Source organism: Nicotiana sylvestris, chromosome 10, assembly GCF_000393655.2.
Source record: "Nicotiana sylvestris chromosome 10, ASM39365v2, whole genome shotgun sequence".
Classification (NCBI taxonomy): Eukaryota; Viridiplantae; Streptophyta; class Magnoliopsida; order Solanales; family Solanaceae; genus Nicotiana; species Nicotiana sylvestris.
In genome coordinates, this window is record NC_091066.1 from 103,327,822 (window position 1) to 103,399,910 (window position 72,089).

The following is a 72,089-nucleotide window of genomic DNA, read 5'->3' on the forward strand; positions in this document are numbered from 1 at the left end:
AAGCGTGAACGTCCAAAGCAAGCAGTCTCTCACCGACCGGAATATAAGCAAGACTGCCCATACTGGCTGACTTCCTACTCAAGGCATCGGCCACCACATTGGCCTTTCCCGGGTGATATAAGATAGTGATGTCATAATCTTTCAACAATTCCAACCACCTCCTCTGCCTCAAATTCAACTCCTTTTGCTTGAACAAATACTGAAGACTCTTATGATCCGTGAACACCTCACACGCCACACCATACAGATAGTGCCTCCAAATCTTCAATGCGTGAACAATGGCTGCCAACTCCAAATCATGCACTGGATAGTTCTTCTCATGAACCTTCAACTGCCTCAAAGCATAGGCAATGACCTTGCCATCCTGCATCAACACTGCACCAAGTCCAATACGAGATGCATCAGAATAGACTGTATAAGGCTCTGAACCTGTGGGCAAAACCAACACCGGTGCCGTGGTCAGAGCTGCCTTGAGCCTCTGAAAGCTCGCCTCACACTCGTCTGACCATCTGAACTAGGCACCTTTCTGGGTCAATCTTGTCATAGGGGATGCAATGGATGAAAACCCCTCCACGAACCGACGGTAGTAACTTGCTAACCCTAGGAAACTCCGAATCTCCGTAGCTGAAGCTGGTCGAGGCCAGTTCTTGACTGCCTCTATCTTCTTCGGGTCTACCTGAATACCTGTTGCTGATACGACATGACCCAGGAATGCGACCGAACTCAGCCAAAACTCGTACTTCGAGAACTTAACATACAACTGACTACCCTTCAGGGTCTGAAGAACCGCTCTGAGGTGCTGCTCATGCTCCTCCTGACTGCGGGAGTATATAAGAATATCGTCAATGAAGACTATCACGAACAAGTCCAAATAAGGTTTGAACACTCAGCTCATCAACTCCATGAACGCTGCTGGGGCATTAGTCAATCCAAATGACATGACCAAAAACTCATATTGCCCATACCGAGTGAGAAATGCTGTCTTAGGGACATCAGACGCCCTAATCCTCAGCTGGTGGTAGCCAGATCTCAAATCTATCTTTGAAAACACCCTCGCACCCTGAAGCTGGTCGAATAAATCGTCGATCATCGTCAGTGGGTACTTGTTCTTAATCGTCACCTTGTTCAATTGCCGGTAATCAATGCATATCCTCATCGAACCATCCTTTTTCTTCACAAATAGCACCGGTGCGCCCCAAGGCGAAACACTGGGTCTAATGAAACCCTTCTCAAGCAAATCCTGAAGCTGACCCTTTAACTCTTTCAATTCTGGCGGCGCCATATGATACGGCGGAATGGAAATGGGCTGAGTTCCCGGAGCCAGATCAATACAAAAATCAATATCCCTATCGGGCGGCATGCCCGACAGGTCTGAAGGGAAGACCTTGGGAAACTCCCGAACAATAGGAACAAAATCAATAGACGGGACCTCAGCACTGGAGTCGCGAACATAAGCCAGATAAACTAGACACCCCTTCCCGACCATGCGTCGAGCCTTCACATAAGAAATAACGCTGTGAGAAGAATGACCAGGAGTCCCTCTCCATTCTAAACGGGGCAAATCCGGTAAGTCTAAGGTCACGGTCTTGGCATGACAATCCAAGATCGCATGATACGGGGATAACCAATCCATCCCTACTATGACGTCGAAATCCACCATATCCAAGAGCAACAAGTCAACACGGGTCTCAAGACTCCTGAATACCACAACATATGAATGATGAACCCGGTCTACCACTATATAATCCCCCACTGGCATAGACACATATACAGGAATACTCAAGGCCTCACTAGGCATAACCAAATAGGGTGCAAAATAGGACGACACATATGAATACGTAGATCCGGGATCAAATAACACAGAAGCATCCCTATCACAGACCAGAATAGTACCTGTAATCACAACATCTGATGACTCAGCCTCTGGCCTGGCTGGCAAGGCATAATAACGGGGCTGGGCCCTACCTCCCTAAATCATATCCCTGGGACGATCTGCTGTTAGCTGACCCCTACCTCTAGCGGTCTGAGCTCCACCTCTAAGACCTCCACCTCCACCTTTATGTCCTCTACCCCCGCCTCTAGCTAGCTGGGCAGGCTGTGGGGCAATTGGTGCCTGGATCATCGGGCGAGGACCCTGCTGCTGCGAGTTGATGGAAGCTCGAGGGTAATATCTGGCAATGTGACTCACATCGCCGCAAGTATAACAAGCCCTCGGCTACTGAGAATAACGAAATGGTGGTGCACTGATAGGTGCTGATGGTGAACTGAAGAGCTGCTGGTCAAAATACTTCAGCTGAGAACCACAACCACCTAGTGTGCCATGAGAAGCCTGGAGAGCTGACTGAAAGGGCCTCGGAGGATGGCCTCTACCATAAGAATCCCTACATCCAGACGAGGTACCACTGAATCTACCAGAATAACGGGGCCTCTTATCAGACCCATAACCACCTCCCTAAGCAAGTGCCATCTCTATCCGGCGGGCACCATCTGCCGCCTCCTGAAATGAAATCTCACTACCGGCACTCATGGCCATCTGAACACGGATCGGCTGGGCCAACCCATCAATAAACCTCCGCACCCTCTCTCTATCGGTGGGGAGTATCACAATGGCATGACGAGCAAGATCAATGAACCGGGTCTCATACTGGGTGACCGTCATAGGACCCTGCTGGAGACACTCAAACTGCCTGCGAAGAGCATCTCGCTGAGTAACTGGAAGAAACTTCCCCAGAAATAACTCTGAAAACTGATCCCAGGTCAATGATGGCGACCCTGCTGGCCTGGCTAAACAGAAATCCCTCCACCAAGTCTTGGCGGATCCTGCCAGGCGAAAAGTGGCGAAGTCGACCCCATTGGTCTCTACAATGCCCATAGTCCGTAGAACCTCATGACAGCTGAATATGAAATCCTGAGCATCCTCTGAGGGAGTGCCACTATATGTAGTAGTGAAGAGCTTGGCGAAACGATCAAGCCTCCACAAAGCATCCGCGGACATAGCCGCACCATCACTGGACTGAGCCGCAATACCTGGCTGGGCTGCCACAACTGGCTGAACTGCAATGGCTGGCTGAACTACTGGAACCTGAGCCTGAGGAGCTACCGGCTCTGGAGTACGAGTATCGAGAGTCTGAACTCCTCCCCCAGCCTGAGATGTGGCTGGAGCTACGGGAAGCAAACCCGCTCTAGAAATGCCCTCCATAAAGCCTACCAGTCGAACCAAAGCGTCCTGAAGCACTGGAGTGGCTATGAAACCCTCTGGAAACCTGAAAACCAAAAGTGCGGAAGTTTAATACACATCACTACCCAAGGTCTGGTGTCACTAGCCCACGGACTACTACAGAATACTACAAACAATGTCTGAAAGGAAATACATCATGTTTGTCGGATACAAGATGAACAAACGAAAAACATGGAAAGGGGCTTCGGCCTGCGAACGCCAGCTAGGCTACCTCGAGAGTCCCTGGTCTGAAAATAGCTCCCAAAAGTCCTACTGCTGTGGTCCGTAAGCTGCTCCCTGATCTGTGCACAAAAATGCACAGAGTGTAGCATCAGCACAACCGACCCCATGTGCTGGTAAGTGTCTGGCCTAACCCCGACGAAGTAGTGATGAGGCTAAACAGGACCTACCACAATTGACCTATACAGATATATATACAAGTGCAAGAAAATAATAACAAGATAATACAAAGTAAAGCTAGGAGGGGACATGCTATCGGGGAGTAACAGATAAAAATAAAATATCGGAAATAAACAGAAGAAACTCCGGTTCCCATGATATATATATATAGTGGACGGCGTGCCACACGATCCCATAATATCATATAAAAGTGGACGGCGTGCCACACGATTCCATAATATCATATATAAGTGGACGGCGTGCCACACGATCCCATAATATATATATATAAGTGGACGGCGTGCCACACGATCCCATAATACCATATATAAGTGGACGGCGTGCCGCACGATCCCATAATATCATATATAAGTGGACAGTGTGCCACACGATCCCATAATATCATATATAAGTGGACGACGTGCCACACGATCCCATAATATCCTATATAAGTGGACGGTGTGCCACACGATCCCATAATATAATTCGAAACATCTAATTTTTTAAGGAGAGTCCCATTAGGGGAAATCAACAACATATCACTCTAACCCGACAAGGGTACGACTAACAACCCAAAATATCCCGACAAGGGAGAGTATATATATCGGTCTACACATCCCGACAAGGGAGTAATCACAACACATTCTCTTTTTAAATCCCTTCTTCCTCAACTAACACATTCATGTTCGAGCTAACGCTTCAAAAGTACACCAATCACAATTTTACCCCAACCGTTCACATTATATGAAACTCATCAAATAAACAAGGAGATTGTGTCACGTTGTTCGAATTAAAAGCAATTAAGACTCGCGGTCATGCTAGACTCCGGTGCATAGATAACCATCACCATGCCTATACACTGTACTCCACATTAGCAAGTAGCAGATACCATCCTAATCCTATTCCCTCAAGCCAAAGTTAGAACAAGCACTTACCTCGAATGCTCCAAACTCAACTCACGCTTCTAGTATAGCTTTACCTCTTGATTCCACCACCAATCCACTCGAATCTAGTCATAAGTTACTTAATCACATCAATAATTACTAAATGAATCACTCCCATGCATGAAAAATAAATTTTACAAGGTTTTTCCCAAAATGGTCAAAAACACCCCCGGACCCACGTGGTCGAAACTCGAGGTTCAGACCAAAACCCGGTTACCCATTCTCCCACGAATCCAAATATATGATTTGTTTTGAAATCGGACCTCAAATTGAGGTCCAACTTCTCAATTTGTAGAAAACCTAGGTTCTACCCAAAACACCCAATTTCCCCCATGAAAATCTTTGATTTGAATTTGAAATCATGTTAAAAGATGTCAAGGAATAAAGAAATTAAGTTAGAAATCACTTACCAATCGTTTTGGAGAAGAAAAGTTGTTTGGAAAATCGCCTCTTAGGTTTTGGGTTTTTGAAAAGTGGATAAAATGACTAAAAATCCCGAATATATGTATATGCTGGGGGCTGGCACAGACCGCGGCCGCGTGGCTGCCAGCGCGGACCGCACGGAAATGCACCGCGGCCGCGCCGAGGGAGGGAAGAAGTGGGCTCTCTGAACCCACCCAGCGCGGACCGCACTGATTTGGTGCGCGGCCGCGCTGGTCGACCTGGCTACCGACCCTCTGAACCCCCACCACGCGGACCGCACAGAAAAGCACTGCGGCTGCGTGGCTGCCAGCGCGGAAATGGCCGCGGCCGCGCTGGGCCTGCAACACCTGAACCTGCATTTTTTTAAGTCTAAGACCTCCCGGGCCCCACTCAAAACTCATCCAAGCCCTCGGGGCTCCAAACCAAACATACATATGATCTTAAAAACATCTTACGGTCTCATTTGTGCGATCAAATTGCCAAAATAACATCATATACATAGAATCAAGCCTCAAAACACATGATTTTCTTTCAACTTTCATAAAACTCCAATTCCCCATTTTAAGTCCGAAACACGTCATATGACGTCCGTTTTTAGCCAAACTTTACAGATAGTGCTTAAAACATATTTAAGACTCGTACTGGGCGTCGGAACCAAAATATGAGCCCGATACCACAGTTTTCTGATCAATTTCCTTCTTCATTTTCCTTAATTAATTTCAGAAAATAATTTCACACAAAATTTCATTTCTCGGGCTTGGGACCTCGGAATTTAATTCCGGGCACACGCCCAAGTCCCATATTTTTCTACGGACCCTCCGGGACCGTCGAATCACAGGTCCGGGTCCGTTTACCCAAAATGTTGACCGAAGTCAATATTATGCATATTAATATCAAAATCCATCAAATATTTTTTTCACATAATTCACATATTCTAACATAAAAACTTTCCGGCTATGCGCCCGAACTGCGCACGCAAATCGAGGCAACTAAAAGCGAGGTTTTCAAGGCCTCGGAAGCGCGGAGCAAGGAAGAACTACGGTGATGCCCCTTTGGATTGTCACAAAAGCCAATGCACCTCCTAAAGTAGCATCACGCAAAGATGTTTGGCACATGACTGCTTATGGAAAGGGGATTCAGTCTCTGCAGTCAATCATCTCTGTGAAGAAGCTAATGAATCAGTTAATCATCTCTGTCTACTTTGCATATGGACATGGCAATATGGATAACATTCCTGAATATCTTTGGTGTCCAGTGGGTCATGCCATGCATCATGAAGCAAGCTCTTCACCACTAAGTATAACAAAAATCTAAGCATTGGAAGGGATGCTGCAGAACAATTCCAGTATGCATTATGGACAATTTGGATAGAACGAAATCCAAGATATTTGAAGGGAAAAAAGAAAATTTATCTTAATTCTTAAGTATAGATCTTATAGTAATCTATATTTGTGGGACAAAAAAAACTGTTAATGGCATATATCTTATATTGGACTTGCTAGAATCCTAAAAAAACTTAGAAGGAGACAAGTCCATTATTATTTACCTCTTTGTAGCTCCTTGCTGAATTTTAATAAAATCCTTTACCTTTCGCGTCAAAAGTTATTACCAACTATTGATATTATTAATGGCTTGTGGGTAAGTTCACATGCTTAGCCGGTAGTGCTTAACAAATTTTTGTTTCGACAAGGAGTTCTTAGTGGTTAATTTTTGAGAATTTTTTTAACGGAGAAGGGCCTAAAATTCCTCATTGGATTTGGTACAATATTACCCTCTGTTCACCTATTGGGCTAAAATATCCTGACGTTAACCTTTTGGCTCAAGTTTGTTCTTGTTTCTAACTGTTCCCTTATGGTCGGGGGCATTTTTTGCGCGATTTGTAGACAAAGGGAAATATAATACCAAATCCCATAGTTTAGGTAGGCCCTTCTCTCTATTTCATAAAATAAATAAATTTCAACTAAATATGCATTCCCTTTGATATTTGCAATGCTCCATTAGCCTTCTTCTGGAGAAAAGATGATGTTTAAGAGTATTTTCTCTTATTTTTGTAATAATTCTCTCCAATTAAGGTCCATTAACCTATTGGTCAACAACATGAAATAAATCAATATTTATTTAACTATAGTTGCAAAAATTAGAATTATCATCGTAATTAAATGATAAAAGAATACACTCAGAGAACTAATTAGGAGAACTGAGACAATACCTTTCATATACTTATCCTCCATAAAAATCCTTACTGTTTAATTCCAGCAAGTTGTTAATTCTCATGTACTGCATCTCACGGATAGTTTACTTGCATTTGTCTATGTTATTTAAGTTACTCCATGTCTATCACCACCTGCAAATTAAAGATAATGAGAGATCTGTGTGAGGAAATAATTATGAACAATGAAAGTTAATATTTCTAAAAATATTTTAAATGATTAATGTAAGAAAAAAAAGCTAAACACTGCATATTCATTTTAAGCATTTAACTGGGAGGAGTAATCTAACGTGGGGGAGGTAAAGAGTTTCTACCTTCCTTTGATTAATATGGAATATGTAAAGGACGGAAAGAGAAAGTATAAAAAAAGAAAAAAGAATATTTATAGAGTTTGTAGAATGAAAAATTAAAAAAAAAAATCCAAAAAAGACTTTAGAAAAAGAGAAAAAATTTCTTATCCAAAGATAGGTGCACAGTCACTTTTTTTATATCAAAATCCATGCCTCACAAAAGTACAAAAGGAAAGCGATAATTGAGATGATTTTTCTGCCAAATGAATTTCAAGTCATGCAGCATTGGTACGTATTACTGTCAAGAAAAAATACTCTCTCAATGCAATTCCATATTTACCAACTAAAAGCTCATAATGCTTTACGATCTATAAGGTTTTCCTCTAATTCTTCTAAAACTATTCCACATGAATATTAGATATCGTTGCATTACAAGAGAGGCCCACAAAATATTAAGAGATAAATTTCAAGCAAATGTCAAATAATATAGTCAAATATAATACGGAGAAGAGCCAAAAATGCCCCTGGACTATGTGATTAGGTACAATATTGTCTTACGTCTGCTCATCAAGCTAAAAATGCCCCTGACTATAACGGAACGTTCGAAATAAGGGCAAACTTGAGCCGAAAGTTCAATGTCGGGGGTATTTTTAGCCCGATAGGTGGAAGGAGGACAATGTTATACCAAATCCCAATAGTTCAGGGGCATTTTACACCCGTCTTCGCTTTTATAATAATAATAATAAAAGGCCAAATACCTAGATAGCCCCTTAAAATTGGCACGTTTTGCAAGATAGCCTTATAAACTTATGGGGTGACCAGTTAGACAGTTATCCTTGACAGATGTGTTTTTGAAGCACAAGCAGTATTGTGAAGAGTGTGAAGCGAGGAAAAGCGACAACCCCATTTCACGAGAAGCGAGAAGCGAAGCGCTCGCTTTTTTTAAGTGAAGCGGAATTTTAAAAAAAAAATTAAAATAAATACTGCATAGACAAAACAAGTAACTGTAAGCAAATGTTCAATACTTCAATTAAAAAACTAAAGAGTAGCATCAATTAAAGCACAAAATGAGCATTCTATTCTTCTACAAGATTGTCAAATTCTTGTATTCCACTATCAATATTATATTGCTCGTCATCTTCTTCAACTTCTTCTTCTTCATCAACTAGGGACAAAGTAACTGCCTCTTTTCCCTTCCTCTGTGAACTTGAAGTTGAGGTACTCCCCCTCAAACCATAAATCCTCTCCCCAATTCCACGCGCCTCCGCAACATCACCCCAAGTCAAATAAGAAGTATCCTCAAATACTTCTTCATCTGCATGATCTTCCAGGACTCCAGTTAGCCATTCATTTGCATCATCGATGTTGTCCAAACTAATTGGACCAATTACATTGCGAGCGTTGTAACGACGCTTCAATGTTCTATTGTACTTAATGAAGACTAGATCATTGAGACGCTTCAAGGTTAGTTTGTTCCTCTTTTTGATATGAATCTGCAAATAATAAGTAATTAGTAAGATTAGGACAATTGATATATAATTTAATTATCTCAATATACTAAATCTTTCTTCTTAGTTCTTACATACTCAAACACGCTCCAATTCCTTTCACACCCGGATGAGCTACATGTTAGACTTAGAACCTTGATGAAAAACTTTTGTAAATCTGGAGTGGAATGACCATATTGCTTCCACCATTCAACTGTAGAAGTAGAACAAATTTTCAAAACATAATATTGGTAAAGAAATAACTTATTAACTATAAAACAACATATAAGCACTCGCTCACCTGGTGACTTCGTCTTTCTTTGTCTAATCGCCATGTTTTTTTTTCCAAAAAGTTGCCCAACATTCCTATAAATAATAAATCGCTTTGTTATTTTATGTTGCATGAATTCTTCAGGTATCAACTTCTCAATACATTCATAGAATCCATTCCACAAAGGTTCATCTCCTAGAATCCTCTCTTCATTGTCATAAAATAGTTCCTGGTTCAAAACAAGTCCAGCTGCATGCAAAGGGCTATGAAGCTTACTATCCCACCTTTTATCTATGATCTCAAAGTCTCTTTTGTATTTTCTTTGATCACTAAAAGAGGCTTGAATAACCTCCTTTGCCCTATCAATTGCTTCGTACAGGTAGCCCATTGATGGCCTTTGCTCCCCATCCACCAAACGAAGCACTTTAACTAGAGGATCACCAATCTTCAATGCATGAACCTCATTGTTCCAGAATGAAGGAGAAAGTATAATATCTGCAGATTCTCTCCCTCGAGCTTCCCTTCCATAGACACTGTTAGTGTACTCATCTGAAACAAACAACTTCTTCAAATTGCTTTTTTGCTCATACATCCTATGCGAAGCCAAGAAAGCAGTAGCAAATCTTGTCTTTGCAGGTTTCACCAAGTTTCTTCGTTTAGTGAATTTCTTCATCATGTTCAATAACAAAGGCCTTTGAACAATATAAGAATGCACTTAATTGCCTGATTAAAGACTGTACTGAAGGGTCTTTCCTTGAAGATGTCACCGAAGATCGAATTAATGGAATGTGCTGCACACGAAGTCCAATAGATATACGGGTACCCAACAGACATCAAATCGCTAGCTTTAACATTTTCACTGGCGTTGTCCGTGACAACTTGAACAACATTTTCTGCTCCAATAGAGTCTATTGTACTCTTGAACAAGGAGTACATTTTGGTTGAATCAGTCGAAGAGTCGCTTGCATCAACGGACTCAAGAAACAGGCTTACCTTAGGAGAATTCACCAAGATATTGATGATCATTTTTTTCATTTCTCGCTGTCCACTTATCCATCATAATGGAACAACCAAACTTGTTTCATTCTACTTTGTGCTCCTCCACGATTTTGTTCACCTCTGCCACCTCTTTCTTTAGATATGACCCTTTAACTTCATAATAAGTTGGAGGCTTCATTCCTGGACCATATTGGTCTACGGCCTCAATAAAAGCAGCAAAAATGTAAGTATAATTAACACAATTAAAAGGAAGGCCTGCATCATACATCACCGCACAAACATTGTAACTGCACGATCCCTCAAAATCGCTTTGGCATCAATTTGAGTATTACCACTTTTTCCTCCCTTATCTCCAGATTTTTGCGCGAAGTAACAATCCATTGCCAGTAGATCCACAACTAGAAGACATTGGTGGAAGCATCCTTCCCCGCTTTTGTGATTTTGGTGAAGGCGACGAAGCATCGTCGCCTTGTTCTGTTTCATCATCATCATCATCATCAAGATTATAAAGTTCTTATTCATGAATCATTTGAGTCTTTAACTCTTTCTTTTTTTGAAGGTATGCTATCAATTCTTCCTTCACATGCTCCGAAACTTTAGTGCAAGATGCGACATTTGAATCACCACCGATTAGATGCGCATTTTGGCGATAGACTCCCCCATTTGAAATCTTATCACAAAAAAGGCATCTAATGGCCATTTTGTTGGTCTCGCTAACTCTTGAAGAGTAAGCCCAAGTCGGGTCTTTCCTATCTTCTTTTGGCGCCATTAAAAGAACAACTACATAACACATAAGAAAGACAATAAGAACTAAGAATAAAGGATATAAAAAATTGGGTAGAAATTGGGGGCAGAAAGAACTGAAGGTAAAAAAAAATTCGCCAAAGCATTTCGTTGCTTTTTGGACATTTAGAAATAAAAAGAAAAAGAAGAAGAAGAAGAAGATGAAAATTAAAAGTGCAGAAGCAGAACATACCTGTACTCTTGAAGAAGAAGAAGAACAACCCTTGATGCTTTGAGATAATTTCAGAAATCTGAAGTTGATGAAGAAGAAAAGAAGAAATCGTGGCTCTTGTTGAAGAAAAACCCTAGTCTCGCTGCTGTTGAAGAAGTCCAGACAGTGTTTACTGTTTACAAACTCGTTTTTTAATAAAATAGGGCTTGGGTTAATTTTAAACACAGAAGCGGACGCTTCTCTCGCTTCTTCTCGCTTCACCGCTTCTCGTTTTTTACAGAGAAGCGATCACTTTTTCGTATCAGAGTCGCTTCAAAGACCTGACGCGCTGCCCTTCACGCCTCGCTTCGCTTCTCGCTTAAAGCGATGAAGCGAGCGCTTTTTTAATCACTGAACACAAGTGTCTGATATGGCAAACTACGTGTATCAAAGACGCTTTTGAGCTCATGAGAGTGTTTTTTCTTTAATCTGTTTCTCATTTTATATCTGAAAAACTCCCTAAAATTTTCAGCTAGTCTCCTTCCCATCTCCGACGAGTACCTAACCGGAAAAAATGGCCACTCCTGCCCAAACTAGTAGAGAAAAAAAAAAGTCGTAGGCAGTGAACTCACTCCCCAGTTTGTGGACGTCACAGGCAATACAATAACATCCTTCGCTGCTTCAATCTGAGAGAGGATATCCCGAATGACCTCAACATGAAGGTAATCCACACCAATGAAACAAGTAAATAAAAATTGAACCCAAAATTGATTTTCTCAGCGAAAACTTAAAAATCAAACCAAATAGAAGCACAAGGAATTGCAACCCCTCAAGCCTTTTGCAATTTGTAACAAAAATCAACACCAACCCAAGAACTATAGTAATTACTGATCGTAAAGCTTAAAAATACTTGTCTGTTTGTATACCCAATCGAGAAAAGTTCTTATTTTTGGTGATGAGCTTGCTTCGGAAAAGTTGCTCCGTCTACAAACGATTTGTTTAATGCAAAGGTCCAAATTCAGACAAAGAATTGATCAAGAACAGAACTAAAAGAAACAGAGACATGAAGAAGAAGTGGGGACGGACGAAGGGTCTAGTATATGGTCCAGGGGTGGGGAAAAGGCATTGGTCTGGGCGGCTTTGGTTTTTTTTTTTTAATTGCATTTATTCTATTTTTAGTTATACTTGACAAATTTTTCTCTTTCAAGTTCCACATGTTTTTTAGTAGTTGGTTTACTTTGCACACCATTCGCATGTGGGTTTCACACACTTGCTTTTATGGACACAAGTGTTCACAAAATACACCTCTGTCAAGTATAAGTGTCTAACTGGTCACCCCATAGTTTATAAGGCTATCTTACAAAACTTCCAAGTTTAGGTGGCTATCTAGGTATTTGGCCAAAAAAAATTGAACTTATCTTATGGAGTGTCAAAGACCGGTATTTTCATGGGCAACAACTGCTTCTTTTCAATTGATAATCATGGACATATTCCTTTGAATAAATCAGGTGAAGGTGACGTTCATTTTAAGAATTCTCAACAAGGTGGTTCGCTTTTTAGCATTACAAATCAGAACCTTGTTAGGTTAGTTGGATACTTGATATAGCAAAGTTGGCGGAGTGGAGCTCATTGGCGGTGAACTCTTGGCCCTTGAGTACCTCCATGGATTTAGTATACCTGCCTCCTCTTCTACTTTAGGGCAGCCTGGTGCACAAAGCATCCTGCATTCACGCAGGATCCGGGAAAGGCCGCACCCCTTGGGGTGCGATGTAGACAACCTACCATAATGCAAGCATTAGTGGCTGCTTCCACGACTCGAATCTGTGAATTGGTCACAGAGAGATAACTTTACCATTACTCCAAGACAACCTACCCTCCTCTTCTACTTTCCTTGTAATAAACCAAAATATCTCTTCATCTATCTCTCCTTCTTTCCCTCTCTCTCCCTCTCGTGTGTGTGTGTGTCAAAATTTTATTCAGTATTCAGTTTAATTTGTGTGCCCCAATTGTATAGGAGCAAACTTTCGTGAAAGTGCAAAACATGACACTGTTTCGGGACATTCTTACTTTCCTGACAGCTAATCTTTTGTGGAGAATTATGCTCCAGGCCTGGCATAAATGAGCCGATTACCTTTTCTATCACATGTGGGTCACATATCTGACATGGTTGAGCAGAAGCGTTTTCTGTTTGGATCTTTACCACTCAGCAAATGGAGTTACGCCAAATAAAGATTTAAACCTTCTAAATTAGGAACAACTCAGCTCTCCTCCCCCCCCCCCAACCCAACCCCAATATTTATCCAATAAATTTCTTTGGGTTGATCAGAAGCGGGAGAGATAAAGAGGATGGAGGCAAATTCAAGAATTATATCGGTGGAGTTTGAACTACAGTCTTGTCTTTTCTTTCTTGGCCTTGTCATTTCTTCAGAAAGCATTCAATATTTGGTTTAGGCATGAAGGATATAGTTCATGCTTCCTTGAGATATGTTCCGCTATAGAAACTGTGGTACACCTGATAATTACCATTTCTGGCAATTCTTGTGCAATGCACTGCCTTAACAATGTAGTGTTCTGTACTCCCAAAAATATATCATTCAATGTGAATGTATTGTTCATGAAAAAGTATTCATTGTCTCATTGAATTATTTCTGCAGGAAATTCATGATTACTTGAAGACTCTTTGTCCTGACTTGCATATTAGTCGAGGGGAATATGATGAGGAGACACGTTACCCAGAAACCAAAACACTGACCATTGGTCAGTTCAAGCTTGGATTATGCCATGGGCACCAGGTCTGAACACTAAACTTTCTTCTTTCCTTTGTCCTATTTTGAACTGATGATAAGCTTGATGATTCCTTAATTATGAGGTAACTCTGCGGTATTCAAGTGATCTGAGTGGCATTTGCTGTAGCTACTTGTTAATTGTTGTCTGGGATAAATCCTAACACCTAAGTACTCTTTGCTCAATCATATGATGTTTGTCATCTTTACTATGTGTCAACATGCACTATGTGTGTGTTTTATATGCACCTTCTGGCATATATACCATTATATATACAGGTGCCGATATTGAATCACCCAATTTGATAAGACCTTGGAACTTTTTCTAAGCATGTTATGTATTGTAAGAGAATGAATGAACTTATTGAATATTGTCCCTGAGGAGAATTAATTTTGCTGCACCTGTAAGATAGAAATACGTTTCCTTGGTGGTAATAGTCTCTCCTCTTGTTTCTTGTCCTGAAGGTTGTTCCGTGGGAGGACTTAGACTCTCTAGCCATGCTCCAGAGGCAATTGGATGTCGACATACTTGTGACTGGCCACACCCATCAGTTCACAGCATACAAACACGAAGCAGGGGTGGTTATAAATCCAGGATCTGCCACTGGTGCCTACCGCAGCATCACTTATGACGTCAACCCCAGCTTTGTTCTCATGGACATTGATGGCCTGCGTGTTGTGGTCTATGTTTATGAACTCATTGATGGAGAAGTTAAAGTTGACAAGATCGATTTCAAGAAAACATCAACAACATAGAATATTCATTGAACAAGAAGACTCGTGTGCTACAGATTTCAATCAAGGCCCAAGTGTTAATACGCCATTGCTCCTATTTGGATAGTTTTCTTGTTGGTATGTTTGTGTTTGAGTTATTCAAGCCTGCTAGATTAATATATAAACCAAATCAAACTAAAGATAAAACGAGTTTCATCCGTTTTTGTTTTAAATGGTTTTGTGATTCTTTTGGGATCAATTGTACATTATGATCTAAAATAAGTTGTTCGCATCTTTTTCTTGATCAACTTTGGCTCTTCTAATTATTATTAGGTCCCTAGATTGATATGTGAAAACAATGCTAAAGAATGTACAATATTCATGTGGTGTTATGTTCAAATAGTAACTCATATTTGTGTATGCTCCAAAGGTAACTAGCGAAATGCTAAAAAAAGTTATCTTATTTCATTTCTTTCTATCCAGAGGTGACTTGGATTGAAATTCAATGTTGATTTAGGACTAATTTTAAGATGGTTAACTACTAGTTTTGGTTCTTTTATTTTTTTGAAACCAAGTATTCGGATTTAGCTTTGGAAAATTTGGTTTATAAAAAAGGATTATGAATAAATATTAGGGCAGATTTAAACAAAATGGATGAAGGGGGAGCAACATTGCAGAAAAGCCCCATTTTCTGGATTTGGTTATGTTTTACAAAATGAAATAATATGTTGCCTAAACTGAAAAAAAATAGAGTAATTGGTATCGGAAAATACACTACCTTTGGTTTCTAAACAAAATAAGCCCGTTAATCTTAATACATTAAACTGAGGTTTTTCTATTTTGATGACTTCACAGGAATACTTGAAAATTACATGTTAGACAAAGCAACATAAGTAGAAAATCATTGTGCCTCAGTTGCCACCTTAATGAAGACATCCTCCAAAGATGTGTCAGCCAAACCCCAAGATTGGACAGTAAACTTCTGCTTTGCAAGTTTAACTGTTAGAAATACATCAAAAATTTTAGCCTCGTCTTTTGGCAGCTCAAATTTCTGGGTTCCATACAAATGGTAAGTCTTCTTAGCATGTGGAGATAGATGTTTCACTAACACCTCCACATCTCTTTCATGTTCTGGTGAGGTTGTCATGGTGAACATGTACGATCCTCCGTACCTAGCCTTTAGCTGTCATTCGCATGAACAAATCAAAGAAATCCAATCCAAGCTTTTATGTGATGGTCATAAAGGGCAGCCCGATGCACTAAGCTCCCGCTATGCGCGGGGTCCAGGGAAGGGCCGGACCACAAGGGTCTATTGTACGCATCCTTACCCCGCATTTCTGCAAGAGACTGTTTCTACGGCTTGAACCCGTGATCTCGTGATCACATGGCAACAACTTTACCAATTACGCCAAGGCTCCCCTTCTGTTATGTGATGGTCATGTTGCAAGTATTTTAATTGTGAGTTTAAGAAAATAGGCATTACCTCATCTATAGTTCCCAAGCACTGGAAGTTTCCATCAACAAAGATACCTATCCTATCACAAAGATATTCAGCCTCGTCCATGGAGTGTGCTGAGAGAAATAGAATGATATGACATCAAGGCTATGACGTCGAGCAATCATTCAAGTTACCATTAATGTAACAAAGGAAAACTGATACTAATTGTTTATAACAAAGAGTGAAGTGAAGTGGAGTACCGGTAAGAATGATTGCTCGATCTTGTTTTGCACACTTCACAACATCCCACAGCATTTTCCTTGAAGCAGGATCAAGTCCTGTGCTGGGCTCATCCATATAAATAACCTTCAAATTTTAAAAGAGCCTCCATCAACTTTTGTCTAATAGGAATGCACAATGTTAGGACAAATAATACAAGTGGACAGAGACTTAGACGCATACTTTAGGGTCCCCGATCAATGAGATGGCCACACTGAGTCTTCTCTTCATACCTCCACTATATTTTCCTGCTGCTTTGTCACCAACTCCACCTTGGAAAAGATTGAAACTTTTGAGAGATTCCTTCACTGCCTTTTCCAACACAATTCAACCAAACCATCACTCAGTATGCTCTAAACAGTTTTCTGTCAAGGAATAGAAATTATTTTGCTGGTAACCTTGTAAGAAACATACTGGCAGCAAATTATAGTCAATAAACCGACGAATACAAAGGACCTTTGATGGAACGTATTGTCCACATCCGGTTTATCAGTTCATTTGTTACGATCTACCAAATAATCACATGTACAAATTATTTCAGAGCAGCATTAGCCAGTTAATTAGCTTTTTCTTCAATTTGTATACACTCTGTAAAAATACGCATCACACATACACAGTGAGCGAGCATACTAAAAGCTGGAGAACAGTTTCATCCTTTTTCAAATTCAAAGTTGCACAAGTTAATAAATCAAAATATTGAGGAACTGTGCAAACAACGTCTCAGGTTTTACTTCTATGTAGTATACGTTAATAAGAAACTGAGGGGTTATATTCACGTACTTGGCTTAACGCAGAACCCTTGAGATTTTTTAATCTTCCATAAAATAATAAGTGTTCCCTTCCTGTTAGGGTCTCCCAAAGCAAGCTTTATGATTGATAAGAAACATGGAAAATGAGACAGGTTAATACTTTAAGATGCAAAGGGGATACATAAGTTCTTCCATTTGCCTACAATGAAAGTATATGTACTTACTCATGTTGTGGACACACACCCATACTGCCATATATTTCATTCATTTGAGTCCTCAAATCTAAACCTTCAATATATGCTGCTCCAGAGCTTGGCTCCAAGAGCCCAGTCATCTATCACTCAAGAACAATTATTGATAAGTTTCAACGTCTAGAAAATGCTTGTGAAAATGCAATTACATGACAATCTATAAAAAAATTCGACCGAGCACAAGGAACCATGTCAGATATGGTAAAATATTTATTATCATTTGATCAAATTTTTACTAACCATACTAATGAAGGTAGTTTTGCCGGCACCATTTGGACCAAGCATTCCAAAGCACTCTCCGCATGGTAATGCAAGAGATAATTCTTTGACAGCAACTTTATTGGGGTTCCCATCCTTCCCTGGATACATCTTTTTGAGGTTATAGCATATGGCAGAATAGTTGGGGTGTGGCTGATTCAGCAACTGCTCGACCTTCTCCCTCTGTAAAGCAAGCCAGGAAACTACAATGAAATGATCTACACAACAGGGAAGTAATAAGTATATTCAAATGACCGCTACTTGATCATGGCAAATGTAGATATGATCAAAGAAATGTTAGGGATCTGAACAAGAGTTTGTACTATAATGCCTGAATCAATGGTCCTCGAAGTGACGTATCAATTTGAGGACTCCTCTTCATGAAAAGGCTGAGTGAGAAAAAGGCAATATGAGTTACCTCTCGGAGAACATCATTGTCTTCCATTTGAACACTAGATTCCTGGCTCTGAAAAGATGGTTTCTGAAATGATGCTAAATGCTTCTTCTGAGAACTCGGCAAGAAGAATAAAGGACTCCTGCGGTTCCCCGTTTCAGATGATATAACTTGATCCAAGTAATAGGCAGCAATCAGAAATACTACCCACTCCACTGACATAATAATTAGAACCTCTCTCATGCCATTACTGCTGCTACTGAGGTACTCCCAATACATTCCATAAGTCCCTATTTTAAATGCCCCTTGTGCAAATTTGGACAGCTCATATAACCCTCGATACAGCGAAAAACCAGGGTACAATTCCAAAACAATAAGCCAACCACCTAAACCAGAGAAACACTTGTTACATCATTAAAATCGAAAAGTACATGGGCATAGAAAGACCCTCACAGATAAATGGCAAAAGTAGAATCTCCAAGTATTACAAATTGATATAAATATTTCCTCACAAAAGAACTGCTTGGGTAATCAAAACGTGAGGATTTCTAATTCCACTTAAATGCAATGAGAACAGGGAGACAATCATAATGATCCAGACAGCCAAATTCAGATGGAAGCATTTCGCCACATAGTTTTCCAATGAACTTACAAATGATGCTATGATAAATCAGAACTACACCATCACTCCAGAAAGTAAGCTATAAAAAGTTTCTCTGGAGAGAACCAGGACACACCAAGTGACAAATATTGCACAAGTGTCTATGTTTTTTCTTCCTACAACCATAATCTATCTAAGAGATATCAACGGACAGCTGCAATGTGTTACAAGTGGTGTAATAGAAAGAAGAACCACTCTCGCAGAGAAGAAAAAATTCGTAGTACAAACTTTTGACCTTCAATATTTGTATCTCTTGTTGCGGAAGCCAAATGTATATAGTGTGAATAAGTCACAACTACTATACCAAAAATTATGACAGCCACCAAATAATAAATAAGACAATAAAACAACAATAAAGGGAACACCAGAATTTACGAGGTTCGGCTAATTTTGCCTACTCCTCGGACACAACCAATATTTTATTTCACTCCAAAAATACAAGTGAAATAATACTAAAGAGAGAAGATACAAATGCCTTAAACAGATGAGAAGGCAAATGAGAGGTGTGTTTCAATCCTAAACATTAGGCCTTCTTTTATAGGGGAAAAATCCCCCCAAACTTAACTCCCAACCAATGTGGGACTTTGGCATTTTGCCAAACTTCAACAAATCTCCACCTTGGCAAAATTCCACATTTTCAATTCTTTCTCAATAACAAATTTTGGTTGTGTCTTCATCTTCAATCTTCAGTGTTCAACAATGTTGATCAAATCCAAACAATGTTGAAACTTGATCGCAGTCACCACCTTAATTAGCATATCAGCAGGATTCTCCGTAGTATGAATTTTCTTCACTGTGACTCCTCTTTCTTCTATGATTTCTCGTACGAAATGATACCGAACATCAATATGCTTCGTCCTTGCATGATAAACTTGGTTCTTCGCTAATTGAATAGCACTTTGACTATCACAAAAAATTGTGATACCTTTTTGTTCAACACCAAGCTCCTTTAGCAATCCTTGAAGCCAAATTGCCTCCTTCACAGCCTCTGTAATAGCCATGTACTCTGCCTCTGTTGTAGACAAAGCAACTGTTGACTGCAAAGTAGACTTCCAACTAACTGGTGCCTTTGCAAAAGTAAACACATAACCAGTAGTTGATCTTCGTTTGTCCATATCACCCGCAAAATCTGAGTCACAATATCCAACTACAGACTGATTGTCTTCCTGCTCAAAAACTAACCCGACATCTACAGTATTATGAATATACCGTAGAATCCACTTCACAGCTTGCCAATGCTCCTTCCCTGGATTGTGCATATATCTGCTAATAACTCCAACAGCTTGTGAAATGTCAGGCCTTGTGCAAACCATTGCATACATCAAGCTACCAACAACATTTGCGTATGGTACCTTTGACATATACTCTCGTTCAGCTTCATCCATTGGCGACATAATAGTACTTAGCTTAAAATGGGAAGCAAGTGGAGTACTAACTGGCTTAGTCTTGTCATCTATGCCAAAACGTTGAAGTACTCTCTTCAAATATTCCTTTTGAGATAAACAGAGTTTCTTTGAACGTCTATCTCTAATTATCTCCATGCCAAGAATTTTCTTTGCCTCACCCAAATCCTTCATCTCGAACTCCTTCTTCAGTTGAATCTTCAACTTATCAATTTCTTCCGAATTCTTGGAAGCTATCAACATATCATCAACATATAGGAGAAGATATACAAAGGAACCATCTTTAAGCTTGTGCAAATACACACAATGATCGTATTTGCTTCTCTTGTACCCTTGCCGTAACATAAACTCGTCAAATCGCTTGTACCATTGTCTAGAAGATTGTTTCAATCCGTACAATGATTTTTCAAGTTTGCACACCATATTTTCTTTTCCAGCAACTTTGAATCCTTCTGGCTGAGTCATGTAGATTTCCTCCTCCAAGTTTCCATGTAAAAACGCAGTTTTTACATCCATCTGAACTAGTTCCAAATCCAATTGTGCTACCAAAGCCAACATAATTCTAATGGAGGAATGTTTTACAACTGGAGAAAACACTTCATTGTAATCAATTCCCTCCTTTTGAGCATATCCTTTGGCCACCAATCTTGCTTTGTAGCGAACATCTACTTGGTTAGGAAATCCTTCCTTCTTTGCAAATACCCATTTGCACCCAATTGCCTTCTTTCCCTTCGGGAGATTGGCCAATCTCCATGTATGATTCTGATGAAGGGACTGTATTTCATCATTCATGGCAATCCTCCACTTATCTTCTTCTGAACTTTGGACAGCGTCTTTATAAGTGGTAGGAACATCATCAGCTACAATTGAGGTTGCACAAGCAACCGTCTCAATGAGACGAACAGGTTTCGTTATTGTTCTTTTTGGCCTGCTGGTTGCTATTGATTCAAGTTGTTGTTGAGGTTCCTGAGTTGGAATCTCCTCTACTGGCTCTCCTTCCAGAGGGTAATCTTCATTTGTTTCCTCCTCTGCTTCTTGTGTAGGAAAAATAAATTTTCCCTCAAACTCCACCTGCTTAGAAGCACCTTTATTTTGTTTGGTGTCTTCTGTTACCTTATTTACCATAGCAGATTCATCAAAGGTAACATCTCTGCTGAATATTACTTTCTTTGTCATAGGACACCATAAGCGATATCCTTTGACTCCAGAAGTAATTCCCATAAAAATAGCCTTCTTTGCCCTTGGATCCAATTTTGACTCCGTCACATGATAATATGCAGTTGAGCCAAACACGTGCAAAGAGTTATAATCTACAGCAGGTTTTCCATACCATTTTTCAAATGGTGTCTTGCCATCAATAGCAGCAGATGGTAGACGATTAATGAGGTGGCATGCATATGTAATTGCCTCAGCCCAAAATTCTTTGCCCAAGCCAGCATTGGACAACATACACCGTACCTTCTCCAGCAAGGTCCGGTTCATACGTTCTGCCACTCCATTCTGTTGTGGTGTATGTCTAACAGTGAAGTGTCGGACGATGCCATCATTTTCACAGACCTTATTGAAATGATCATTTTTGTATTCACCTCCATTGTCTGTGCGAATACACTTGATCCTCCTGCCTGTTTGATTCTCCACCATCGTCTTCCATTTGAGAAAAATTCCCAACACTTCATCTTTGCTCTTCATTGTATACACCCATACTCTTCGGGAAAAATCATCAACAAAGGTTACAAAATAGTGCTTCCCACCCAATGAAGGTGTTTTGGAAGGACCCCAAACATCAGAGTGTACATAATCCAAAATGCCTTTAGTATTATGGATCGCTGTACCAAATTTAACCCTTGTCTGTTTCCCTTTAACACAATGCTCACAAAACTCCAAGTTGCAAGCCTTTACTCCTTTTAACAATCCTTGATCTGATAGAGTTTTCAAGGATTTTCCTCCAGCATGTCCCAAGCGCATGTGCCATAGCTTGGTTGCTTCTGCCTCTTTGTCGTCACTGGATGTCACTGTCGCTGTCCCAATAACTGTACTGCCACGATAGCGGTACATATTATTATTCTTCCGATTAGCCTTCATTACCACTAGTGCACCGGAGCATACTCTCATCACTCCATTTTCTGCAATGATTTTGAACCCTTTTGATTCCAGGGCTCCCACAGAGATGAGATTCTTCTTCAAATCCGGTACATATCGAACATCTGTTAATGTTCTGATCATTCCATCATGGTTCCTTAATCGTATTGAACCAATGCCATATGAGGTAAGAGGGCTGTTATCCGCTGTGTGGATGACTCCATATTCTCCTTCTTGAAATTCCACAAACCAGTCCCTGTTGGGACACATATGATAGCTACAAGCCGAGTCCATCAACCATATGTCTGATGATGTTAATGACTCTGTTGTAACTAATGAGAAGTCTGAATCATCACAATCAGCTACATTTGAATCCATAATGGCCTTTCCATTGTTATGTTTGGCCTTATTCTTCAACTTCGGACAGTCTTTCTTCCAGTGCCCTTTTTCTCGACAAAAGGCACATTCATCTTTGCTGGGTCTGGATCTTGACTTGGATCTTCCCTTCTTTGTCCTCGTTTGATTTTGAGGACGACCCCTCACAAATAGTGCTTCTCCTTCTCCGCCCTTCTGTTTTTCTCGCTTTCTTTGTTCATAGCTGTACAAAGCCGAACAAACTTCTCTGAGAGAAACTTCGTCATTTCCATGGAGTAGAGTAGTTTCAAGGTGCTCGTACTCATCAGGAAGTGACGCCAACAACATCAAGGCCAAGTCACCATCATCATAAGTTGTATCCATATTTTGCAAATCTGTGACCAACTTATTGAAACTGGTGATATGTTCATTCATCGTGGTACCAGGAACATAGGTGAAGTGAAACAGTCTCTTCTTCATGTACAATTTATTTTGACTGTTTTTCTTCAAAAATTTATCCTCCAGTGCTTTCCATAATTTACTTGCAGAAGTTTCCTTTGTGTATGGATATTTCTGCTCTCTAGCAAGGTAGGATCGAATGGTACCGCAAGCAACACGGTTGATAATTCTCCAATCTTCTTCTCCAATAACATCTGGTTTCTTTTCTTCAATGGCCAGATCTAGCCCTTGTTGAAAAAGGACATCTAGAACCTCGCCTTGCCACATCCCAAAATGTCCGGACCCGTCAAAAATTTCTACCGCAAATTTCGCATTTGACACAATTCTTGTCATAAGCGAAGATGCCAATGATGACGTATTGTTGACACTTGATGTAGATTCTTCTTGTTTATTGTCTCCCATATTTGACACAAATATTATTTAATAGCTGACGACACAAATCAAGATTATTTCCTTTCTGATGTAGAAGATCAGACTAAGCTGCAACTACAGAGCATACTCAGACAGAACCTTGACTCAGTTACCAAGATAAATCTTTTCTGATGTGGAAGATCAGACTATGCTGCAACCACAGAGCATACTTAGACAGTACCTTGGCTCTGATACCAATTGTTGCGGAAGCCAAATGTATATAGTGTGAATAAGTCACAACTACTATACCAAAAATTATGACAGCCACCAAATAATAAATAAGACAATAAAACAACAATAAAGGGAACACCAGAATTTACGAGGTTCGGCTAATTTTGCCTACTCCTCGGACACAACCAATATTTTATTTCACTCCAAAAATACAAGTGAAATAATACTAAAGAGAGAAGATACAAATGCCTTAAACAGATGAGAAGGCAAATGAGAGGTGTGTTTCAATCCTAAACATTAGGCCTTCTTTTATAGGGGAAAAATCCCCCCAAACTTAACTCCCAACCAATGTGGGACTTTGGCATTTTGCCAAACTTCAACATCTCTATCACCTTGAACTAATCAAGTCTATCAATTATTTAGCATGTTGCACTAAACCTTATATTTTGCCAAAAGATAAACTGACAAATCAGTGGTTTCAACTCTAGTTGCCTCCTTGCTGATAGCTTGTAAAATTGTTCATGCGGATGGAGAAAATGATTAAGATCCAGAAAATAAACAGTTTGCTCTCTATTTTCACTGAGAGGGTTAAAAATAAATTTCCCGTGCTTAGTTGCCATTGATTCCAAAAGGAATAGAGGAGAAAGATTTGTTCCTAGGGAAATTCTTCATAGTGGATAAGGTGTAGGGAAGGGTAAAAGAGAACAATAATTCAAGACCTGATGCAGCCTAAGTTCCTTGATAATGTATTAAGTATCAGATCTCTAACAAATAAAACAGACAACATACCCAGTGTAATCCCACAACTGGGGTCTGGGGAGGGTGGTGTGTACGTACTCCTTACCCCTACCTTGTGTAGGTAGAGAGTTTGTTTCTGATAGACTATCGGCTCAAATCAAGAATGCATTAAAATTAGCATAAAAGATAATTCAAATTAACTTTTTAACCTACTTACGAGGAAATGATGCATCATTTACGAGTGGCTGGAAAAGAAGAAAAGCCATGATCCCCGTACCGAAGACAATTGTATAAGCAACAACTGCAACATTCAATATTATGGTAGTTATTCATCTTATTTGAGTTGAATATTCATGTATTAAAAAGGACCTAGTAACGAGATTCTTACTGATACAGACCTGATGCTGTCTTTAAATTAGCAAATAAGGCAGCTAACAGGAAGGCGAAAGATATTTGCAAATTTGTGAAGACAAAGTAAAAGATGCACTGGACACCATAAGAATTCAGGTTGAATATTGTTAACCCTGTAAAACAAGAAAACATAATGAACCAGCTAGTTTAAATGAGAGAGAACGACCGCAGCTTAGTTTTGTATGTATTTACCTGTCAGTACTCCAAATACAAAGTAACAGGACATGTAGATTAAAGATATAGCAAGAAAATATATGTAAGAAGTCACCCAATAAGCGCCATCTCCAAGTCCGTGCATCTTCATCATGATCCGTAACTTCTGTTGCCTCTCGTAAACAAGAGATGATAATACAACCTACAGTAAAAACAACATCCTATTATTAAGATGAAAAGAATACGACTTTAACTATTCCGTTGCATTATATGTCTTAATTTATTGCTTAGAAGTGGGACAATGGTTAGAGTGTATGCTTATTTAGTCCAAATGGGAAAAGAAACTTCAAATTGTTTTACCTTCATAGTCAGGCAAGTAAATCTGTTCTAAAGTGTAGAAAACACCTAATATAAGTAATAAACGCTTCATCTTTCTTGCACTTTAAGCTTTTAAATGAAGCAGTTCACCAAAATCAAGATGATATCTAAACAGATGGACGTCCCAATTTCGAGTCTCAACACAACCTATCATCAAATTATCTCCACGTGCTTAACTCATAAAAATAAAACTAAACTAGGCCTGCACATGAGTACGTGTGTTGCAGATCTAAATTATAAATAAAATAAAGTTTTAGATGAGGCACTTCACACAATTTAAAAATACACCATAGAGAGACAGAATTTTCTTTTTCATGTATTTAAAAATACACCATAGGTAGATTATATGCGAAAAGCAAATAATGTAGACACAATTTAGGAACATTAGCAACAACCCAAGTGAAGTGGATTAACCGTGTAATATTGAGGAAAGAGTATTTTCATCTGCAGATTATAAATGACTGAATGAAGTTTCTTAGTAAGAAGTAAGAACTGAGAATGATAGCACATGACCAAGACATTTAGAATCAAATCTTTTGCGATTATTCATGTTCGTAAGCAATAATGTGGACGACCAAAATAACTAAACTTGAATGAAAGCCAACGATCAAGAAAGTAGATACTTGTAGATGATAATTGCAAATAACTTCCACCATAAGCATTCAATTATGACACTCTTAACAAACCAAATAGATAGTTACCGGGAATATTTGTAGAATGACCCATGTAAAAAAGACAACAACAACAACAACGACCCAGTATAATCCCACAAGTGGGGTCTGGGGAGGGTAATATGTACGCAGACCTTACCCCTACCCCGAAGGGTAGAGAGGCTGTTTCCAGGAGACCCTCGGCTCAAAAAAAGCAATAGGAGATAATATATTAGTACCATAAAAATGCGTAATAAAATAACAACAATATATAAGAGATACGAAATATGAAATACAGGATACGAAATACGAAATACGAATTAGATGGCTGGTATAGTACAACTAGAAGGTAAAGCCCTGCATCAATAGACGACCACTGACATTCCTAGTCTAACTCCTAACTAGATAGTCTCTCTCAGTTGTGCTGTAGAAATATTCACCCTCTCCCCTAACCTACAACCTTAATGCTCGACCTCCATAATTCCCTATCAAGGGCCATGTCCTCCGTAATCCTAAGTCGCGTCATGTCATGTCTGATCACCTCTCCCCAATACTTCTTAGGTCTCCCTCTACCTCTCCGCGTGCCCACTACAGCCAGTCGCTCACACCTCCTCACCGGTGCATCAGTGCTCCTCCTCTGAATGTGCCCAAACCATCTGAGTCTTACTTCCCGCATCTTGTCCTCCATGGGGGCCACACCCACCTTCTCTCGAATATCTGCATTCCTAATCTTATCCATCCTTGTATGCCCGCACATCCACCTCAACATCCTCATCTCTGCTACTTTCATCTTCTGGGTGTGTGAGTTCTTTACCGGCCAACATTCAGTTCCATACAACATGGCAGGCCTAACTACTGCTCTATAAAACTTACCTTTTAGTAACGGTGGCACTTTCTTGTCACACAAAACTCCCGACGCTAACCTCCACTTCATCCACCCCACCCCTATACGGTGTGTGACATCCTCGTCAATCTCCCCGATCCCCTGAATAACCGATCCAAGGTACTTGAAACTATCTTTCTTGGGAATGACTTGAGAGTCAAGCCTCACTTCAACTCCCGCTTCCGTCGGCTCAACTCCAAATTTGCACTCGAGGTATTCCGTCTTCGTCCTACTCAACTTGAAACCTTTAGACTCAAGAGCATGTCTCCAAATCTCTAGCCTCTCGTTGACGCCGCCTCTTGTCTCGTCAATTAGAATAATGTCATCAGCAAATAGCATGCACCATGGAACCTCCCCTTGAATATGATGAGTCAGTGCATCCATCACTAGGGCAAATAGGAATGGGCTGAACGCAGACCCTTGGTGCAATTCCGTAATAACTGGAAAGTGTTCAGAGTCGCCTCCTACTGTCCTAACCCGAGTCTTAGCTCCATCATACATGTCTTTAATCACCCTAATATAGTTACTCGGGACCCCTTTATCCTCTAAGCAGCTCCATAAGACCTTCCTAGGAACCTTATCGTACGCTTTCTCCAGATCAATAAACACCATGTGGAGATCCTTCTTCTTATCTCTGTACTGTTCCACCATCCTCCTAATAAGGTGGATAGCTTCTGTGGTAGATCGTCCCGGCATGAACCCGAACTGGTTGTCTGAAATAGACACCGTCCTTCGCACTCTCATTTCTACCACTCTCTCCCAAACTTTCATGGTATGACTTAGTAATTTGATGCCCCTATAGTTGTTACAGCTCTGGACATCACCTTTGTTCTTATACAACGGGACCATTGTACTCCACCTCCACTCTTCAGGCATTCTATTAGTCTTGAATATAACACTAAACAATGCAGTAAGCCATTCCAAGCCTGCTTGACCCACACACCTCCACAGTTCAACCGGAATCTCGTCTGGCCCGGTAGCTCTGCCCCTTCTCATCTTACGCATTGCCTCCATGACTTCATCGATCTCAATGTCCCTACAATTACTTACTTCATGGTGACTGTCGGCATTCCTCGATTCCCCAAGTATAATATCCTGATCCCCTTCTTCACTTAGAAGTTTATGAAAGTAGGTCTGCCACCTCCTCTTAATCTGGTCATCTCCCATCAAAACTTTGCCGTCATCATCTTTTATGCACCTCACTTGGTCCAGATCCCGAGTTGTCCTCTCTCTCGCCTTAGCGAGTCGGAATAACTTCTTCTCCCCACCTTTGTTCCTTAGCTCCTCATACAGACGAGCAAAAGCTGTCGTTTTAGCCTCTGTCACTGCCATCTTCGCCTCCTTCCTAGCTACCTTATACCTTTGACTGTTCTCTCTCTTCTCCTCCTCGTCAGTGCTCCCTACTAACCTTAGGTAAGCCGCCTTCTTTGCTTCCACTTTACCTTGGACAACTGCATTCCACCACCAATCTCCTTTGTGTCCACCATAGTGTCCCGTAGATATCCCTAACACCTCTCTCGCCGCCTTTCTTATACAGTCCGCAGTCGTCGACCACATTGTGTTTGCGTCCCCACTACTTCTCCAAGCTCCCATTGCCGATAACCTTCCTTCCAACTCTTTAGCTTTATCCTTAGTTAAGGCGCCCCACCTAATCCTGGGGCGTCCTTGTACTGACCTCTTCTTCCTCCTTATCCTAATACAAATGTCCATCACCAAAAGCCTATGCTGCGTTGAGAGGGTCTCACCTGGGATAACCTTGCAGTCCTCGCACAACCTTCTGTCGCATCTCCTGAGGAGTAGATAGTCAATCTGAGTCTTCGCCACCGAACTTTGGTAAGTAACCAAATGTTCATCCCGCTTCGTAAAACTCGAGTTTGCAATGACTAGATCGAAAGCCTTGGCAAAGTCCAACAGCGCAATGCCCCCTCCGTTCCGCTCTCCGAAACCAAATCCGCCATGCACCTCAGTGTACCCACCTGCAGATAACCCAATATGACCATTGAAATCTCCTCCTATGAATAACCTCTCAGAAGGCGGTATACTACGAACAATCTCATCCAACCCCTCCCAAAATTGCCTTTTAATATCCTCATCCAAGCCTGCTTGTGGTGCGTACGCGCTAACGACATTTAAAGTACCCTCACCCACCACCAACTTTATAGTCATTAGCCTATCATTCACCCGCCTGACCTCTACCACGGACTCCCTAAGATGGCTATCTACCAGGATACCCACTCCATTCTTACCCCTCAGGACACCAGAGTACCACAACTTATACCCATCCACGTTTTTCGCCCTCGATCCGACCCACCTAGTTTCCTGGACACACGCTATATTAATCTTCCTCTTCTGCAGGATTTTCGCCAACTCTATGGATTTACTCGTTAGTGAACCTATGTTCCATGACCCGATTCTCAACCTATATGCTCCCTTGCCCCCTCTACCTACCCTGCTACCCGACCCACCCCCTGAACCCCACCCCACACTCTGCCCCACCCGAGGACATGCCCTTATTCTATCATCCCAGACTGCAGCCACTACACCTACAACAATCTAGAGAAGTCTCGCTAGTGTACAACGTACACAAATCAAACTTGAAGGAAACACGTGGTAGCTAGTATCCTAGTTCAAAGGTTTAACTATTGCGAAGTAAAATAACAGTAATTTAGCTAACACCAAAAGGGAAACAGTAAAACAGGAGGTACCAATTCCCGATAACAAAACCTGTGGCTGATTTGCTGTGCTCGATGTAGTTGTACGCTCCCGCCCACTTGCTGACACTCGCCCAGGTTGCTCTCCTTTGCCAGTGCTCGTGCGCCCAACTTGTCTCCAATACTCCGAGAATTCCTGAAAATACAGAAAATACCACGACCCAAAAACCAGAAGGAGCTATCACCGCTACCTCTTTGCATTAATGAATCAAGGACGGAGTCGAAATGTCGGCCGGAACAATTGAACAACGATCGGAAACTCGGAATCACCACCTTGAGGGAATGAAAATAGTTCCCGTTTTTTAAACACAGGTGGTTATAAGATAAGATAAACAGAAAAAAGGTTCACCGTCGTTTAACACTTCACTGCCGGATCTGAAAATTTCCAGCCACACTCCGGCGGGCGTCAGTGGTATCGAGAATCGCCCAGGATAGAGATGGTTGAAGGTTGAGCGGCTGTTGGTGTCGATGAAGGATGGTCGCTGGGAAATGGGGCTGTTGCAGTTCGTTTCCGGCGAGCTCTGGGTGGCGTTGGATCTTAGAGAAGCGAGCTCTGTTGCAGTTCGTTTCCGGCGAGCCGCTTTTCGTTCCAGCGGAAATTGGCATCTCAGCTACATACTCAAGATTCATCCTAATGGCAGGACCACGTAAAAATCGGATATAGCCATTTGATGCCTACAGAAAACAGAAGAAACAGTCAATACTCTTTAACTATGACCAGCATTCAGTGACTATACTCTATATATGTCACCAGATTTTGAAAAAATCAGGAGGTGCAAAACATTGGCACCATGATGAAGGAAATACAAATCTTCACACTAAGCATTAAAACATAGATCAGTTCAGCTTCACGAGCAACTTTTGGTAACCAAGCTAGCCCCTGAACTAAAAGAAATTAAGAGCATCCAAGCTAGATAGAGCTTTTGTTTAATCTGGCAAACATTCTATTGTGACCATAAAGAAGGATAAAAGACATACCACATTCTCAGCACGTGATATTTTTAACAATAGAGGATCATGATCTCGCCGAGTGGGCGCATTAGTAGAATTGTATTGTATGATGACCTTGAACTGCTCTCCACTTGTATCCAAGAAATCGTAAGCTGCGGGAATGGAGAAATATCAATAGGAAGTATACCCCCTAGAGGGAGTTAGAGATCTGAAGTTATATGCCAAACATCATATATAGGGGCTAACCTGCCAAAAATGCATTAATTTTTCCACCTGTATTTCCTTCTCTGAATCCTTTGAATAGCTCAGTGTTAATATCTAAAGAGCTATTACGCCACAAATTTAAACCTTCGACGCATATCACATCTAAATATGAAAGGAACGTAACTCACATTACAACACTCCATTGTAGTTGAACATATAATATGCCTGACAGCAGTGTAACAGCATAAAAGAAACTCTAAGAGTCAAACTAACAACAACAACAACGACGACGGCCCAGTAAAATCCCACTAGTAGGGTCTAGTGTGTACGCAGACCTTACCCCTACCCCGAGGAGTAGAGAGGCTGTTTCCGAAAGACCCTCGGCTCAAGAAGACGAAAAGAAAAGAGACAATATCAGTACCACCAACAAATACCATAAGAAAAGATAACAACATCATGAAAGCTAGAAAATAGGTGCAAAGCAAAAGCGATAGCCAGTAAATAGACTCGGCCTAAGAGTCAAACTAAATGGATTCAAATTTATTTGGATTTGAGTAATTGCGTGGGCTAAAGCAATTGTTAGGCTTCTGCAAAGAAATAAGTTCAGGTATGTTGGACAGACATTAGCAGTAATGAGTGGCAATAAAGACATTACCGGATTCCGCTACTTCTGATGAAGAGTTTTTGGAGCATCGAGACCGAACATGAATGAGAGGACTAGACAGGCCATCATTTCTTCCCTGTAGTAATTCCAAAATCAAGTGTTATAGAGTACTCCCAAAACATGATAAGTATAAAAGAGACAATAAGATTGCTACTGCCTGGGAATAAAATCCAGAAAAGAAGAAAACAGAAGGAAGAGAAAAGAGAACTCACAAAAATGCCATTTGCAATAGTATCTACATCAGAAGTTGATTTTGGATCAGGAGTATCTGTGAACATCTTTCCAGCCACACCTACAAAAAATTCACAAATTACATTTAGAAGAAAGAGCAAGTCATGAGGGTCCCAATTATGAAAACAAATGACATGAGGAAAAAAAAAACATTTACTTTCTGCAAGACTTCTATTGCTCCCTGTGATAAGTATGGTTACTGGACATGAATCAGTTTACCTGCATGACGCATCAGGCAAGCCTGGAGATTGGATAGAATCCGTGGCGACAGCACGGAATTTGGGAGAAGGGATTTGCAACAAGGGAGGATATCCATTTGGATTATCGGCCTCAAAATAATCTCTTTCCTGCTTGTTGAAGTAGGTTTGCATACCACCAAGTAACACAAAGAGGATAGCTGGGAATAAAATGACCTTCAAGTGTGATCTTGAGTGCCGTTTCTGAAAATGACATTAAAAATATAGTAGTATATTTTTTCAGACAAAACAATACTAACTGTTATACCGACTAATTAAGAAATCACTTTGAAATTCACAGCCAGATTCATGATTTCAAGAATCACTTCATAACAGATGCTTGCTTCTTTAATTGAAACCAAAATTAGACACAATAAGACTAACTTTCAGTTTCAGGATAAAATAATCCTAAAAGAGCTGCATCCACCATTTTGGACCTTTTCCTTACACTACATAACACAACAATATTCTCTATAACCCAATTTTGGGTTCACATTAAACAGACTTAAAATGAAAAGCATGTAACAAAATTCCAAGCACCCAATCTAAAACATTTCTTATGAAGCTATTTTTGCTAAAGGGTGGCCACGTGCGTACAGGCACTGATAAAGAGAGATAGGAGGAAAAAACATTAATTTTTTATGAAGTGATCCAACAATTTTTTGTATGTCCTTCCATATAATACGAGAGACTGCATAATTCACTACAAACATGTTACATTGAAATGAAAAATTAAATCTATAAATATGGATTATGAAAAAATGAAAAGGGGGAACTGAACTGACATGGTAAGTAAGGTTCTTGCGGAACAAAGCATTGGCTTGAGTGCAAAAGTTTGCCATTGATGAACGTCAAGCTCTGTCACTTGCCAATATACAACAAAGAATAAATACTACAACTCCTGAATATATAAAACAACTGTGAAATATATTATATCCTCTTTTTCACTTCATTTCGATTTCTGTGTACTCAAAAAAGTTGTAACTGCATGTTGGATTTTTGCAAGAGAAGCCATTTGTAAGGATTTTCAAGCGGAAGGAACAGCTGTTTCTTTATGCCCAAACTACCCTTGGTTGAAAGACTAAAGTGCCCCTCCTCCCTTCATATTTCGCATGTCCATAAAACTAGGAACAAATCTAGATCCCAACGTTAATTACTAGGATATTACTTGTGGGTCCCATATCTGGATTAGTGTAAACACTCTTTTCTGATCTATTTTATTTTATCTTCTTTTTTAGGTCAAATAAGTGCTATATGAATAACAACTTGTTTGGATGGTTGTTACCCATTGTATTATATCGTATTGTTACTTTAAATACAATGTTTGTTTTGATTGTTACTTAAATTTTATTGTATCGTATCGTTAAATCCGTCGTTACATAACGACGAAATGTGTCACTTTATGTAACGACCGATTTGGTGTGGTTGCGTCGTTACCTTGTCTTTTTCTCTCAATCTCACCCTTTATTATTATTAAATTATTTTATTTTATCATTTACCCTACTTTTTTATATAGTAATTTTACCTTGTATCATAACTTTTCTTTATAATATTGCAAGTTTATTCTTCATATTGCTGGTGCGTGATATCATGAAACGATGGCAAACGACACAATCTATCCAAACATTGTATTTATCAAACGATACAATATAATACAATATAGTACGATACGATACATTATGAAACGATGCGTAACAACCATCCAAACAAGCTGTAAGAGAACACAACTTAAAAGTTAAATGTAGTAACAAAAGTTACAAATTCCGCATTTTTTCTACCTTCCATTAAATGTGTAAAACGGTAAAAATTAAAATATTAAAAAAATACTTATGACAAAAATAGAAGAGGATTTAATAGCGTGTTTGGCCAAGTTTCTTCATGGTCAAAAACGGAAAATTTTATTTTGTGTCACATACAACTGATACTAGCTGTATGAGACAACTTTTTTGTCTCACAGTTTTGTGGACCCAGATTTCTGTGGACCCAGAAATGTAAGATTGGAGTCCACAAATTTGTGAGACAAAAAGGAGCCTCATACAACTAGTGTAAGTTGTATGAGACACAAAATTAAACTTCTCGTCAAAAACACTTTTTTTTTCAAAGTTGAAGTGTTTAATTTGGCCAAGATTTTTTTTTTTTTTAAAAAAAAGAATTTTTGAGTAGAAGTAAAAACAATTTTGGAGAAATAGAAAAGAGTAGTTTCTCCCCCAAAAATACTTTTTGAAAATTTGAGAAAAGAAGCATTTTTTAAAAAAACTTAGTCAAACACTAATTCTTCCTTAGAAGTGTTTTTCAAATTAATTAACCAAGCACAAATTGTTTCTCACCAAAAGTACTTTAAAAAAACACTTTTGAAAAAAAAATCACTTCTCAAAATAAGTTAATTTTAGAAGCTAAACCAAACAGGCTATAAAGAACTATCATTTTCTTTCTTTTGTTCCCTTTGGAGTAAAAAGAAAATTTATGAATTTATTTTCCTCCCACATTAATCTTTTTCCAAAAAGGATGCCTCTTCTTTGTTTTATGAAGGTAAAAGGAACTTCTTAACTTCCCCTTCATTTATTATTTTCCCTAATATCGAAACAAGATCTCAATTTGAATGTAGTTTAATGGTAGGACCATTGCTATTTGTGCCACTAAATTTTTAAAAAGATATATAATGTACCATCTATTAAATCGTTCACATGGATGTTATTAAATAAAGACTATGGTTTAAATTTGTATTATTATTTGCTTCACATGGTCAGATTTCATAATAAACAAACAATATGCATTCAAAATTCGTTTCCCTTATTAGCAACAAAAATGGTGAAAATAAATGTGTATTCATTACTAGTAGTTTTTCTATACTTAAGAGTAATGATCATGTGATGGTATTTGAAGTACTTACTTTAATATTCAATAACTGACATAAATCATCAAAGCTTATGTAATATTTATGATTTATCTAACTATTCTCAAATGAAAAAAAGAATTCAATAAATCGAAATTATATTCAGTTTATATAAATTGTAGTAAAAGATTGAGTCAGTCTTATCTTCTTACTCATCTTATATATACTTGAAAATGACACAACCTTAACATAAAAAATAAACACCAAGGTTGTACTTTGATCATTCAACAGATCGTAATACTGAGCTATCAATTACCATTTCAATTTACACACTACTTATATATATATTTGACAGACACATATTTTTAAAATATACTGCGAAAAATTAGGTCCCAAAAATGTCTAACCGCTGTCAGTTACAATTATAATAATTGAGTTCCTCTATCCTCAATTACGATGATAGTTGTCTGGATACATAATTTGATTGGTCCAACAGGACGTTTTATACTAATGATAGTAATATGGAACTAATTATGGGTTTTGGTTAGTATGTTCCATGGCTGTCCCGTCGTGAATTGTTAAAACATGACATCTTAAATAACGCAATAACTAAATATTTCCACTTTTCTTATCACTGTCAACTTTTTACATCTTAGTATCTTACTTCAGATCTAGTCCGATCTTACTACTGCCTACGTTCAGTCAGTCAGTCAGTTTTTCCTTTTTGTCTTGTCCGTCAACAACGACAAAATCGTAGGTTTGTTTGAGTTTTCCAATTTGATTTTTCGGCAAAACACATCTGTAAAGGGTTAGATCAGTCATTTCCCCATTACGTAACGGAAAATTGGCGGAAATCTAGTCAGCAGCATTTAAAACACTTGACAGCAAAAATAGAACATTAGAAATAATATTAGTACCACAGGTCCTAGAGACTTCACATTTAATTTCCCATTATAAATTATTATACCATGCAAATTAAAGTGGTAATTAACTCCTCCATTTTTCACTCCCAATATCCATAAATTGTTTCTTCAAGTGTTAAAACCTCAATCAAATTTTGTGATGGCTGAAATGGAGCTGCAGATGGGATTTCGTTTGTTTTGGCAACAAACAACGGCTTTACTGAAGAAAAACTTGTTTATCTCAATGAGAAGCAAAAGAGCAACATTTCTTCAACTGTTCTCATCACTCTTGTTTATGGCTCTTTTGTTTGGAATCCAAAAGGCCATGGATTATAAGGCAAAACATCCGTCAGCAATCGGAGCTGTCACTGATCCAAAGCCTCTGATGAACCCATCAATACCTCCATGTGAGCACAAGTTCTTTATGAAACGTCCGTGTTATGATTTTGTGTGGAGTGGAAGTGGTAATCCAAGAATTCAATCCATTGTTAATGGAATTCTTGCTAATAATCCGGGTCGCTCCATATCTCCTACCAAGGTAATTACAAGCATTAATGCTTTGTGTGTTGAGATCTTTCATTTTAGGAAAAATGATCAAATTTGGCCCTGCACTACCCCAAATTAAATAAAATTTTCCGTCAAAAAGGCTCATTATAGTTCTTGTGTTTACCTCGAAAAATATGAGTAACAATTAAAGATAATTTGTGGTTTTAAAGATATGTGATTTATTCTAATACTAACGATTATACAAGTAATATTGAACTTTAATAAGAAGGAATAATGAACCAGATCAACGTTGTTGAGGCAGTAGGGGGTCTCGAGTTCGTCTACTCAGGGACCTCAAGGTCAGCTAAGACCAACAAAGTATGAATAATAAAGTAAATGCAATAAAGCTCAAGAATAATTGTTGTGCACGTTAAACAAGAGAAGAATAAGAATGCTCTATTGCACTGAATGATATGATCTTTTTACAAAATGATTGGGGTCCCCTTTATATAGGAGGAGAAAACCCCACTATAGTACATTGCTCATAAAGGTAAAGAATTCTATTGGTATAGGTGTATAACGGCCTAGTACGGACCTATACCATTTCATACAATCCTTATCCTATAATTAATGCCTAGGTCCACGTGTCCTAAAGAAATTCCCGCTCTTTCTTGATTGCCCCCAAGAATGTACTGCTCTCGATATAGGTCGAGCCTGGTCTTCGATCTGCTTCCTTGAGGTGTATGCTCCCCACCCGGGTCTGACCTCTACCTCGAGTCGCTCGGGCTCGGATTCACAGCTCAATTTAAGACTTCAAAAATCATGCTCCTCGATTTTGACCGCATACATCTTGACGCCTAGCAAAGCTCCAACCTCGGGGTAATTTTCGAAAGTTGAAAGATAAATTGAAACTTTTTTTCTTGAAGAATTTGGACACGTGGATTTCACCCATTTCATGTTGGAGCTCCGTGCAAAGACAAATACGAGACAATTTGCTAATGGCAAGGGTATGAGTGAATCAAAAGTGTACAGAGTACATGGGCAAAATTTGACCTTTTCTCTTCATTTTGCGTGGCCCATATTGTAAAATTTTTTAAGTACCTTTTGTTATAAAAGATTCTGATTTATGTAATTTTTAATAGATATTTTTATTTAAAACAATGTTAAAGAAGTTTATATACGTATGAATTTATGAGGACAATTAGATGTTTTGACCATCTTGTTTTGAAACATCAGTTAATAATCTGAGTCCTCCTAACAATGTAGAAACACTGCTATTCATTTTAAGCTTTTTGAATTAAAAATTATCTTTTAAAGGACACTAGTAAATGATTCCTTTCTCCTGTTTTGTGAAACATTATTACTATTCGGAGAGTCACTTTCAATATGGAAAATGTTTTTCATAATAATAAATTCTGATTTATAGTACTTTTATGTAATTAGTTATTGAATGTAGAATTTATTCCGTAATAGTTCAGGAATCAAAATTTGCAAAATAGATGCTTTGACACTCATTTTCCAACTTTTCAAGTACTAAGTAAATTTGCTGTCTGCTAGTTGCAGCTGAAAATTCATCTTTTTCTACAAATTTAACATGTTAGGTAAAAGTATTGTTACAGAGTTTTGCTTTTGACCAAGTTACTTGATTTTTAATACAATGTGGACAAGATGCTTCTGTGTTGCACATGATTTAAACTCTTTCATTTGCAGGTTAAGTCATTTAGCATGAAAGACGAATTGACAAAATGGCTTCTCAATGATCCAATGCGTACCCCTGGAGCTTTGCATTTTGTGGAACGAAATGCCACAGTTATAAGCTATGGTGTAGTAACAAATACTTCTACATATATTCCGGTTCCAAGGCAACCTGAAGATCCTACTTTCAAATTCCTAATTCCCCTTCAATTAGCTGCATCTCGTGAAATCGCGAGGTCTTTGCTTGGAGGTAATATAAGATAACAATTTAGCTTCATTACCATCAGTTTAAAATTTGACAGGCATAAAAAACCTTAATGGCTTCTCATCAATAAACATTATGATCAATAAGACTGCAATCCCCTTTTCACAGATTCAAAGTTCAGCTGGAATGTGGGTCTCGAGGAATATCCACATCCTGTACTAGAAGATACAGATGAGAGCTATACATTACTAAACGCTAACTCCCCAATGGATGCTATGCCATTGGTTGAAATGTTCAGTCCAATCTTCTTCTATGCAATTTCTATGTTTGGTTTTGTATTTCAGATTAGCTTAATGGTTCTTGAGAAGGAGCTCAAACTTCGACAGGTTATTAGTGCATTGTTATCGTAGAAAAGATTTTGTGCACTTTCCCATATATTGTAATCATTAATCAGAAAGTTATTTCACTATGTATAGATGTCATGCTCTTATGAAGTTTCTAGGAATACTTATATTTTATTCTGTTTCATCTTTGCATAGAGGATTATATAAAACGAAAAATCAAGATTACTATGAAATGCACTTAAATCGCTTGCAAAATATGAAAATTTGTAACAAGTATCATGTCTTTTGACATTTATGTCAGATAGTTGGATATTAGAAACGTATGTTGCTGCTTGGAACAAAGTTGGTTCCATGAAATCTTGTTAATTATTGGAGTGTACTAACTTATGGAATTACTTCAACTTTTTGTCCCATTTTTCTCATTTGATTTTCAGGCAATGACTGTGATGGGACTTTATGACTCTTCCTATTGGTGCTCGTGGCTAATATGGGAGGGACTTAAGGCATTCATTTCCTCACTCCTTATAGTCCTGTTTGGCATGATGTTTCAGCTTCACCTTTTCTTGAGAAACAGCTTTACGATTGTACTACTTTTATTCTTTCTTTTCCAATTCAACATGGTGAGTTCCCTCCTTTAAAATAGAAAGCTATGTTTAAGTTAAGCCACATTTGCAATATCTGTGGACTGATAACTTGTTGCATCTTGTTGTGCTAGGTTGGTTTTGCCTTCCTACTGTCAAACTTCATCCGCAAGTCCTCTTCGACCACATCTGCTGGTTTTGCTATATTTGTAATTGGTGTCGGGACTCTGGCAAGTCAATTTTCAGAATTCTAAAACATAATAAATCTCAAGTCACTTATAGTAATTGGTTTCTTTTTATTATAATACAGACATTTTCACCGGCCCTCTATGGTGATACAGACATTAAAACAAGATATAGAAGAATACTTTGGTCCTTTTTTCCACCTAATCCTTTTGCTGGAGGCATAAATGTGTTACAAAATGGATCAGACAGTGATGGGATCAGCTGGAGCAGGTTATCAGGATGTGATTTGGGTGAATCATGCTACTCAATGGTATGGTAGCCTTTTGAATTCTCTTTTGATTTTCAGCCTTTTGAATCATGCAATCCTGTATTATAGTACCATATTTATTCCAAAATAAGGCCGATTAACCATTTCCTGAACTTTTTTGTCTTGCCAGCTCCACTATTATCGATGGCTTATATCAACTTGCTTCTTGTGGCTTGTTTTGGCTATCTACCTAGACAATATCATACCCAACTCAGCAGGTGTAAGGAAACCCCTTTTCTATTTTATAAAACCTGGATATTGGACAGGGCGAAGTCAAGAGAAGCCGGAAGGTACTGGAATTTCAAATTAACTCTCATTTCCTTATTAGTTTCCTATTGATTTCATTTAAAAACCACGCTCTTTCTCAGTTGTTGTTTCAGAAAATGCCCCCATTTTAGGTTCTGGTTCTGCACTATCAAATGACAGTTTCTCCCAAGATAATGAGGGTGTTTTCGACGAGGAAAACAGGGTGAAACAACAAGTCAAGGGAGGCATTATTAATCCCAATGTTGCTGTTCAGCTACGAGACCTTTCCAAGACATATTCTGGAACAATGAGCTTAAGTTGCCACTCTTGTTGTCTATGCTGTTTTTACTGTACATGCAAGATTAAGAAAGCTTACAGAGCTGTCCAGGTGAATTTCCCTATACTCCCTCACTACAAAGTAGCTTTTTGGCTAAAGTTGAATGGCGCAAATCTGGAGTTTTTTTTGTTGCAGCAATAAGTATTCACATTTAGTTTATACCTTGAGTTTGTGGAAACCATCATTTATCTCTGCTGCCTTTCTTCATAATGAAATAACTCTAATTTCCATTTTACTATTGTGAATGATGTAAGTGTATTTTACTTCATACTGCAAAAGATAGATTACACCTAGAATATATACACAAAGTTAGAGACATAATTCAAGAGTGTATCCCTAAGATCATGGCTTTTACCCACAATCTTTGACTATACCATCAGACACAATCTAACATACAATCTAATATTGAAATACTCTCTGACAAAATCTAAGTCTTAACACTCCCCCTCAAGCTGGAGCGTAAATGTCATATGCTCCAAGCTTGCTACAAATGTATTCAATCTGAGCCCCTCTAAGGGACTTAGTAAGGACATCTGCCAATTGGTCATTTGAACCGACAAAGCTAGTGGCAATGCATCCGGACTCGATCTTCTGCGTAATAAAATGACAATCCACCTCTATATGTTTCGTTCTTTCATGAAAAACTGGATTAGAGGCAATATGAAGGGCAGCCTGATTGTCGCATATAAGCTCCATCTGTTTGAACTCAACACATTTTAACTCTTGGAGGAGTTGTTTCAACCAAATAAGCTCGCATGTGGCAAGGGCCATAGCTCGATATTCTGCTTCTGCACTAGATCTAGCAACAACATATTGCTTTTCCAAGAGATTAGATTTCCCCCATTCATGATACAGTACCCAGAAGTAGAGCGTCTATCTGACGGAGAACCTGCCCAATCAGCATCAGAATATCCAACAATGTCTGTGTGACTTTTGTCTTCATATAATAGTCCTTGCCCCAGAGCTTTTTTGATGTATCTTAGGATACGAATTACTGCGTCCCAATGATCTTTACAGGGAGCTTGGAGAAACTGACTAACCACACTTACTGCAAATGAAATATCAGGTCATGTGATAGTAAGATAATTCAGTTTACCGACCAGTCTTCGATATCTGCCAGGATCATTCAATGGCTCCCCCTGTCCAGGGACGAGTTTGACATTTGGATCCATAGGAGCGTCAATAGGTTTGCAGTTTAACATGCATGTTTCCTCTAGTATGTCCAAAGCATATTTTCTTTGTGAGATAGCAATACCGGTCTTGGATTGTGCTACCTCGATTCCCAAGAAATACTTTAACTTCCCCAAGTCCTTGGTTTGAAAGTGACTAAATAGATGCTACTTTAGTTGAGATATTCCTTCTTGATCATTTCCAGTTATGACAATGTCATCAACATAAACGACCAGATAAATATTATTTTTTGGACCATTATGTCGATAGAAAACGAAGTGATCTGCTTCACTTTGAGACATCCCAAATTGTTGGACAACAGAGCTAAATCTGCCAAACCATGCTCTCGGAGATTGCTTAAGGCCATATAGTGAACGTTTCAGACGGCATACTAAATTTGACTCCCCCTGAGCAACAAACCCAGGAGGTTGCTCCATATAAACTTCCTCAGCAAGCTCACCATGTAAGAAGGCATTCTTTATATCTAGTTGATGAAGCGGCCAACAACACATTGCTGCTAAGAAGATAAGCAGTCAGACAGATGCAATTTTGGCAACGGGAGAGAATGTGTCACCATAATCAAGGCCATAAATCTGGGTGTATCCTTTAGCAACAAGGCGAGCTTTCAGCCGATCAATTGTTCCATCTGAACCTACCTTTATTGTATAGATCCACCGACATCCAACAATGGATTTTCCTTTCGGTAACTAGACCAATTCCCAAGTGTTATTGGTCTCTAGAGCAGTCATTTCTTCGATCATAGCCCCTTTCCACCCTGAATGTTCCAATGCTTCACCAACAGTCTTTGGTATAGGTACATGAGATAAGGAAGATACAAAGGTATAATATAATGGGGACAATCGATGATAACTTAAGCAGTTAAATCGTACTGGTTTCTGAGTGTCGCACCTCCTTTTCGCCGCGCCCGCGGGGCGCGTGGGGAGTTTTCTCCAATTGAAGGACAGTCGAAACGAGATTTGTTTATTTGTTTTAGAGTCGCCACCTGGGAATTTTAAGGCGTCCCAAGTCACCAATTATAATCCCTGAATCGAGGAGAATATGACTCTGTTTATTATTCTGCGAACCAGAAATCCTGAGTAAGGAATTCTGTTAATCCGGAAGAAGGTGTTAGGCATTTCCGGATTCCGTGGTTCTAGCACGGTCGCTTAACTGTTTTTATTATTGGCTTAATTACCTTGATTTTATTAAATACATTGATGTTACATGTTTTTACTACCGCTTATTGATGACCCTTCTTTGAATCGAATTACGCGTACGTATATTCGTGTTAAAAAAAATTGCGGACTTGTGTCACGCGTACGTGTACACAATAACTTTTTATAATATATTTATTAAGCAATCATTTTTCGAAATTGTGTTGGATCAAGAATATTTGTTTTTCTTGAATAATGAACCGTACATCTCGGGTTTTTATGAAATTGATTTAACGCCTTTTGGAAAAATCCTTTTATTAAATATTCGTTCGAAATTGCGCGTACGCATAATCCGAATTTTTGCTTTTAAAAATATAATCAGGGTACGCGAACGTATCCCTAATTGTGCAAAATATTCGTAATGATATTAGGGATTTTCCACAAATTGTTTATTATATCTATACATTTTTATGTGAAAATCATGATAAATTCCCATTTAAGGTGCCCTTAAATTCTTTGAAAAGAATTTACAATTTATTAAATGTTGACCGTTGATTATATTTTCCGAATATAAGTTATATTCATTTCAACTATTCAATTTCAAAGGACAGAATACAAATATGATTAATATTATTTAAAAAAAAACAAATATGACATATATATATATATATATATATATATATATATATATATATATATATATATATATATATATATATATATATATATATATCAAAGAATAAATTGCATATAAAACTGAAAATGAATGATTCATAAAGGAAGGAAATATTTTCCAAATTTTTTTTTCATGATTTACTTAATGCAAATTCTATTTCTAATTACCATTGATATCAAGTGTTGCAATTGGTACTTATACATCTCGTTTCATTCTTATATAATCGCTTTTAATCTAATAAGCCTAATTATTTGATCAATTTGTCTTATGAAGGTATATAGGTATCGAGTTTATAAGAAAGGAATTATTATACAAGTTAATTCAATAAAATTACCTTACATGCAACTTAACTGTATATCGTAAACATTCATAACATTTTAACATTGTAACAAGCTACATCATATCACCTTTCGCCAACGTTTATACACACATCTATTATCTTATAAAAATATACCAACAACACCATCTTAACCTTATTTAACAATAAATATCACTACTGTAATTTTCTTGGCACTTCTACATCACTTCTTGCTTAACTAACAACAAAATTAAATAATGACCAACATTCATGCCATATTCCCTACTTTGACAATTTAATATGATTAAACTAATGAGATAATGAGCTAATATTATTACAAATCTTTATACGAACTTTTAAAGTAAGACAATTAGCTCATAGCTATCAAATTGAATTCACTACTAATTAACTAACATAAAACAAAAATGAAATTTAAATTGATGAACTTGGACAAATAGAAAACAGAATTTCAATTCAAACTTCATTGATGAGTCATGTTGAATCTCTTTCCAACTTAAAATTTAAAAGACATGTACCTGGTATTGGAAAACAAGAGAAGATGAAGCTGAGAAGCAGCAACAGTAGTAACAATGTAGCACAACAACGACAGTCCAGCAACACAGGAATAGACCAGTAACAGTAGGAATAGTAGTAAACCCAGGAGACTATAAACGACTCCAAGTATAGAGAAGAAGTAAAAGGCAGGAAGGTTCTGACTATTTCAGATCTTAAGCGAGGCAATGAAACAGTAACTATTCTTTTCAACTTCAAAACTCTCCAAAATGAATTCTGTCCCTGTATATTCAGTGTATCCAGAATGTATATCGGGTGTATACTTCTCACTCCGCCCCCTCTTTTTTTCTTCTCTCTATCTAGTTTTTCCTCTCTTTTTTTCCACCCTTCTTCCTAAATTTTCTCTTCTATTTATAGCAAAATTTTCGAAATTTTCAGATTTTTTTTTATTATTTTATTATTTTTTTAATTAAAAGAAATCCCACTTACAAATTGCTTTTATTTTTTTAGAAAAAGAAATCCCACCTTTATTTACTTTTATTTTTAAAATTCCAACTTTAATTACTTTATCTTATTTAAAATCCCACTTTTTATTTTTTTTTAAAAGAGAATCTCACTTTATTTAACTTTTCTTTAAAAAACAAACCACTATCTTTTCTTTTTCTTTTAAAAATGCTACTTTCAATTACTTTAAATTTTTTTAAATTTTCAGATACCTTTATATTTATTTTTTAATTCCAACCTTCTTTTACTTTTAATTTTTTTTTTTTTTAAAATTTTCTACATTCTTTTACTTTTTTTTTTTTTTAAAAAAACATTCCCGAAATTATTATATATGTTTTTTTAAAAAAAATAAAAAAATAAAAATAAAAAAATAAAATAAAATATTTTCGGATTTTTTTTATATATAAAAAAAACAAAAAATAAAACTATTAATAGTGATAATTCACCTTTTATTTTTTATTTTTTTGGTTTTGTTTTGTGTTGGACAAAAATGAAGATGGGGTGTTGGGTTAATGGAGCGGACCGGGTCGACCCGGTTTGAAACGGACCGGGTCATGGGGAAAGTTGGGCAATTATTTGGGCCTGTGGTTTGAAATTGAAGAAGTGGCCCAATCCGATTTTTCTTTGTATTTTTGTTCTCTTTTCTTCTTTTATTTTTCTAAAACTAAATTATAAAAGTACTTAAATTATTATTAAGAACTAAATTAAGTTATAAAAGCGCAAATTAACTTCCAATAACAATTAACGCACAATTAAGTAATAATTAAGCATAAAATTGTTCATTTGGACATTAAATGCTAAAAATGCAAAAGATGCCTATTTTTGTATTTTTTTATTAATTTAACAAATAAACATGTATAGACAAACATACAAATAGTTACACAAAATATCACAAAAATTGCACACCAAGAAAAATTATTTTATTTTTTGAATTTTTTGGGAGTAATTCTCATATAGGGCAAAAATCACGTGCTTACAACTGCCCCTCTTTGCGTATGGCGATTGGTGGAGTTACTGCATCTGATGAAGGCATGACTGGAGCAGGTGACTTAGGAGCAAGAAATGAGTCATCGGGAGCTACCAATGTATCCGAATCAGTTGTAGTGCTATCATTAGTATTAGCTAGAGGACGGGCACGTCTGGAGTATACTTGGAGAGGAGGAGAGCTTTGAGGTCTGTCTGTAAGACTAACCTGCGGTATAGGAAATGTAGGCACTGGCAAAACTTGAGGTATCAAATTTCTGTTTGTAGTGTTTAGTGAAAAATAGGGAGATGTCTCAAAGAAGGTTACATCCACAGAGATCAAATATTTATGTGCTTTTGGATCATAGCATTTATAACCTTTCTGGTAACGAGAATATCCAAGAAAGACACACTTAATTGACTTTGGTTGGAGTTTGTCATTTCCAGGACTGTGATCATGAACAAAGCAAGTACATCCAAACACTCTCAAAGGTAAATGATAGGGATTTTGACCTGGAAAGAGAATTGAGTGTGGACTTTGATGTTGCAACACAGAAGAAGGCATCCTATTGATCAGATAGCAAGCAGTGAGAACAACATCTCCCCAAAAACGAAGAGGAACGTGATAAGTAAGGTACAAGCAGTTTCAATGAGATCCCGATTTTATGTTCGACAACTCCATTTTGTTGAGGAGTATATGCACATGAGGTCTGATGAGTGATTCCTTGAGATGACATGAAACTAGTGAAAGGGAATGATAAATACTCTTTTGCATTGTCACTACGTAATACCTTTACTGAAACACCAAATTGATTATTTACCTCAACGCAAAAGTTTTGAAAAAGAGAATAATTCAGAACGATTTTTCATTAAAAATACCCATGTGCAACGGGAGAAGTCATCAATAAAGGCAACAAAATATTGAAATCCTAAACTTGAAACAACACGACTAGGACCCCAAACATCTGAGTGAACAATGTCAAACATAGATGACGCCCTATTATTAACTCTTTTATGAAATGAAGTGCGGGTGTGTTTCCCAAGCTGACAAGATTCACATTCAAAATAAGACAATGTGGAAAGACTAGGAATTAATTTATGAAGCTTTGCAAGACTCGGGTGACCTAAACGGCCGTGGAGTAGATCAGCTGACGCAACGAAAGTGAAGGCAACTGGTGGTTGTGATCTGGATATATGATATAGTCCCTGTGACTCATATCCTGTTCCAATCGTCTTCCCCGTTCTCTAGTCCTGCACAACAACAGAGTTAGCAAAAAAAGTGACAGAACAATTAAGACTTTTGGTTAATTTACTAATGGAAATCAAATTGAATGGGCATTCTGGAGCAAATAAAACTGAGTTTATAGAGATAGAGGGAAGAAATTGCACTTCTCCTATTCCTTTTACTGCAGTTCGCGAGCCATTAGCAAGGGTAACCGCAGGGAGGGTTGAGAAAGGAATAAGGTTTGAAAAAAGATTCTGATTACCGGAGATATGATCAGATGCACCCGAGTCCAGTATCCACGAGCAATTGGGTGAAGACCTGCTCAGAAAAGCAAAGGAATTACCAGTTTTTGAGGTGCCAGATGAGAGTGATTGTTGTTTAGCCGCTTGATACTGCAGGTAATCACTCTAATCCACTCCAGATAAAGTAATAAAATTAGCATGTTGATCATCTGTTTCACCACCATTTTGAACCATGTGGGCTGTACTGCGATTGTTTGTACGTATGGTCGACCATGCAGTTTCCAACAAGTTTGTCGAGTATGGCCTGGCTTGTTGCAGTAATTGCAGTAGGGTCTGGTGCTTTTACCTTTTCCTCTTTGAGAGACATTTTGTTCTTGTGGATTTTCATTTTGCACAACTAATACAGGTGTCTCCACTTTATTAGTATCAAGTGTTTCTGTTCCAATACGCAATAGTCGAGCTGAAACCTCAACTAATTAAGGAACTACAGAGCTTGCCAAGATCTGATCCTTTACAGGGCTGAGATCAGATCGAAGTCCTTTCAGTTCCAAAACCATAAAAAGCTTATCTCTTTGTTGCTCCTGGGTGGTGACACTTGCAGTAAGTGGCATGAGTGAGTTAAATTGATCTTTCAAGGTATCTATTTGTCCTAAATAACTCGCCATATCTTGATTGTTCTGCCGAAGTTGGACTAAATCTGAAACTACTTTGTATATTCATTGTATATCGTTCGTATACAAAGCTTTAACTTTAGTCCAAACTTTATAGCAAGTTTTACAAGATTGAAACAAGTTGAGTAATTTAGGATCCAAAGAGTTCCATAAAAAATTACACAATTGTGCATCAATTCGGGTCCACTTAGTCTTTTCACTAGTGCCAATTTTACTAGCATTTTTGACTAAGTGATTCTCATATCCTTGTCCCATGAACCACATTTCAACTGAAGAAGACCATGGTGAGTAATTATTACTACCTTGTAATTTAACAGTAGTAATGGTGGAAGGATTCGAAATTGAAGAGAAAAATGGTTTGACTTCTTCTGTTGTGGATGACTCACCTGTCATTTTGATATTAAATTTCAAGAAGGCAAGGGTACAAAATAGTATGGGAAAGAGGACAAAAGTAAGAGCACTGTGTAATGAAATAGAAGACTTTGTTGGACAAGAAAGCTTGTAAGAATGACCCCCACATGTAAAGACAAAGTAATAAAGTATGACTTGAAATAAAGAAAGCTTTACTTTTGAAAAAGCTTTTCAAAACCAAAGTTTTACTCTTCTGCTTCAAACGAAAAATCCCCTCTATCTAACAGAATAGTTTTCTTTTCCTCTCACCAAAATCACAAGATCTGGCGGGGAAAGGAGCTTATTAATAGAGTCGGGTCAGAGAGTAACAAGATCTGACCGTAAACTACTTTGGAGATTTTAGAGAATGTGATGGGTAAGACCGGAATAAATGGTCGACCTCACGTATCTGAAATAAAAGTCCCGAAGAAGTGGATGTCGGAAAAAGCAACCGGAAAAGGTGGTCGGAAAAATCCACCGGAGTAGTGACTGACAGAAAAAGCAATTGGAAAAAGTATTCGAGTCTCTACCGAGATCGTAGAGGCTCTGATACCATGTGAATGATGTAAGTGTATTTCACTTCATACTGCAAAAGATAGATTACTCCTAGAATATATACACAAAGCTAGAGACATAATTTCAAGAGTGTATCCTAAGATCATGGCTTTTACCCACAATCTTTGACTATACCATCAGACACAATCTAACATACAATCTAATATTGAAATACTCTCTGACAAAATCTAAGTCTTTAACAACTATTTAATCACATAGCATCGGCACACGAAATAATAGACGTCACCATCTAGAATTGATTACCATCACGCACTTCCCCTTTCGGCTGAGCCTGATCCCCTGCTACATAGCGTGCCAGTTTCAATATCAAAAGCCAGCAAACACAGGAAACTCTTGTCCTTTCTTCCAGCATTTGACCATAACATGTAATGGAATATGTTTAGTGATGAAAGGTGCACTTTTTAATTCAGGGTCTTTGGTTAAATCTTGAGAAGGACCAACTGTTCTGTCTCCTGGGACCCAATGGAGCAGGCAAAACGACGGCAATTAGTTGCTTAACGGGTATAATCCCAGTGACTCGTGGAGATGGTAATATCTTTAATAGTTCAACATTACAAATGATTTTTATGGTTTGAGTGTGAAAAAAAAAAAGAATTGTATAACTGATACATTTTTCTTTATAACAGCATTAATATATGGAAACTCTATCCGAAGTGCGGTTGGCATTTCAAACATAAGAAAGCTAATTGGAGTCTGCTCACAGGTAGTCGTAGTTCCGTATCCATTTACTAGTCAATTCAAGTTCTGTGGTGCTTACTTTTAGAAAGCATAAAGTAACTTTTGCATACCCTATTGCAGTTTGACACTCTTTGGGATGCATTGTCTGGACAAGAGCACCTTGAACTCTTCGCCAGCATCAAAGGATTATCTGCAACTTCAAAAAGATTGGTGAGCCCATGAAGCATTTTCTGTATTTTAATAAAATGCACCTTGTGTTGGTGGTAGTGAGGAGGGATTTGGCCTAGACAACTACAATATACAGGTAACCAAGACATAAATACTTGAAGGAGGGGGACACAATACCTTATCTTCTCAAAAGCAAAGTTAGAATTAAGTCTAATTCTATACGTCGTGAGATCCTTATAAAGGAATTGCTTAAGTGGAAAATAGAATTAAGAAGGGAAGATTCCTCCCCTTTACATCTTTAAGTTACCAAAAATAAATATCATGTGTCAACTTACTATCTATCATTGGAAAAAAAAATAGATATTCTACATCCTCTAGCTTCAATACTTCTCATTTGGGAGGAAGAATTTGCCATCCGGCATTTGTAATATCTACATATTCATCAGTTCTATATTATATTCTGCAGTCATATATTTATATGAAGTAGCTTAACACAAAATTGCATTCATGCTGGAATTTGTTTGATCGTGCAGCCATTCCAGATGATATCTGTCTCTAAGATCTTCTTCATTTACTTGAATGACAGGAAGCTAAAAGCTTATTAGCTGATGTAAAACTTGATGATGTAGCGAAAGTGAGAGTCAGTGGCTATAGTGGTGGAATGAAACGTCGCCTTAGTTTAACAATAGCATTGATTGGAAATCCGAAGCTTCTCTTTTTGGATGAACCAGTATGTGAATCTTTACTACTTTAATAATATGCGTGTATTTTCTATATCCTGAAGTAAATTTCTTCAACTTGTAGACAACTGGTATGGATCCTGTAACTCGGAGGCATATCTGGAGTGTAATTGAGGCTGCAAAGCAAGGACGTTCAATCATTCTGACAACACATTCTATGGAGGAAGCTGATATTTTATCGGATCGAATTGGAATTATGGCAAAGGGAAGACTTCGCTGCCTTGGGACATCAACCACATTGAAGTCTCAATTTGGAGCTGGTTTTATTACTAAAGTTAGTCTGAATAAAGTTGCTGAAGATGTGAATTCTGCAGCTGCTAATGTGATAGACAGGAAACGTGAGGCAGTCAAAGAATACTTCAGACAGGTCTTTTAGTAGGAGCGCTTTTTTCAGATTTTCTTTAACTAATAAACTCATGCTCTCGACTTAAGTTATCTGTTTTACAGCACCTGGATGCCACACCAAAAGAGGAAGATAAGTCCTTGACTTTTGTTATTCCTCACGAGAAGGAGAATCAACTAGGAGTAAGTAACTATTATAACATTTGTACGAGTAGTCAAACTTTATCCTGATATTATTGGTGCACCTGCATCAGAAATTTTTCTCCAAGCTAGAAAACAGGAAAACGGAATTTGGCATACTAAATATCCAGATAGGTCTTACAACGCTAGAAGAAGTGTTTATGAACATTGCAAAGAAGGCAGAGCTAGAGGAAGCCAAATCTGAAGGAAGCATCAAGACACTGGCATTAGCATCCGGAACCACTCTCCAGGTAAGTGCTTCAATTTGAATTTGGATGAAGATTATATCGTTAACCGGCTAAACAGCATTCTGAGAAAAGATGAAAATTTTCAAAAACAAAGTCACTAATTGGCCTTACAATGCAATGAAGGTACCCTTAGGATCGAAGTATGTAGAGATCCCAGGGACAACATCCTCAGAGAACCCTCGAGGGCTTATGGTTGAGGTTTATTGGGAACAGGATAATCATGGCAATCTCTGCATCTCGGGACATTCTAATGAAATTCCAGTTCCACCAGGTCTTCAACTAACAACTTAAAAGAGAGAGGTTGTATTGTATACCAGTTTTAAGGAATTGCTTCTGTTAACGTAATGCTTTGTATAATATATCCTAGCCTCATTACAAAAGAGTTCAATTTTTAGTTATTATGAGCAGTGCATGCAGACAAATCTTGATTTCTTATAATGAGAATGAATTATATTTATAAGTTTCCAACAGTGATATTCATGGAGACAAATATTTTTCTTTTGGCAAAGTAAGTCTGTTTCACCCTAGCTACTTATAGTAATTCGTTTTGTGCTAATATCATAACAAAGTTTTCACGATTTAAATATGTATCATTCTTAGTTGTTTTTTCACCTGTATTATTTTAAATATCATTAATGTCATTTCTGTTTCTCTATCCCCTCCAGACATTTAAAAGCATCGACATCTACAACAAGTGGTATTTCTTTTTAAATTACACTCAATTTTTTTCCTGAAGAACTCCGTTTAGAGTTAATGGCCCCAAAGGTTCTTAAACTATTTGATAAATGCAACGTTATTCCTAAGTAATAATTTTCTTTTAGATAAATAAATGCAATGTTTATCCCTAAAATTTAATATATCAACTTCCAAAAGATAAGCTTTGATGACCTATCAAAATTCAGAATTATCCTATAAAAATGATATTGCACTTTCAAAATTATTTAGAACCTCTGCTATCAAACTTTCCTCTTCTAATTCCTACATTATTTTTTTTAAAAAAATTCTACATCTAAAAACTGAATTTTGTGATGAATTAAACAAAACTATAGTTTGCATGCTCGAATTAAAGGAGACTACGATATTTCTTCCATTTTGCCAAGACATAATCCACGTGCCAAAATGCAAGGGAAAATTGCTGGCTCCAAATTCTGTCACTGTGATAAGTTTGGGTGAAGATTTAAAATGTTTAAATTAATACCTCACTTTTCGTAGAACATCATGTGGAAAAGACGAAGTAGGCATTGAGACATAACTTCAAATCAAACATTATTGGCAAATATTGAATCATTATTGTATAATTTTGTTTTTACAATTTAATTTCAACTTAAAATAAAAAATTTGAAGTTTAAAAACTTATGTGAAAACTAGTTCAAGTGAAATAATAATTTTTACTCATAAAATGTTAATACCAAAAACCCTTTTAATCAACTTCAAGCAAATATTGTCCAAATGAGGCAAGCTGTGGATCACATTTTTTAGTAAAAAACTTACCCGCACCGGGGTGTTTACACCCAACCAATAAGCAAATGACATATGTCAGTATTTTTAACTATAATTATCAATACTTAATTATATTGATACTAATAATACTAATATTGAAAATTTTAATATATAGTCTATGGTCTTTATGGTATCACAGGCCATTACCAAATAATATATTCCCAAATTTCACAAAAATTATGCAAAAACTACTTTATCTCTCAACTCTATTTCTTGACAACATTATTTCTCGCAAGAAATTTAAAATTATACGAATTCATACCATCAATTTCACCATTGAAAACCATTTATTATTTTGCATCGAATCTAACTTATTAATAAAATGTATAAATTACTATCATAATCTATGCTTCCCAAGTCTGAGAGTGCAAGACTAATCGAGCAACATACTAGTAAAAGAACAGAAACCTTCATGGCTTGGCTCTTAATCTAATTCCCAACTACATATGTTGTTATTTCGGAATTATGCTTTACGCTCGAAGAAGATCAGAAATAATCGGTACTTTGAAATTTAGCCAAACACTTGAAGAAGATTAGGAATAAAAGAAAGAAGAACGAGGAAGTTTACAGCAATCTTAAGTTTTTAATTTTTATTAACTTATTTTAAATAAAATTCCTAAAAGACCTTAGTTTATCTTATATGGTTAACTTAACAACATTGGGTGTAAACACTCGGTGCAGGTAAGTTTTTACCAATTTTTTATCATGCGACAGAAAACCCCAAGACACAAGGTGTAAGTTCCAAGTTTTTATTTTTATTTTTTATAATAGACTAAAATAGGCACTTAAAATAGATTAAATATAAGAAATTATAGAAAAATGTAATCAAAGTTGTGTAGGATTCAAAGAAAACAATACGTGAAGAAAAATCGACGTGACTATCCATTTGTAATAATATATTTACACAATAATATTTTATCTCATGAACTTCTTAATTATAAAACATATCATATAAGTTATAGTCAGATACTTAAATAAATTTTAAACATAAAAGTGTTTGAAACGCAAAGGGTGGAGTAGCAGGCGGAAGGTGCGTAAGAACATTCCTGAAACGTATAAAACAGACAATTTAAGACGTAAAGTTCACAACATATAAGGGGCCACCGCTCTGCGTATTGAGGTGTTTGGCCGCATAAGATCTCTAGGCCTCAAGATTGTTGATATTTCGCTTAAAGTTGATATTTCGCTTAAAGTATGTATAGTTACATATATGTCGCCTCACATTTTATTCGAATTTCGTGAAATTATATGTGTAATGATTGATTTATATTAATTTATGGTCTTTTGTATGTAAGAGTCATCCGAAAACAATGTGGAACGGAAGAGTACGATTTGAAGCAAAAAGTAGAGAAAAGAAGAAAATTGCCTCAGGCAGCGCGACGCAAAAACCAGAAGCGAAAACTTTCGGGCACTCAACCTACGCAAGGCCAGCGCGTCGTGCTGCCCTGGACACTGAGGCGGGACTTTTCCTACTTTGCACAGGACTTAGTTTTTACGGCCCTACACGATCCCAACTCGTGTAAAAAGAAGCTTAAACCTATTTTAAAGGGGGAGACTAGTCTCTTGGACAAAGGCTATACTGACCTTCATTTTCTGGAGAATCTTTGCCAACTCAATAGACTTACTCGTCAATGTACCTATGATCCAAGACCCAATTCTCAACCTATAGGTTCCCTTGTTCCCTTTACCCTCCTTGCCTCCCGTCCCACCCCCTGTCCTCTACCCACCCCACCCCCGCCCATCCCGAGGACATGACCTTACTTTACTATCCCAGACCATAACCACTATACCTACGACAGACTAAGGAAAACTACTAACAAAAAAAGCAACAGACCAAACTAGAATAAAACAAGTTGTTACTACAGGCACGCTAATAGTAAGATTAACTAATGCGGACTAAAATAACAACAATGTAACTAACACAAAAAAGAGAAATAGGAAAGCAGGAGGTACCAACTCCTGAGAATAGAACCTGAAAATTCAACTTGTGCGCATCTGAGGTAGCAGAGACTGAGGTTCTTCCTTCCAACTCCCACCGGCCTTTTTCAAACACCAACCAATGTTGGGGATACTCTGTTGCACCCAATAAATCAATTCTGACCTTCCACACGCTGCCACCACTTTCACTGCCATCAGTTGCAAATCAAACATCCGCCTGCATGTTTGCCTCACGCTCACCTTCTCCGATAGCCTCTTGTAGATAGGTACCTGAAATACTCAAAAGAAGGCAGACTCTTGGGCCATAAAAAGAGACAAATACTAGAAAATGCTGCTGAAGTGCTACCCCTATTCAGATCTTGGCAAAGGTAGCCTGAGAAAGAGGGGGAGAAGGGAATGGGAAATAGGAGCAAGAAAGGAAAGAGAGAGAGAGAGAGAGAGAGAGAGAGAGAGAGAGAGAGAGAGGAGATGGATAAAGAGGGACTGCTGATGGGGGTATAGTGACGAGAGAAGAAGAGTAGGAGGAGGAGAAAGGGAAGTGAAGAGGGAAAATCGAGAGAGAAAAGGGTAGGGTAATACTCACTATTGATTTTCGGCCTTACTCTGGCGGTGACACATGCGAGGGGGTCGCAGGTGAAGTCACAACGGGATTTTGGGGGGGGGGGGTTGAATTGACCGTTAACAGAGTAGAAAGTAAGAGTGAAAGAAAGTTCTCTAAATCTCCCAGTGCACTATCCAATGTGGATGGATATCTATTTGATGTCTAAATCTCTATTCGAGGTCTAAACCTCGATTTTACAAAATTCCTAAACTCTACCCAGAACCCCTATTTTGTACCTTGAAATTTGTTGATTTGATGTAGAAATTCATGAAAAAAAATTAAATTTGATTATCAACAAATTTGCGAAGAAATGACTCTCAAGAAATCTCCTTTATGGAGTCTAGGGTTGAAAAATGGTGTATAATAGCTAATTCCCAATTTTTCTAACTATTGCCCAGCTGTAGGCATCGCAATTGTGAATACTTGTTCCCAAGTGCGATGTCCACAAATACAAATCACTGCAATTGCAATCAGTTCCTGAGCCTAAGAAATATCGCAAATACAAAAAAGCCTTCGCATTTACGAATGTCTCTTCCTGCACATATGCGAACTAAGCTTCACTTTTGCGAAACTGCCCAGCATCGCAAATGCAACACACTAGCCGCAATTGTGATGACCCAGCCTTCGCAAATACAGATCCTACTTTGCAAATACGAAGTGCCTTAATCGCAGCCCTCTTCGCAAATTTGATTCCTTGATCACAAAAAAGGTACTATCAGATGCGAGCTAGACCTCACAAATGCAAGATTTGCAGGCTCACACTAGCAACAACTGATAGTTAGCTATAATAAATCACACTAAAACTCACTCGGAACTCACCCAAGTCCTCCCTTGCTGGGATCCAATTCGAACATTCACACAAATTGAATTATATCATACAAACTCTCTCTCTAACTCAAATTACTAAAATAACATCAAACATCAAGAATCCATCATAAAGACTCAAAATTTTCAGCTTGAAACTAAACTTTTGCCAATTGTTACATAATGCGATGAAACATGCGTGGGTCTCCTAGGATCTCAACTGAACATGCATACAAGTCCAAAGACATCATACAAACCTACCAGAATTGTCAAAGCATCGATCCGAGGTCGTTTACCAAGAACGTTTGCCGTGGTCATCTCAAGCCTCATTTTAAGTCAAAAATCATATTTTATTTAAAATTTTACATAATAGCTTTCCGAAAATGACACGGACCATGCACCAAGTCATATCATTAAAATAAGATGAGAGGTCTCGAAACACAGAAAAGGAGTTAGTACTCAAAACGATCTATCGGGTCGTTACATTCCAACATTGGTTATACTTTCTATTGGGTCTCCTTGTCAATGATACTGCAACTTATTACCAGAAATTTGTTGGTAAAACCCGTGGATTACACTACTTCTTTAGCCTTGATTTAGAAGGAGTCTACCTAATAAATATTTGAAGCAGAATTACAAGGTTGTTTTATGTTATTTTAGACTACTCTTAGATACAAGAAGGGGGTCGAATTGTGTCTTGCCTGATTTTTGCGTTTCCAAAGAACATGATTCTTTGAGCTATTTGAACAGACACAAACAAGAATAATTGCAGAAAAGTAATCAATATAGATATTTTACGTGGAAAATCTCCTTGCTGAAGGGAGTAAAAAACCACAACACACCCAATGCCATTTTCCTTAAATTTTCACTAACTTCAAAGAACATTTTTAGGTTACAACTCAATATCCACGGGAACAAATTCTAGTATCCTAACCTCTACAATCAACCTAATTGTAGCAACCCCTTTCTAGACTAACTCTAGCCTAGAAATCTTACAAAAAAAATGTCTCAACAATACCCTATTATTACACTTCTATAAAAGCATATAGGTTATAATTCAAAACATTAGACTCAACCTAACAACTAAAGAACTTGAATAGCTTCAGCTTCAAAAATTGATTCTTCAGTTGATTGAGTTTAATCTATAGAAGTAACTTACTTCTTTGCTTGCTATTGTCAGAAGTATTCTCACGATTTCTCTTAATAGAAATGGTCTTGAATTATGGAAAAAGATCTTATTTTATAGGTGCAAGATTGGCCAAAAGTCTTTTTCAATTAATGCTCCAAAACCTAGAATATTTCGGTTAAGGAAGTCCTCTCTTATTTAGGATTAGTTTCTTTATTTGATTCCAACTTTGCAACCTTTTTTCTTCCCATGAGTATTTTCCATGTATGTATATTCCTTTTATTACACGAAATTCACTCAAACGCGTATTCGTTTTGAAACGGATAAGATCTCCTAGGAATCCCTATTTGTGTGGGAATGCTGGCTTTTCGCGTCTGACTAGCTTTCTTCAGTTGGCCTACTGCAAACGTGGTTCACTTGACTTTCATCTTTCTTATCTGCACAACAGTCTAGCTGTATGCAAAACTGGAACATGAAATTTGGTTCTCAGAGAAAGTTTGTTAATCATCAAAAGGTAATACTTGCCCAGCTCAACAAATTCCCCTTTTTTGATTATGGCAAATCCATGTGCAAATCACTCAACATCTTGCTTAATACTCATCAGTCTTCAGCACACGAACCAATTTCCTTCACTGTACTGTTCTTTAGTTTGTTCATGTTTTCACAAGTGTAAGAGTCTCACTTTTCATTCATCGCTACCCTATAAATGGCTAGGAATGATTCATTATAAAACTTGCAAACGAACAACTTAAGAGTATCTTCTTTCCTTAGTACAACCAACTTTCAAGAACCAGGTTTATATTAAGCACACACCTAACTTCCCCCTTTAGGCATCATCAAAAAGACAATAAGTCAATGAGAGAATGTAGTAATGTCAAACTCATGGCCATTATGGCTACACTAACATGTACATGTCATCAGGAGCATATATGAGTGATCAATTAAAAATTCAGCCCAGACACATAAAATAAGCCAAAAGTTAGGACATTTTATAGATTTTCATTTCTTAAGTCATGTACCACATTATGCCCAAACCAAAAGACTATTGAACAAACTCGTTAAACTGCCAACTAGATTAAACACACAAAAAGAAATTTGACACTGGTCATTGGGGGGGGGGGTAGGACAAGGGGTTGAATAACGGTAAACTGGGGATCTAAGAGGGCTGAGGACCATGTTCTTTGGTGGAAGAGGGTTCTCCTTGGATTAGCCCTATAAGCCTATCCATTTTAGCAGCAGAGGCTTTTTGCCTTTTCTTCTCCTCCTTCAACCTTATGTTTTCCTCTTTCAGTGAGGCAATCTCTTCCTTCAGCTTCTCCTTTTCCTCATTGGTAGCAGCCAATTCCTTAACTAGGTTAGTGACCATGATTTTTCTTTTGGTTTTAGGTGGTCAGAAAACACAGTCATATTCCCTTAGGATCTCCTCATCAAACATGCCCTTCTTTATTCCATTTTTGGTACCTCTGAGGGGAACCTTAAAGTGCTCAAACAAACCCATAGGGCAAAACATGAGTACCTAGTTCCTGATCAGCAGGCCTTGCCATATGCTTCAACATCAGAGATGGTAGGCTGATTGGCCTGTTCTGATCAAGGACCTCCATTGCAGCCAAATCCAGGTAGATTTCTTCATGCCTCCTTTTATAATGAGACAGTAAACATTTGTTCACTAACTTAAATAGTAGTTTGTAAAATGGCTCCATCTCCTCTTTTCCTACCTTCCTAGCAGTCAATTTTCCCTCTTCCGAGTGTGCTTGTTGGTCAAGTGGAATCTTCCTTTTCCCCCCGACTCAAGCCACTCATGCTTCACGTAAGTATCAAATCTTTCCACTAATACATTCAGAATTTCCCCCAGTATCTTAGCATCAAGAACCAGGTTTAGTCCCCTAACTTTAGTACTCACTATGTCATTCTCCTGTACTTTGAAATTCATATAAAATTGAATCATTGCTTCACAATACATGACATAGAGTGGGAAAAGGAACAAGTGTGTCCACCCCTGAACTTCCAACTTTTCTAGTAGTTGCTTCATCCCAAACATTGTTACTACAGCAGGGGCAATCACTCTATCCTTCAGCATCATCAACCCAACAAACACTTTCTCTCTGCCAACAATAGTAATTTTTCTCTAAGTCTTTTTTTTTGCGTTTGATACAGGTTCCTTTCACTTCTGGGTTAGAGACTGCAACTTTTCTCCTTTTGGCTTATTTTTCCTTGGGAGGCTGGAGATGATTCAGCCTTCTTCTTTCCCTTTCTTTGAAGAGGGACTTCCTCATCCTCTTCTTCTTCTTTTTCATACTCTTCTCCGCTCACCAAATCAACTTCCTCTACATCAGAATCATCAATTAGTCTTAACCCTTCTCTTTTTTTTGCTCTCCTCCAGCACTTCTGAAGTGATGCCTTACTTTTTATTTTTGTTACATGTGTTCTGCCCCCTAAATTTACAGACGCGGGAGGCAATACTACTTTCTTTGCAACAACCTTCACCTTTTTGGGGATAGATTTTTCCTTAGCTTGCAATTTCTCTCTCAACCTAGCAATCAGATTCACCAAGGCCTCAATATCACTATTATCACTACTTTCTTTCCCAGCTTTTGCTTCTCCTTCAATTTCCTCTTCTTCCTCAGTGTTAGTCCAGTCAAGGGACTTAGATTTTTTAGGGTCAGTATTCAAAGAACCTGTTTCTTGAAACTGACTTTCCTCTTGTTCAGTCACAAGTTCAACATCTTCTACTGCAACGAGTCCTCCCTCACCAGCAACAGAAGAACCTAGTTGTTGTGCAGGGGCTTCTGGTACTTCTACTCCAGCACTAACACTCTCCCCAGGTTATCCCAGTACCTCCTCTGGTGTCTCCTTACTCATATCATCAGCAATATTGTCACTCTCATTTTCTGTGACCAACCCAGTATCCACCACTACTTCTTCCCAAATCCCAACACCCTCTTCCACATTAGCTTTTTCACTAGCAACTACTTCTATCTGTTCAACACTAACTGCTTGCACACAATCGATATTTGCTTCCCTCTCAAGTTGTGGCTCGTCCACAACATCGATTTTCACTATTAGATCCTTCACTCTCTTCTTTGTCAAAATAATCGACTAACCCGGTGAACGATTTTGGGCCTTTTGGTAGAGAGGATGGTTCTTGGTTAGATTGGGATTTGGTGGTTATGGAAACAAGTGTAGTGGGGTTAGGGTTTGGATTTTCAGTTGTAGTTTCAGAAGGAATCTTGCTAGGTGAGTTGATATTGTAGTGGAATTTTATGATTTTGCAGGAAAACGAGAACTAAGGTTTCTTATTTTGTTCAAAAATTGAAATTTGATTTTACGAGTTTTGATCAGAATGGGGGAAAATGGAGAAAAAAGAGGGATTTATAGGGGTGATTTGACAGCTTGTCGGCCTTGATTTTTCCTCTTAATTGATCCTAATCCAGCTCTAATTAGGAGAGAATGGGTAACTATTACAATTTTAAAATTTATAAAATTGGTGGTTAGGTGATTTAATTTGGCGGTGGTGACATATGCAGGTAGTTTCAGAAACTGGTCCTGATTGCACATGGACTAGAGTTAATCATGATTACGCAATGCCTTGATAGTTTTGGAACCTAATCCAAGTTTGATTTCCTAGGGTTAGAGAGACTGATTCATGGAGTACAACAAAATGGGTGGGAAACTAGTTAAAATGATGTGAAAGTTTAATGATTAAGTACAACAATCAGTTGGATAGGGGTTACATACCTGGGTATCAAACAACTAAGTTTTTTGGCTTATTTCCTTAATCTTGGAGGTGAAACCTTTTCTTGTCCAAAGTTTTGTCAACAAATTACTCATCCATGCCCTAGAATCCATGTCATATGTATATACCTGTTACAGTATAAGACTAAGTTAGACGTTTGTCAACACATTTACTCACTGAACAAATTATTAAAGTATAGCCAATCATTGAGAGAAGTCAAGAGTGTCTTAATCCATCTTGATTAGACCAAGATTCAAGGGGTTCTTTTCAAAGTGATCCCTTCTCAAAGATTTGGTAAAAATGTCAGCAATTTGGTCATCTGTCCTGCAAAACTCCATAGTGATGTGACCTTTTTTTAACATTGTCTCTCAAGAAGTGGTTTCTTACATCAATATGTTTGTTTCTCTTGTGGTGGACCGGGTTACTGGCTATATTCATAGCACTTGCATTGTCACAAAATATGAGTAACTTTTCAATCATGACCTCATAGTCTTCTAGTTATTGCTTTATCATAGCAGTTAAGCACAGAACGATACAGTCACTACATACTCAGCTTCAACAGTTAATAAGGCCATAGAATTTTATTTCTTGGATGCCCATGAGATTAAACATTATCCAAGAAAATGGACTATTCTTGATGTGCTTTTCCTGTCCACCAAGTACCGAGAATAGTCAACGTCTACATATCCAATCAATTCAAAGGAGTCTCCAGTTAGGTACCAAAGAACCAGGTCTTGAGTACCCTTGAGGTATATCAAGATTCTTTTAACAAACTTCAAGTGATATTCTTTTGGACTATACTGAAATCTCTCATACAACCTCACATTGTACACAATATCGGGTCTACTTGCAGTCAAGCAGAGAAAGGAACCAATCATACCTATGTACTTCTTTTCATTAATAGGTTTACCAGATTCATTCATATCCAACCTAGTTACAATAACAATGTGAGTATCAAATTTTTTAGCACTTTCCATATCAATCCTCTTAAGTAGTTATCACGCCCCAAACTCGAGGAGCGTGACCGACGCTCAAACGAGTGAACCCGACTGAGCAAGCCTATTAGATTTTTTCTATCCAACTCGCTCGTGCATCAAGAAAAATCACATTTTTCATTAATTAGTTATTAAGGAGGTCATGAATACAATTCCAAGTCATTTTCCTTAGTTACTTCAGTAGTTAATGTCACAAAATACACACCATATCATAGTATGAAGTGGAATACATAATTCAAACATAACCTAATTCGTTTGACTTCTCAGCACCCATATACATATAACCCACATTATGTCTACAGAGCCTCTAACGGATACAAAAGGGTACTTCAAAAGTGCCAGCAACAAGGCCCCGACTATACCTCAAGTACAATACATAGAGAACAAAAGATGCATGACCTCGAAGTGAATTGGGGCTCACCAAGACTGCTGGGAGGAGGATGTACTGCTACCGCTGTTCAATACTACCTGCTATAGAACCACCTGCATCCATTTAAGACGCAGTGCCCCCGGCAAAAGGGACATTAGTACCGTTGAATGGTACTAGTATGTATAACTAAACACCATCTCATTAGAATGAACAATAATACAAGAAGGAAATACTCATAAAATCGATAAAAGCTTTGAACAACACCATAACATCAATTTAAGAATCACATAAGTTTCCAAGTAAATTTCCATAGCTTTATGTTAGGACATCTTTAATACTGATACACCATCATCCATAATACCACCGCATTCTTACATGGAGTCCGATCACGACTCGATTGGCTAGGTCGTCTCATTTGAGACATCAACCATAATCACCATTTCATTCTCAATTTTTAGTTTCAATTTACAACACAATTACCATCACGTGTGCAACATGGTGTCCGATCACGACCTGATAGGCTAGGCCGTCTCACCCAAGACATTACCATTTTCTATCAATCATCTCATTTCATACCTCTTTCAAGTCTTCTAGTTTATTGGCACTAGTAGCCACAATTGGCATATCATACTTGGCACTTGGCCAAATTTCATAATTCAAGTTCTTTTCCACATTCCGCATTATTATCATATCAACAGCAACAAGGGCTTTCATTCAATACTTTGAATATACACATGAGCAATTTAGAATCTAAGGTACATAGAGGCTTTTCACACAATTTCGCGTAACAATCTTTATTCGAATTTGACTTGAAGTCTAGGCATTTGTAGCACATATTCCATATTTTTAACACATCCTCAAATGATAAGATAACATTATGAAAGCGGGGGAACACATATTGCACATATATTTTTCAATGCAAACACATTTGAAATAGCAATTTCTATAACGATCAATTTGGGACTTACACCGATTATATGAACACCAACAGGTTCAATTCTAAGAAGAGGGAGTTTTAGCCATACACACCTCAATTGAGCTTCCTTAAACTCTACAATATTCTGGAACTCTTAGCCACTTCAATCTATTTTAGCAATATAACAAATTGAACCAAAAATTAGGAAAATGATCATGGTTCTGACTCACTTGAGCATTTTATAAAACACTAAGTGTGTATTAAGGTTTCAAGGTCCTTTTCATGGAAGGTTTCATCATCCCACAACCCATTTATCATCATTTTTAGCTCACAATCTCCCTACACTCATTTATCACACATGCATGCAAAATAAACAACTTTCATACCCATGAACCATCTTACTAATTACCTATTTCTAGTTCATTTTCAAAATGAAGGGCTAGGGTATAGATTCTTACCTCTTAGGATGAAGACCTAGTGAGCTTTAGTTGATAATCTTCAAGGATTGAGCAAGAATTATTGGATACTAGGTTGAAGGTTACTCCCCCACTCTAAGAACTCTTTCTCACTCTAAAAAGTATCAAGAAGAAGCTCAAAATGGACTATGACATATGATTTAAATAAATAGGATTGGGTTTAAAAATTAGAAAATTAGGATCTGCGATCGCATATGCGACCGCATAACGCTTCTGCGGTCCGCAAAATGGGCCACATAATGGCCTTCAGGAACTATCATTTTCTGCTTCGGTCTGCGACTAGTATGTGGTCCGCAGACCTATTCTGCAGTCACATAATGCACCACAGAACATCTCTTCGGGAATTTCTATTTGGGGATTTGCGATGGGTTATACGAACCGCAGAAAGATTATGTGACGGCATAATGGACCGCATATTTGGTCCAAAAATTAGCTCAAATATCTGCGTCACTCTGCGGCAGATCTACAATCCGCAGATCAGTTTTACGGTCGTAGAATTGGCCGCACAAAATACCCTACACTTCCGAAAATTTGCTTCAGCTCACCAATACACTGCTCAGCCCAAAAAGTCCACAGATCTCTACTATTTTTAACACATAAGCCTAACTCGGCATCGTGAAATTCCAAATTTTCAAGTAAAATTTTACGGGGCCTTACAGAATAGCTGGACAGAATTAAAAGTCCCAAAAATGAGGGTTTGAGGTTATTTCACAATTGGATTTTGGGAGCTTGGTCGGGGGCGATTCTTAGATAGATTTTCAAGGAAGTGATTGGGGTAAGTTATTCTTACTTAATTTTGGTTAAATTCCATGATTATATCTTTTATTTCATCATTTAATTAGTGATTTGGGTTGAAAATTTGGGAAAAATGGAGAAAACTTCTTAGGCCGAATTTTGGGGATTTGAGCGAGATTTTGGTATTGGATTTGAGTAATTTTGGTATGGTTGGACCCGTAGTTGTATCATGATCCAAACTGATGGGACGCGATTGGCACCTGGTACCTTACTCAACCGAGTACCAACATAACGTATCTTTCATATCATTCTATCATAGGTAAATGAACCAGAGTAAAGCATGAGGCAACACAAACTTATACATATGAAGTACGTGCATATAAGACCAAAATAATCACTCGTGTACTGAACATAGGCCGATAAGCCCATACAATCTTTTACGTATATGATATATGTCTACAAGCCTCTAAGAATACATAATTTGCATAAAGATCGGGACAGAGTCCTGTCATACCAAACAATACACGTCTAAATCATACTAACCAAACAAGAAACTCTGAAGCAAATGCAGCGCACCAACATTATTCGCTGAGCTGATAGCCTACTTGGAGGGCTCTCAACCTGTCTATCGGGACCTGCAGGCATGAATCGCAGCGTCCCCAGGCAAAAGGGGCATCAATACGAATAATGTACCGAGTATGTAAGGAACATAAATAAGTACATAATAGACATGGAAGAAATACCGAGTAAATGTCTCAACCTGTAAGTTTGGATAACTCTGTAAATCATGAAATACTTACAATTTCATGTATATACGTATGAATGTCATGTCATACATAGGTACATGTGTTCATAACATCATCAAGCCTCTAAGGGCATCCCATCATATCATCTCGACTATTGTGGGCAAATTATAAACATATACCAGCTGATCAGGTAGTGTGCGCATATAACGCCGTAATCTTTTTCCATATCCCATATACATATATATACATATATAATGCCGTCTGGTTATAGGTCAATGTACATGTACAAATAAATGCGATGCATGAGAAGTACGTCAATGAAATCTCTCGAAACGTCATAAGACCATTATACCTCTGATTAATATCATGAAATAACTTTATCAACTTACGTATTTTCTGAGACCCATGAACAAGTGTTAGAATAATAATACATATGAGAATTCAAGAACATAGGCACCTCTAAACCTTCTATGAATAGAGTCATTTATGGAAGTTGTGCATTTATTCGTTTCGTTTGTATCATATGGATTATGCCAAAATGAAAGAAGAGATAGCCTTAATATACCTGTATGATCTCTTCCTTATTACTCAACCAAGCTCAACACAACTTCTTGCATCTACAACAAGTGAAATGATATTTCCGTTAACATATAATGTCGTACCATCGTATTTGCTTAGTTGCATGACTTAAGGAAAATCGGGCAGCAAATCCCCTATTTTTAATACATCCCAAATACCGCTAAGGGTCATCAACAACCCAACAACAACAACTATAACCAACACCAGCAACAACAATAATATAACCAAATATGAGTTTCTCCGATTATCTTAACAATCATATTGAGCGGCAAGCTCGTTTTTGTTACTCATAACAAGATATAAATTGAATGCAACTATTATATCATAAATTAGTTACAACCTTCAGGGCATCATACTTATATGTACCATATTATTTCTAGTTTAAAACCTCTACCAAATGCCTTCCAAAACAGCCCCATACGTTTAGCACCTTAAGTTTTATTGTCAATCACTTATTTTTCATCCTTTCTTATTCAATCAACTTAATTAACACCTAGGAAAGCTTAAAAATAGCAGCCACAACATTATCAAATTATTTCTCACAATATTCAGCCACCCCAAACCACATTTTTAACCACAAAACAGTCCAACCAAAAAGACAACCGTATCCCATGTTCCTTCAAGTGCATCTTATGGTTTTTTCACTCAAACAACACAACCAACACAAGATTAACCTTAGGCACAATCAAGAAGATGTTATACATATCTTGGAAAATATCTACAACTTGAAATACCATCTCAACTTAGCTCACAATAGCTCTCAATCACACCACAACATCAAAGAAGTATTCTCTTGTAGTCTTTAACACCTTTAATGAGGATTCGTGTTGATTTCTCTTGAGTTTAGTTCTTGGAACCTTGGACAAGTTATTGGAGAGTTTGAGAGTGTTTTGCAATAATTTATCTCTGGATATTGAAGAAATATAATGGATACAGACAATTTATAAGCCCACCGCCTCAATTCTCCAAGTAGGTGGGTAAGCTGCCTACTTGGCAGCTTGAGCAGTGCCACTTCGGATACTTATATCTCTCTACTCTGATATCGTATTGACAAATGGTTTATAATGGTTGAAACTATACACATAGGGATTTAATTTCATATAAATATCTCCATGTAACTCTCAATATATTGGAAGAAAACTGCATCACAACTTGTCCTATAAACCTGTAAGTTTCTCCGAAGTGCGGCAACGTGACTTGGTGACCCTAGTTTAAAAATCCATATTTATCTACCCCATTGTCGTATGAATAAATGGTTTGGACCTTGGAGACTAGGTTCCAATACCTTCATTTTGGTATGATATATGTCCCAAAATGACACCATAAAGCGTACGAATATAACTTCTCAAAAATGACTTGTTACAAGGCAAATCTTAACTCTATTTTTCCGTAAGTTAAATCCAAATTTTTCCAAACTTTATATTTTATGTCCGAAAATCATATATAGTCATATTATGACTTTAAACTCATTATATCATGATTAACAAGTCTCATATTCATTATACATATTAGGACGCACAGGGTGTAACACTAAACTTGTCGACTTTCGACAAAACTTATCTTCATCAATCGTTTAACTTCTAAGCCTTCCAACCATCTTGGTACTTGTTGTCATGATCTTAAATATTATTAACTTCCACGGTAACATGATTAAATTATTTTATAAATTTTCCAAAGATTATTTCATTTCTGAGCTTACATCAATTGATTTACGACGTACTCTTAAGTACGAAAATATGGGGTGTAACATCATTCCCCCCTTTGGAACATTCGTCCTCGAATGTTGACTGATGCGCTTATTAGTCTCATACCCCATAGCTCTTACGAATATTTAAATGTTGTCCTTTCCATCTAGCCAACTGCTTTGTGAACAAATCTAAAGGCTAGGGCATTACTCCTTTAGGCCTCTTTCTCACACCATGACTTGTAGTCAGAATCCTTCATCATGCAACATGTACCACCTTTTTCCTTGTATGTGTGCCTATACGACTCTTCCCTCTAGCCTTTTCCTCAAGTTTTTACCCAATCTCTAGGCCTCACCTTGTAAACATATACAAAGCTTGACAAGATGTCCCTCTAGGCATCTATAGGTATATTGAAGTTCTTTGCTCAGTACTTTAATGAACCTACGAATATTGCTATACCTTACTTCATGGACCCGTTTATCCATCCATATGACTTTACTACATCTAGGTAGGTCATACTGTAATTACTGAGGCCTGCCACCATAATCCAGGTTATTCTTGTTGCTTATCCTATATGCATAAATCTAAGTACTTTAATACTTCCTCATTATTGTTCATCTTAAGAACGACGGCCTAATCTCATCTTATACTTTGTGACTTTTTTCCATTCATTGTTGATTCACCTCAATATTGATCTACAATTTACCACTGATAACTTAAAACTTCTTACGTAATCACTATGGACCATGTTGTATCGAGGAACATCTGGAGTAATTTCCATAATTGTTTTTCATAGCATCCCAAAGTGATTCACCTTACGTGGGTGTGTCAATCCTATACAATTCATAAAATCTCCCTTTTTTCAAATAATTACTCAATCAAAGGCCCAAACGTCATCCTTTATTTATCACAACTACATCCTCATTCTATTACCAGGGAAACATTCCATCTTTTCTAAATGCTACTAGTCTTAGACTCGTTTGAGTTCTTTCAGGCTATACTGAGCTTTCTATAACTTACAGAAACCATTAGCTCTTTTTTTTCCTGGGCTTAATTCCAAGGACTTATCCATTTCTCGTCACCTTCTTACTCTCCCTTTCTTGTCCTTACTCATGTCTTCCTAAAACATGTCGCTTCACCATACTTTAGCTTGCAATTTATACATGTCTATTTATACTACTCACAATCTTCCTTCAACTTGCTTGCACCATAGATTTCCTTGTGTTATTCTGGATCATCAAGAGAGACATCACATCGTCTCGAACTCTTCTTTACTCTCTTAATCAGGCTTCCCGATACCTAGAACCCATAGGCTGGAAGGCATTCCACCGCTATCTTTCCTGGATATGGAATCACAATGCTTCTAGCCTTCTATATAAAGTAATGACTATTCACAACCTTGTGCACTTGAGTGTCTCATACGTTGTTCACCTTTACCTTACTTGCTTTAAAATCTTGCATCACATCTTCTATCTCTTTCATAACTTCCCTTCTGCATAGGTATGATTTACATCCACAACTTGAAGCTCTATTGTAATACTTACACCTCTGGTGCATACACAATCCGGTGGGAGCTTCATACTAACTTCTTATGAGGCTGATACTCTTCTAACTGGCTTTCTCGTAGAGCCATTATATAATATGGTTGTCGTACTATCTCTCTTGTACCTCTGATATTAAGGGTGATCTTGTAATGTTCTGAATCGCGATTTCTATAATTTTCTGGGTCCAATAATCAGACTCCTAATTTACTTGGTTGATGCAACTCTTTAGTTTCCTCTTCCTTCTGATCAACCTTTATGTAGTCTTAAGCCATATTCTGGTCTGCGGCCCATGGTATTAGTTATTACTTTAGCCTTTCATGGATGCTATGGAATATCTGTGACACCATCATCTAACAATTCAATCCTTTGTCTATGACTTGGACTCAATTCTTTTCTTTTCTTTTAACTTATACTGGAGTCTTCTAGGCTGTATGATTGTAAACATATATGCTTCATTAATAATAATCCGAAATCTTAAGTGCATTCATAATGTAACTTATTTTGGATCATTGTTCGAATAATTCCTTTCATTTCTTCCCAGCTTTCTTTAAACGTAGGATATTACTTTTCCTAGTCTTTTTGCCCCTTGTTGCGTGCATAATTAGCTTTTCTTAGTTCCCACGCATGACAAAATTTCCATGCAACTCACATGATCTCGAATCCTACTTTCTTATAGAGTGCATACAATGTTGTAGTGAGACTGTTGTTATAAGACCATTTCCTCTTTAGGTCATTATGCTTAGGTTGAAGCCTTCTTCCTTATTTCCTTAGATAGTCTTTTATTGTAGTACTTGGTGAGGACCCTTTGATTCTTGCAAGGCTGCGAGTTTATTACATCATCTACCCAACAGAATTTTTGATGTTCTTTCTTACTTGTAATTATGCTTACTTACTTACTTTCATACCCTTTTGCTCGTAGGGTAGCTTCTAAGATGATATTTTGACTGTCTTGCCAGTGGCACTCTCTTTTATCTCCATAAAACTCATACGGTACCTTTAACTATCCCAACTCCTATCTTAATATTTCTCAAGGTTACGATGTCATATCGTTGAGACTGAATTCCCCATGTTGGGATTTACCATGTTTATCTTGCACGATCTATTGATTAGTTTGTATCCCCTTGTTTAGCCGTAACTAGGCTCTTCCTGAATCAGTTGCTAACTACTCGTTGGTCCATTCTCATATCAATATTCTACGTAATCTTTTGTGGGTTATTTCCTTTATCTTAACTTACCTCTCGCACTGGCCCCTTATTTATCAATAACATCACGGGCAAGAACCCTTACTTCCTCTCCTTGACATTGTGTTTGCATAATGTTCTGGAATCATATCATATCAGTAGGATTTGGATAAGTGCAATCTCATCCCTTTTCTCATTTTTATCGCATTCTTCCTTCACCATTCCAAAATTACTAAAACCACTTAATTCTGACTTAATGCCATATCATTTAATATTCCCCCCTTTAGGAGAGTACTAAGATTTAGTGCTACGACGATCTACCTATAGATGTTTTACCTCTTCATCTTGGCGTCTTCTCACATCATCAATGACCTTTCAAGGCTTCCGGTGCCTATATTTGTAGTACTCATATCTAGCTGTACTATTCTAGAGTGTACCATCTAGGTGTCTCACAAGGAGATCTATTAGCACATTTGCAATATCTTTTGGAAATGTTAACTAATGCAAACAATCCATCCATCATTTTGGGTTACTCTAACCCCAGCCGGGTCCTAATATCCCGCCCTTCTCTTAAACCATATATGTTAGCTCCCATAGGGCATAATTAAGATCGATGTTGCCAATTGTACATACCTCTATTACTGTTGAATGTAACTCAAAATGCTTATATCTCTCTTCCTGAATTGTAGATAATGTTCGTCTTTACTAACTGGGTACCTTGTACCCTTCTTCACCTTGCTTCTTTTACTTGTTGAAACTTGTACCTTCTGATTCTCTCGTTGCTTTTCACCATATGGGTGGATAAATATTCATGCCTTAGTGATCCTCAACAAGAAGCTTACATGTCTTAGTACACACATGATCTGCTGAAGACCTTACATTTACTCATTATAAGCATCATGCAAAATCAAGTTCCTCTGACTCAACTTTTCCATAACTATGTGCAATCCTTACCAACCATCTTTCTAAATGTAGGGATCGTTGTATTATGAATAAAATAGGGTTTAGGAAATTGAGTTCTTACAACTGAGCTGTACCACACGATCCAGAGTGAGAAGAAAGAGTGACAGTCCTAAATGCCATGTAGCCTTCTGCTTATAAATGTGGTGCACAACACACCCATAAACAAGACTCTACTAGACACGGCTTGTAAACTCCCTATGATAGAACTGCTCTGATAGCACTTTTGTCACGACCCAAACCGATGAGCCGCGATGGGCACCCGGTACCTTACTCAATCGAGTACTAACATAACGTATCTTTCATATCATTCTATCATAGGTAAATGAACCAGAGTAAATCATGAGGAAATACAAACTTATACATATGAAGTACGGGCCTATAAGACCAAAATAACCACTCGTGTACTAAACATAGACCGACAAGCCCATACAATATTTTATGTACATGACATCTATATACAAGCCTCTAAGAATAAATAATTTTCGTGAAGGTCGGGACAAAGTCCCGCCATACCAAATAATACATGTCTAAATCATAGTAACTAAACAAGAAACTCCGAAGCAAATGGAGCGCACCAAAATCTTTCGCTGAGCTAATAGCCTACTTGGAGGGCTCTCGACCTGTCTATTGGGACATGCGGGCATGTAACGCAGCATCTCAAGGCAAAAGGAACGTCAGTACGAATAATGTACTGAGTATGTAAGGCACATAAATAAGTACAAAACAGACATGGAAGAAATATAGAGTAAATGACTCAACGTGTAGGCCGACAAGACCATATAATCTTTCACGTACACGACATATGTCTACAAGCCTCTAAGAGTACATAAATGTCATAAAGGTTGGGACAGAGTCCCGCGATACCAAACAATACACGTCTAAATCATACCAGCCAAACAAGTAACTTCAAAGCAAATAGAGCACACCAACATCTTCCGCTTAGCTGATAGCCTACTTGGAGGGCTCTCGACCTGTCTATCGGGACCTGCGGGCCTGAAACATAGCGTCCCCAGGCAAAAGGGACGTCAGTACGAAAAATGTGCCAAGTATGTAAGGCACATAAATAAGTACATAACAGACATGGAAGAAATATAGAGTACTTGACTCAACCTGTAAGTCTGAATAGCTCTGTAGATCATGAAATACTTTTAGCGTCATGCATATGCGTATGAATGTCATGTCGTGCATAGGTACATGTGTTCATAACATCGTCAAGCCTCAAAGGGCATCCCATCATATCATCTCGGCCATTGTGGGCAAATCATAAACATATACCAGCTGATCAGGTGGTGGTGTGCATATAATGCCGTAAACTTTTTCCTTATCCCATATACATATACATGCGTATATAACGCTGTCTGGTCATGGTTCAATGTATATGTATAAATGAATGCGATGCATGAGAAGTACGTCAATAAAATCTCTCAAAACGTCATAAGACTATTATACCTCTGATTAATATCATGAAACAACTTTATCAACTTACGTATTTTCTGAGACCCATGAACAAGTATTAGAATATAAGACATATGGGAATTTTATAACATATG

The 72,089-nt window shown here is 37.9% G+C and overlaps 3 protein-coding genes and 1 pseudogene across 3 annotated transcripts; 2 read left to right on the top strand and 2 right to left on the bottom strand.

Moving 5' to 3' along the window:
• Positions 1–8,558: 8,558 nt before the first annotated feature.
• On the bottom strand, positions 8,559–10,275 carry LOC104216547 (uncharacterized). Its single transcript, XM_070159400.1, has 4 exons — positions 10,064–10,275; positions 9,271–9,932; positions 9,065–9,183; positions 8,559–8,975 (listed from the first exon to the last, which is right to left on the bottom strand). The coding sequence occupies exons 1-4, from the start codon at positions 10,273–10,275 to the stop codon at positions 8,559–8,561; spliced, it is 1,410 nt and encodes a 469-aa protein (XP_070015501.1).
• Positions 10,276–12,634: 2,359 nt separating this feature from the next.
• Positions 12,635–14,862, top strand: LOC104216546 (vacuolar protein sorting-associated protein 29-like). The gene is made up of 3 exons (XM_009766619.2): positions 12,635–13,736; positions 13,828–13,965; positions 14,422–14,862. Exons 1-3 carry the CDS (start codon positions 13,719–13,721, stop codon positions 14,710–14,712), a joined length of 447 nt encoding a protein of 148 aa, XP_009764921.1. The 5' UTR covers positions 12,635–13,718; the 3' UTR covers positions 14,713–14,862.
• A 676-nt stretch (positions 14,863–15,538) lies between these two features.
• On the bottom strand, positions 15,539–32,759 carry LOC104216548 (ABC transporter A family member 8-like; annotated as a pseudogene).
• Positions 32,760–35,552: 2,793 nt separating this feature from the next.
• LOC104233274 (ABC transporter A family member 11-like) lies at positions 35,553–51,086 on the top strand. Its single transcript, XM_070160215.1, has 16 exons — positions 35,553–36,060; positions 37,719–37,953; positions 38,077–38,294; positions 38,687–38,872; positions 38,968–39,063; positions 39,144–39,329; positions 39,457–39,616; positions 39,695–39,960; positions 48,702–48,819; positions 48,918–48,994; positions 49,090–49,179; positions 49,724–49,867; positions 49,942–50,244; positions 50,325–50,402; positions 50,474–50,650; positions 50,771–51,086. The coding sequence occupies exons 1-16, from the start codon at positions 35,683–35,685 to the stop codon at positions 50,936–50,938; spliced, it is 2,880 nt and encodes a 959-aa protein (XP_070016316.1). The 5' UTR covers positions 35,553–35,682; the 3' UTR covers positions 50,939–51,086.
• Positions 51,087–72,089: the final 21,003 nt, after the last annotated feature.

What these genes read in the sequence shown, in the direction of transcription:
- LOC104216547 (XM_070159400.1), bottom strand. Translation starts at nt 10,275, where the DNA reads ATGAAAAAAATGATCATCAATATCTTGGTGAATTCTCCTAAGGTAAGC. An exon ending in AGCGATTTGATGTCTGTTGG is followed by an intron (nt 9,933 to 10,063) that starts GTACCCGTATAT and finishes TATTGTTCAAAG; the next exon opens with GCCTTTGTTATTGAACATGA. An exon ending in AAGAAAGACGAAGTCACCAG is followed by an intron (nt 9,184 to 9,270) that starts GTGAGCGAGTGC and finishes CTACTTCTACAG; the next exon opens with TTGAATGGTGGAAGCAATAT.
- LOC104216546 (XM_009766619.2), top strand. An exon ending in GATTATGCCATGGGCACCAG is followed by an intron (nt 13,966 to 14,421) that starts GTCTGAACACTA and finishes CTTGTCCTGAAG; the next exon opens with GTTGTTCCGTGGGAGGACTT.
- LOC104233274 (XM_070160215.1), top strand. Translation starts at nt 35,683, where the DNA reads ATGGCTGAAATGGAGCTGCAGATGGGATTTCGTTTGTTTTGGCAACAA. An exon ending in GCTCCATATCTCCTACCAAG is followed by an intron (nt 36,061 to 37,718) that starts GTAATTACAAGC and finishes TTTCATTTGCAG; the next exon opens with GTTAAGTCATTTAGCATGAA. An exon ending in CGCGAGGTCTTTGCTTGGAG is followed by an intron (nt 37,954 to 38,076) that starts GTAATATAAGAT and finishes CCCTTTTCACAG; the next exon opens with ATTCAAAGTTCAGCTGGAAT.